The following is a 72,089-nucleotide window of genomic DNA, read 5'->3' as shown; positions in this document are numbered from 1 at the left end:
TTAAAGCCAGTTTAATAACATGCATTTAATTTATTCAAATGTAAACATGTTTAATATATAGTTTAATATGTAATTTTCCAAAGGGTGTCTGGGTGGCTCAGTCAGTTAAGCATCTAGCTCTTGGTTTTGGCTCAAGTCATGATCTCATGGGTTGTGATATCAAGCCCCACATTGGGCTCTGAGCTAAGTGGGGTGTCTGCTTGAAGATTCTCTCCCTTTGCTCCCCTAGTCTCGTGTGCTCTCTCTCTCTCAAATAAATAAATAAATTTTTTAGATGTAATTTTCCAATATTAAAAACAGATTGGCTTTTGCAGTTACTTGTGCTCCATTTATTTATACCATGTTGCTTTCTCATCTTTGATATCTGGGAGAAAACCCATGTTTATATTGATGTTTATAATATTTACCTTTATATGAAGAAATAAGGGTAGAACAGAAATCTATTTTTCCTGAACTCTAAATGGAATTTATTAAATAATATCATATATTTTATAATATTTGGTATAATTGATTGACTTGTTTTAAAACAGGTGTTTTTAAAAAGTGAAATAGAATTTTAATATTTTCTCATCTTGGAAGCATGGCTAAATCTAAAATTTAAGTATAAATATGATGACTGCCATAATATAGACACCCTCTAATTATTGTCACCATGTATTCTTCGAAATTATTTTCTGAATGTGAGTCTCTATAAATAAAATTACAATTGCACAAAGCCTGCTGCTCTACCTATGTTCTAACTTTCCATTAATGCATAAATTAAGGTCAATCTTTTACCTATAGTTTTAGTACTATTTTAATTTTATCATGCAATTATGATATACCTAAATTTGTTTGATATTATGCTAGGTCCTGAAGATATAATGAAGGCAAATATAGCTTCATCCCTCAAGGATATATAGTCTAGTGGGAATTATTTTATTTTCTGAATTCCTATATAAGCCATGTATTTGACATCTCTTACCTATTTATTTTGTTGCTCTTGTCGTCAATCTACCAATAGTTTATATGCATTCTCAGCAGAGTAATAATGTGTATGGCCTTTATTTTGTTGAGGTGCATTTCATCTATACACACTTTGTTGAGAGTTTTTATTGTAAGTAGATACTGAGTTTCTCAAATGCTTTTTCTCCATCAGTTAAGACAATCGATTGGTTTTTATCCTTCATTTCGCTAATATGATATATCTCACTGATTGATTTGCAGATATTGAACTATCCTTTCATCCTTGGAATAAATCCCACTTGATCATGGTGAGTGATCCTTTTTGTAGAATTCGGTTTGCTAATATTTTGTTGAGGATTTTTGTATCTATGTTTGTCAGGGATATTAGCCTGTAATTTTCTTTCTTGGTGGTATCTTAATCTGGTTTTGGTATCAGGGTAATTCTGGTCCCATAAAATGGATTTGGAAGCATTCCAAACTCTTTTTCAATTTTTTTGGAAGAATTTGAGGAGGATAAGTATTAAATCTTTGAATGTTGGGTAGAATTCACCTGTGAAGGTGTCTGGTCCTGGATTTTTGTTAATTGGGGATTTTTGATTACTAATTTAATCTCCTTACTAGAAATCTGTCTATTCAATAGATTTTTTTATTTCTTCATGATTCAGTCTTGGAAGATTGTGTATTTCCAGGAATTTATCCATTTCTTCTAATAGGTTGTTCAATTTGTTGGCTTATACCTGATCGTAGTAGTCTTTTATGATCCTTTGTGTTTCTTTGATGTCAGCTATAACTACTCCTCTTTCATTTCTGATTTTATTTATTTAAGCCTTTTCTTTATATTTTTTCTTAGTCTAACTAAGGGTTTGTCAATTCTGTTTACCCTTTCAAAGAATCAGTTCTAAGTTTCTTTGATCTTTTCTGTTGTCATTTTAGTTTCTGTTTTATTTATTTTTGCTCTGATCTTTATTATTTCCTTCCTTTTACTGACTTTGGGCTTCATTTGTTCCTCTTTGTCTTGTTACTGTAAGTGTAAAGTTAGATTGTTTATTTGAGATATTTCTTGTTTCTTGAGGTAGGCTTGCATTGCTATAAATGTCCCTCTTAGAATTGCTTTTGTTGCATACCCTTGATTTGGGTCTGTTGTATTTTTACTTTCATTTGTTTCAAGGTATATTTTGATTTCTCCTTTGATTCCTTCCTTGACCCATTGTTTGTTCAGTAGCATGTTGTTTCCAGTTTTCTTCTTGTAATTGATTTCTAGTCTCATACTATTTGGTCATAAAAGATCTTTAAAATTTTTTCAATCTTTTAAAATTTATTGAGATTTGTTTTGTGACCTAACATACACACTATCCTAGAGAATGCTCTGTGTGTACTTGAGAAGAATGCATACTCTGCTGCTTTTGGATAGAATGTTTTGTATATATCTACTAAGTCCATCTAGCCTAACATGCCATTTATGACCAATGTTTCCTTATTGATTTTCAATCTGAATGATTTAGCCCTTCAAGTAAGTGCGGTTTTCCTTACTGTTATTGTATTGCTATCAATTTTTTCCTTTATGTCTGTTAATATTTGCTTTATATAGTTTAGTGCTCCTATGTTGGGTACATAAATATTATCAATGTTTTATCTTCTTATTGAATTGGCCCCATTATCATTATGTAATACTCATCTTTGTCTTTCATGATAGTCTTTGTTTTAAAGTCTATTTTGTCTGATATAATTTTAGCTACTCCAGCTCTCTTTTGGTCTTCATTTGCATAAAACATCTTTTTCTATCTCTTTATTCCAGTCTTTATGTGTTCTTAGATCTGAAGTGGGTCTCTTATAGGCAGCCAATAGATAGGTTATTATTATTTTTATATTCATTCACTTATTCTATATTTTTTGATTGGATAATTTAGTACATTTATATATAAAGCAATTATTGATACATATGTACTTATTGCCATCTGGTTGCTTTGAAATTTCACTCATTTATGGAACATAAGGAATAGGAAGATTGGTAGAGAAGGAAGGGAAGAATGAAGGGGGGGTAAACAAAAGGGGGAATGAACCATGAAAGACTGTGGACTCTGGGAAACAAACTGAGGGCTTCAGAGGAGAGGAGGGTGGGGGACTGGGATAGGCCGGTGATGGGTATTAAGGAGGACACGTATTGCATGGTGCACTGGGTGTTATATGCAAATAATGAATCATGGAACATTGCATCAAAAACTGGGGATGCACTGTATGGTGACTAATATAACAAAATAAAAATTATTAAATAAATAAATAAATAAATAAATAAATAAATAATCTCACTGTTAATGTGGAAAAAAGAAAGAAAGAAATTTCCCCATGTTCCTTTTACCTCTCTCTGGCTTTTTTCTCTTGTGATTTGATGATTTTCTATAGTGTTACATTTAGATTTCTTTCTATCTTTAGTGTTTCTACTGTAGTTTTTGGTTTGTTTCGTTGTTTTTTTGTTTTTGTTTTTTGCTTTGTGATTACTATGAGACTCATAATGCCCTGTATGTAGAGTAGTCCATTTTAATTGATAGCAAATTAAGTTAAAGTATTCTAAATCTCTAGATTTTACTCTCCTAGTCAATGTTTTATGTTTTTGATGTCACTTTTACATCTTTTTATGTATCTTGCCTCTCAGTCAAAGCTCCAGGACAAGTAAATGTTTTTCCATAGGAGGACTGGTGTTGTGTTTTGGTTTGCTCTCTGTGTAGTGCCCTGGAGGTGATAGCTTGTTGAAAACTGTATCTCTGATTGTTTTAGACCATTGGGGTGCAGAAATACAATACCTCTTGGACACCAAAGTGTGATGCTCAATGGTTGTCCCTTAGGCCGGGTATGTGTACAGCTTTGGCAGGGCATAAAGAATGGCTTGGGGATGGGGTGCATCTCCCTTCCCCATCTCTAGCAGTTTAGAAGGAGAATGCAAAAATGGTGGTGGTCACTAGCACTGGTGCTAGCATGGTAGAGGGAGAATCCAAAAATGGTGACAATGCCTCAGCTCCTGAAGAAAGTTCATATGGGCTCCTGCCCCTCCAGCAGGTAATTTATGATTAGCAAATTAATCTCTTTTTCACATGATTTAGGCACCTTTCAAATTGTTGCTTTTGCTGTGGGTCCCAAGGTGAGCGTATCTGCACATGAGCCCTTTAAAAGTGAAATTTCTGTTCCCTATGGCCCCATGGTTATCCTTGACATAGCCCTATTGGTTAGAAAGCCAGATATTTGGGGAGCTTGTCTCTCTGATGCAGGGTCCAAAATTTGGTGTAACTGATGTGGGGCATGAACCCTTCATTCCTCATAGTAAAACTGTATTTCTGAGATCTCTCCAGATGTGGGTCACTGTATCCAGTGTTGGGGTTTTGGTGAGACTGTGTCTCTGGCTCCCCTAACTGTCTCAATGCAGCTCTTTCATCCTTCATTGTGAAAAAGGTATTCAGCTAGTTTTCAGGTTTTATTCATAGAGAATTGTTGTATGTGTAACTGTAGTTTTGTTTTGTTCATGGGTGCAGCTAAGTTCAGGATCTCCCTATGTTGCCATCTTGAAGCACCTGCAATAATTATTTTTCCTTTAAGAATGTTGTTGAATTTTAGTAAAGCTACACCAGCTTTTCCAGGTTCTATGATTGCAGTGCAATACATATAGAATTTAATATCAACGATAAAAATAGTAAATTTGTCAACTCTAAGAACAAAGTAAAAATATTTACCTAACATGCTTTGGGAAAAAAGTGGAAACTAAGGCCAAATTTGCAGAATGGTATATGAATAATTATACTATAATCCAGGTATTTATGTCTATAAAATATATAAATTAAAACTATTGTTATGTACATATGATAGTCTTAAAACAATGATCCTTAGTCCTAAACAAAAAGCAAAATAAACTATTGGAAAACTAGAAGGTCAGTCAACATCAATGTAAAATTAATAAAATATCAATAAGATATCCCAAAAAATTAAGCATGTAAATCTAATCAGTAAAATGATTGTAAATCAACATTTAAAACTTAAAAATAGAGATACAAAGGATATTAAAAGAATATTGAATGTATATGTAAAGCTCTATGTAAATTACTTGATTATACATTCCCAGGGTAGAACACATTTCTTTATTAGTATATTTTTTATGCTGTAAAAAAAAATACAAATCATGTGTTTTGTGGTTCATTACACTATATTCAGAAAATATAGTGGGGATTATTGGTACTTGTTTTAAGGGGTTTAAGGGTTTAGAACAGTTAATAATTAATTTTCAATATATGAGCACTTAAAAAGATACGTTCTCTTTTAATCATGGAATAATTTAAAATGTATGTTTTTGCTTAGCGACATTACATATATTATCCAGTTCTTTTTTTCTCCTTCCACTATTTTATTTTAGTGTTCTAGTATAGATCACTTACTGAGTCTTATATGTATTATGCCCTTTTCCTTTTATTTGAACATTTAAATTTTTTGTATGTATTTTGCTCTTATTAAAATTGTTTAGTATACAAATGTCATGTCAGTTATATCCACAGAGAATCAATTATATAACATTTGACAATTTGAATGTTTTATATTAAAATGTTTTCTCCTTAAAGCAACATAATATGAAATTAATAATCGCCATTCTCATACTTGAGTTTTCCTGGTTTACTTTTACTCATCCCATTACTTTCTTCTACATGTAGTTATGGAGTATCTAAATACCAAATTGCCTTTTCATTCTACTAAATGGATGTATCGCACTAAAAATTATTTAAGATGTATATTTAATAATATTGCTATTGTGTTATTCTTTTTTTCTTGGATTATTACTTTGGATATATCCTTTATATTCTATCTTTGGTAGAATATTTTGTATTCTCTCTTCAAGCATGCTGTTCTTCCTGTCTTTCTTATCTCACATTCCACTCATTATGGTTCACTGTGTCTCTTCCCACCAGTCCCTCATTTTTCAGGGAGTTACTGGTGTCTGTTTTTCTACTTTTCTGTGTTCTGATGGCTTTGGAAAGTAGGCTTAGCTGGGCTGATGGTAGTATAAATTGTTGGATTTGCTCTCTACATTTTTTCAGTTATTGAATTGAAAGTACTGTGCAAGGATTTATTCTATTCGATAAAAGAGTGTTGGATAATCCCTCAATTCAGGATGGACTCCTGAGCCTTTGCCAATGCTAGAGGCAATTTGATATTTATATCCTCCGGTTGCCAACATGTAACCAGAAACTGCTCTTCTCTTCTCACTCACTAAAGCAGACACAGATAGGGGGAAAAATACTATTTTTGGTTTCAGTGACAATGGAAGACAATTATCTGGATCTTTTGGGGGCAATTTTGTTTTAATGCTATATTCTCATTAGGATTGATTGCTATTTTTGTTTAGGATTGTTTTATTTTTTGTGTTTTCAATACATCTGTATAATTTTATTAGAGAAGATAGAACAGGCAATATTATAACAGACATGCTTCCAAACATCAGTGGATTAGCACAGCAAAGTATTATTTCCTATTCCTATTAAAGTCTGATGCAGGCCAGCCCTTTCATCTTTGGTGACTTGGGAACCAGGACATTCCATTCTGTAGCTGTAGATCTGGAACACCCAGACTCCAAGGTCCCTGATGAAGGGCAAAAAGAGACAGGGAAATATTGTGCAATGGGCCAATACTTATGGGCCAAACCTGGAAGTGTTTTATTTCACATATGTCTACATTCTACTAGTCAGAATTCAATCAGATGGTCTTCAATCTAACTGCAAGAAAGATTTGGAAGGTCAGATTTCTTTGTGCCCAAAAAGAGAGTGGTCTGAATACATCTTATCTTTGACAGAACATTTGGGTTACCAAAGCATTTTATTCTACTTTTGCACATAGAACATTCTCACCCCTCCCTGGGAGAGACCATATAAAGTCCCATCTGGTCACTGATTATTGTTTAGAGTGTATGTCTCTAGGTGCAATCAGATCCAGATGTGACTCCTTTTAGTCTATAGACCTACAAATTTAAAAGGCAAATTATCTTACCCCCTCCAGCACTAACACCCAATATGCAGTGATGGAACAAGGCAGAATACACACACAGTAATTGCTCCCATCTGGTGGAAAGGCAAAGAATAGGAAACATACAATATCAACTGGAAAACAACAATTTAAATCTCACTGGGAAGAGATTTTAATAAAGTTTCCTGTTGTACACACTGGGGGTGAAGGAATCACCTTGATAAAACTCTGATTCTGCTCACTGGAAGGAACGAAACTCTTGTCCACTCTTTTTTTTTTTTTTTTTTTTGTGAACTCTGTCTCTGACCTCTGAGAACTTCTTGTTCATTACTCTCCTTGGTCATATCTGATCTGGGGAATGGAGACCCAGGTACTCCTTGAGGGGTATGGAATGAGTCTTTCCTCACCTAAAAGAAAGTTGGGACCCAATGCTTTAAAAAGTCTTGAAGATCTAGAGTATTGGATGAACTAGTGGTTGTTTGTTTGTTTGTTTGTTTTGTTTTGTTTTTGGTAAGCCTGCAAAACCTTAATAAACTTCTGATCTTTTCTTGTCATCTAAAATTCCTTCCTGGGTGCAGACATCAAGTATATTTACTTTCCTGTTTTCTGGCCCCTTGACCCTTTCATTCTCTTGCTAGCTTCTGGAAAAACCCTAGCAGCTATTTGGGGGGAAAAATAAGGGGAGGGGCATCTTTAATTTGATTTTTTTTTCTGGGCCACATTTCTAAATCAAAATTATGCTACTGGCTTCTTTCCATAAAACTTTTATAAAATTCTATTTCAGAAATCTTCTCCCCCCACTCTTGGAAAGCCTTGAATTTCTAGAGTATCTCTTCTCAGATCTTTAAAAAATTTGCCAATGGCTACAAGCACATCTATCTTCATTAATCCTCTAAGTCTTGTATGCATAAAGTCTGCCTCCAAATTTATAGCGCGTGGCTTTTAGATTTTCAGTCTCTTACATGTGTTATATTATAGTTGTTACCTTGCTACCTGATCATGAGAAATAATGCTTTGAGATGTATTTTAAGTTTTTTTTTAATAGTACAGCACCCTACCTATATGTAAATTTATATATATCAAAATTTTTACTGATTAGAATAGACTAGACTTTCCTATGGTCATAAACTGCCAAGACTCAGGGTCTTAATTCATTAAAGTTTTATTTATTGACAACCTCATTTTTTCCACAGCTTCTCTCTCTTAAATGATTATTTTGTGACTTCTCCCTTCTTGTAGCTGTGCCACCTAACCCAGTGCTTCAAGGAGCCATGGAAGGGGAAAAGGGAGCAGAAGTAGCACACACAATGTTTTTTAAAGGCCCACTGGGAAGTGGCTGTTTTCATACTTTTTATATTCCATTTCCCAAAACTTAGTTCCATGACCTCCAAACTGACTTCAAAAGAGGCTTGGGAATGTGATTTTTCTGTGTTCCTAAGAGAATGCTATGATGAATTCTCTGACGTACCTACGTATTGTTATAGTCAATTATCATTGGATGATCATAACAATTTTTGTGACCTTTTTTTGCTTTAACCTAAGTCAATGAAAACAAAATCCTGCACATTTTTAAAAATAAGACTCTATGGAGGTCACTATTCATCCATATATGAGAAGATACATTTCCTGTTATTGAAGCAAATTCCTATATTCCTGGATCGATTACCCATATGTCTTAACTCCATATTGTCTTAAAAATGCGTTTTTATAATTTCCTTCCTTCCTCTCTTTCCTTTGGTTATTTGTTCACATCCCTGTTTTGTTGTTGTTGTTGTATACCTCACATTGCCTTTGGAAGAATAGGCAGAAGCAGTACATAGATTTCATATTAGGGAGGATGCATAAGTCTATAACTTTGCAAATCCTAAATAATCATTGACCTGTGTTAGAGAATATATATGAAATATACAGTAAAACAAAACATTAAAACAAGAATCATATCACTTATGTCTCTAATCAAATCTCATCCATTTTTTTTTTCTCCTTGTGACAATTTTCAAGTATAACTGGATTATTCTGCTATTCATCCCTGAAAAAAAACCCACAGGGTTTATTCAATTTTACTTTTATCAGTTACTTTCTTTAACTATCCTCAAAAACATTGTTATGGGTGATAGGGACCAAATTCAATTATATTCTTTCTTTAAAATTTGACCCAACTGGTTTTAAACTATGCTTTCCCTAACTAATTAAGCCTGGCCAGTTCAGAAGTGTGGTCACTTAATTGGGTATCTGAGATAATGACCTCTTCTTATTGTTCGTTGTGAGATATTCCGCTGCTTGCCTGACTTGCTAGCTAATTTTAAAAACTTTCTATATCTGCAAGAATTGTCACTTTTCTTCTTGTCTTTGAGATTCTGAAGGTATTCATACAATAAAGGACAGTAAGTAAGATTCTTTGAAGGTCAATGCATATTTTCCCTAAATCTTTATTCTACCAAAAACCAAACAAACCAAACAAACAAACAAAAAACAATCTTATCATTTCTCCAACAATCTTATCACATAAGGTAACAAACACATTAAACTTTAAAACGAGATCGGTTATTGTCATATACTTAATGACAATATGTTTAGGTAAACTTTTACTATCTGTTGGGAATTAAGGTAAGAAAAAGATCACCTTTCTTTTTGAATCTAGAATATAAGTCTCTTACTTAGATAACTATATGTATTTTCAGTCAGAACATGAGAAAATTGCTTATCTTTTGGATAAAATGTAAAAGCAATAGCAAGATACCCTGGCAATGAAGCCTTAGTATACAAACAATACTCTGTATTTGTCTCTCTAATAAAGAAGATAAGAGCCACAGCTATTAATTTGATTTGAGGATCATAACAGATGTTAAATACAGGTTGCTTATTCATCTTATTTCTAATTGTTGACATATATGGAAGATTTATCTGAATAGTCAAATAATCCAGATTCAACTTGTAACTTACAAATATTCTCCCAATGCAAGTGACACATTGGAATCTCATTTGGGGAGGGGATTAATAAAATATAATTTAATTGGGCATTTTTTTTGCCATTTTCAGGCATGGAAAAATTTAAAAGTAATATGTTTGTGTTTTCTAGGTAACCCTAGGGAGGGTCTATGCTTAGCTATTTTATAATTTCATAATAAAATACTGCTTTTTAGTTTGCTGAAACTGACTTCTCTCAATTAGAAGTATATGATTTTGAATCTGTACAATTTCTTTCAAGTTTTAAAATGTGACTACATGGCAATTCAGGCCCAATATTGTAATTTGTAAGGCCCTCTGTAAAATAAAAATTTGAAGCTCCTTCAAAAAGTAGGAAAACACCAAGAAAAAAATGTCATTAAAGGTACAAAAATATATTTATTTCTTGCATTGTCTCAGCTTGTAATGGTGACTTTTACTTGCCAGTTAATGTTGTAAGTAAAGAAAAAATTGTTTAAATTCTAGCAAGAATTTTGCCATTCATCTTTTATAGTACAATATCATTTTTAAATAGAATGAGTGAACTCCATGATCAGTAGAAACACTGCACATAACTATCTCAGCTCTTTTTAAAATTTTACTTCCTGGGAGATGAACATTCTACTAGAACTTTCTCTGTTTGAGTTACTGATGAGTTAGGAAAGAATGAAGGGAAGAGGAACCAAGCACAGAACCACTTCTATCCTGCTGCACAGTTTGCATGTCTCTGAATGGAGAAATTAAAACATCAATTGTGACAAATTATTTACATGGTATTACGAACAAATTTGCCCTTTTATTTCTAATACAAAGACTTTCATAAGTGAGTAAGTGGTGATAGTAATAGTAGTGAGAGTAGCACTGAATTCCTCTAAGAGTTTAGAAAACAAAAGGAGGGAAGGAAAAGGTTCATAAAGATTTCCTAAGGCAAATTTTGTCAAACACTTCGTGTCTGAAGAATATTTCTAAAGCAGGAAGTTGACTCTTAAATCTAATGGTTTTATGAATATGTGCCTTTTACTTTGGTAATTTTTAACTAATAGTGTAGGGGGCATGAATCTCATCCACTATATTTGGTCTGTAAAAATGGATTGTGTATGTGAACTTAAATTCAATTTCAAAGACCATTTTCCACATTCTGAGCCATTTAATATTAATTAATTTAGTGTCTCATAATCTTCTTTGGTTTTCTGTAGGAGTTCTGGAGAACAAATGGTTCACAGATAGAGGAACAATCTAATCTGTCTCAGACATCCTTCTTCTGGACTCATGGTTATTCACTTGTCCGTGCCCGGCACTGCTGATTTTCTGTCTTCTCTCTTTAGGCCTGTGGTCTCTCTGCCCTGTCTTTGCCACCTCTAATTGCATTGAAAGTATCCTTAGGTGTCTTTCTCTTTGGGGCTACTGGAAAATGTGTGATCATATCTCAGGCATCCCTGGACAGACAAACCATGTAAACATTCGTTCTGTCATGGGGCCACAAGGAACTAGTATATTCCCCAGATTTACTCTGGGGTTCAGGGAACACACACTCTGCACTTCAGATGTCTACTTACCTAGTTCTGTCACAGGATACTCTCCACACATCCACCAATACTGTAGATTCTTGCCTCTTCCCTGTATAGTTTTCTAGTTGTATCTAAACTTGGGCAGAAAATAACTTACATAATCATGCCTTTTCTATATCTTTTACCTTAAGTGAAAATTTAGGATTATGAAAGTCAGAAGCCCCAAACTAACTATTTCTATGGACTTTCTTGTGTTGACACTCATTACCTCCTTTCCTAGATCTATGGATGTGACATACAGAGAGAAAAATGCATAGCCTACAAAGTAGTGTATACAAAGAAAGAAAACCATTGCTATCTAGAAATATTTATATACAAATAATTGGTTTTGGGCATAGCTCTCAGAAATCAATGGAATGGAAAAAAAATCCTCTGTTTTCTTTCATTTTTGTAAAGCAATCAGATAGAAGTGAGAGAAATTCAGCCAAAAAAAGTCACCAGATCATTTTCTTTGTGTGAAGAAAAATAATGTATGAAAGGTCTTCAAAGATAATACCATTTCCCTAAATTCAAAAAGTAAACATGGTATAGTTCATTATGTGAAATCTAACTTGCAGAAAGTAATGTGCACAATAAAGGCATAATTCTAAAGACACAGATTTTTGTCACCTAACTTTAGTTTTATTTTTCAATTTTTTTATATCTATTACAGAATTATTCAAAAACAATGCAACAATTCTAGCATAAAATTACCTATAATAACCTTGCTGTTAATACACATTAACGCATACACCTTGAAATAGTGATAAAAGTCCACAGTGCCTTAACCTCCAGGTGGGTGCCTGAAATGCATCTTTGGCCCCCTCTAAGTATGAATGATCTCTGTCTCTCTCTCCCCAGTGGCTTCTCTCTCTCTCACTGGGAATTAGATCAAGGAAGAGTCTCCAGCAGAGATTCAGCCATCAGCTCTTCAGAGAGTACAAAGACATCAGGCATCTCAGCAACATAGCAGTGTGCCTTGCGGTTATTTTAATGGTTTCTTCCCTACACCTTCTTCTTCCAACATATAGAACAAATCTTTTAAGTCCAATGTATCCTTCGTGTCCCTAAAAGTGTTTGGATGGGCCCTTATTTTCATGTTTTTGAACTACAGGCATCAAATTTAACCGATTTCTTTGTTGCTATTCTTTTCTCTCTTCAATCTGATTTTAGTATAGTGAGTAGGCTATCTTCCAAGAACTCTTCATTCCTCAAGATAACAGCCTACTCACAAAAATACTGGTGACTCCTTGTTGCTTATTGAATAGACTACATAAAACAGAGACCTCATGAAACAGAATTACTCTGGGAAAATTGATCCTAGGTGTACAAAAATGTTGGAGTTTATTAATTGATTCATCATGGGTCTCCACAAAGAGGAATACATGAAAAATGGAATAAGCTACAGATGTGGTGGGCTTAGGCTTTGGTGTGGAATGTTCACTGTGATATTTATTTCCTGTCCCATTGGTCCTGGGAAATGGGGATCCAATCTATGAATCCACATGGTTGTAAACAGCATCCAGGGTGAGAGATTCCAAAGGTAAAATTGTTGGATTGCTCCATGGTTGGTTTTGTGCAGGTTCACATATTAAAATACTAAGGAGAGTTATAGGGAAATGTGGAAAGTTATTTCAAGGAAAGACTTGAAGCCATAGTTACACTATCTAAATTGGAAACAGAAATTTACATGGAAGTGACAAGCAACACATAGTTGAAGGAATTATGTCCACATTACAACATGATTGGAAACATGACTTTTCTCCAACAAAAACTGCAAATCTCTATCCCTATCTGCTGGCATGAATTTTTTCTATGGATGCAAACCAAACAAAAAACAAACAGAAACATTGGCTTATATAAGAAATATAGTTCTTCTTTTGGAGGAATAAAAAATAATTGGTTTATGATCTATAGGAGATTTTATATAAATTCTACCATCACATAACAACTCTGAATTTTATGCAATTATAAATACAATCCAAGTATTATTTTCACCTAATTTATTTAACTTATTTTCACCTTATTTCTCAGGTCCTAACTCAATCCTAGAACTTTTCTGAGGGTGCAATTTTCTTGCAGAGTACCTCCCTGTAAATGACACAGTCCACCATATGTCATGCTCAAGATGTCCATTGAACAGCTGTGACTGTTTATCACTCCTGTTTTCAGAATGTTACTAATTTAGCCCTCTCTTTGTTTGCTTTGATTTGTTTTTCCTCCTTTTGTGCATAAAGCCTTTTTTTTTTTTTTAATTCTTGGCCCTGGTTAAAACATTATTTTGATATCCTTGTTGCTTCATACAAACTCTCCTTTTTTTTTTCCCACTCCAAATATTTCAATAATCCTTAGAGGTTTCAGTATCAGCTGAAGACATTTCCAAAATTAGGTGGATTAATTTAGATTATTTTTCACTTGAACGATTTCATCTCTACTCCCTTTTTAGTTACTTTTATAATAGTCCCCAAAAGGATCTTCTAAGCACCCAAAGCTCTTCTACCTCAAAAATGTTCATTGTAAACACTCCACTCTCTCAGCCCAGACACTGTGCTTCATGGTGTCTCACATTCTCAATAACAATATAGCTTGCCTAATTATCTTCTGAAGTTTTAGTTATTTATGAACTTTGGGATGTCAAACCTGGGCGTGCTGTTTCTCAATCTGTATTTTCCACCAATTGGAAAAGTAGATCTTTATCAATCATCATGAAAGTCTGTAATTATTAATTTAACTTCAAGGATATTTTCATACAGTGACATAAGGAGCAATGCAATATTCTAGGTAGTTATTTTGAACTAATTTGATAAGGTTTCAAGAGGACTAGTTTCATTCCACTACAAAATAAAACTACTATACCTTTCTCTCTGTAATCTTGCTAAATAGGTAACTTTCAGCCAAACACTTACCAACCTCCCATGAGAGAAACTTTCCATTTTTGTAAGGCTTCTGAAGAAACAAACTAAGGTTTATGAGTACAGATTCATTTCAAATATATTCTTGGTATTCTGATTCAGTAGCTTCCATTCTAATTGGATCAGATCCTACAAACTCAACTCTACTTAAGATAATGGGGTTGATAATTATTGTATTTTTTAAAGTTTTACTGTTTCCCAAGCCAACTAAACATGAACATATTTAGAATTATCAAAAAATAAATACATAATGACTAATCACAGTCACAATTGTGAACTATTTCTTATAGACCCTTCCAATATGAGCATTGGAAATTCTTTCATTTTAGGTGTAGCTTACCCACATTAGGTCATGAAGAAACCTGTGGTTTCTGAGTCCAGGGTCATGGCATCATATTAAGGCACATTATATGGGGCCATTGTTTCATTAATGGTATTGTGAATATTGATCTGGCAGGTGGATGGGTGAGTTTTCAGGAGGATTATTTGGTGATCCCAGTTGTAGAAAACCTGGGAAAACAGAATCAGAGATAATAATGCTGGATTCTAGTGTGAGAATTCAGGATATCCGCAGTAGCCTTTGGTATTAGGTGCAGGCATATATATAGTGTATGTGAGTGTTTCTGCTTTATTCTGCATCTCAGTCTCACATACAAGGAAGAAGCAGTAAAGTTAATGTATGAATGAACTGAATGAAACATAATAGAGAACTATATGGCCTGTAGCGAATCAGAGAACTGATGCTTTTTTAATGACATTCATATTTATTGTTTCTATCAAAGCTGTGTAGATTGGATTCAGTCCACAGTGTGTCAGGTTGCAAACTCTGTTACAGTGCTATAATGAGAAATGAAAAAAATGTCTAATTCTGTCACAAATATATAATGCATTAAGTAAACAGTGCCTTCTCGTATATCCCCACAAGTAATTGTAGTGAGCAACTGTATTTCTATGGCCTGATTTTGTCCCTAGTCAGTGCAAAGAGTTATTGTTTTTAAATTAATATATTCACTTGTCTTAATTTTGAATTTCGGTCATCTGTTATCTATCAAAAAATAACTGTGATAAGATAGACGACCAAAGGAAGTTTAATAATTTCTTTTGTAATTGTGCATCAACTCTTTCTTTCCTTCGTCCTCCCTTTTCTCCTTCCCTGAAGACCTCCTCCCATTTCTTTCAGTCCAGCCATTAATCTGGAGGCAAGGATGGGTTTGCTCTTGATCCTTTGGCCACTTTTTAAAAAATTACATTTTGTACTGTGGTTCTTCTAACCCTTCTCTGACCTCTGTGTTTTGTCTCTTGAAATGTTGAGGGTACCAGAAACCTGGTGCTATTCTGTGTCTCATTTTGGAGGATGAAAGGGGGGCTAGCTGCAGGTGAAGAACTAAGTTGTTAGTTTAGAAATCGAGCAACAGTGTACATTCCTTACAGAGGTCATAATTGATCTTTTGATGCCGTTCCTGTTAAATTTCACAATTAATCTTGGTTCTGAAAGTGCAAATGAATATATTAACAACCACCACCACAACAAAAACAAATTAAAAAAAAAAACACATGAGCTGCATCAATTTCAAATAAGCAATACAGTATTATTAGCCATAGGCACAAGTTGTACAGCAGATCTCTAGAACTTATTCATCATGTGTAACAAAAAACGTTATACTCATCAAATAGTAACTCCTTATTTCCCCTACCCTAGCCCCTGGCAACACCATTCTATTCTCTGGTTCTGTGAGTTTGACTATTTTAAATACCTCATGGAGGGGAATCATGCATTACTTGTCCCTCTGTGACCAGTGCATTTCACTTAGCATAATGTCACCAGGTTAATTTATGTTGCTGCATATGGCAGAATTTCCTTATTTTTATGGCAATAAAATTAATAATGAAAATATAATAAAATTCCATTATATGCATATACCAAATGTTCTTTATCCATCCATGAAATTTAGGTTGTTTCCATACCTTTGTTATTGTGAATAAAGCTTCAATGAGCACAGGATATAAATATTCCTTAGAGCTTCTGATTTCAAATTTTGGATATATTCCTAGAAGTGGAATTATTAGATTATATAATCATTCTATTTGTAATTTTTGAGGCTTCTCCACACTGCTTTCCATAATGACTGCGCCAATTGACAATTGACGATTCCTAACAACAGTATACAAGGTTTTCCTTCCTTCACATTTTTGTCAACTCTTGTTACCTTATGTTTCCTTGGTAATGGCCATGCTGACAGGTGTGAGGTGATACCTCTTTGTGATTTGGTTTATATTTCCCTGATGATGAGTGATATGGAACATCTTATATCTATTGGCCATTTGTGTGTCTTCTTTGGATAAATGTCTTTTCAAGTCCTTTACACATTTTTAAATAAATTTATTTGTATTTTTGCTATTGAGTTGTAGGAGTTCCTTATATAATATGGGCTTTAAACTCTTTAACCAGGTACACGGTTTGCAAATACTTTCTCTTATTTTTTAGTTTGCCTTTTAACTCCGCTTTGCTGTGGAGAAGTACTTTTAGTTTCTTATAGCCCACTTTTTTTCTGATGTAGTTTTTTTTGTTTTTTTAAAATGTAGTTCCACTTTCTTTTTTCCTTTTGTTTTCTGTGATTTTGATGTCCTATATGAGAAATTATTGCCCAGATCAATATCAGAAGTTTTTCCCCCTGTTTCTTATATGAGTTTCAGGGTTTCTGTCTTACATTCATAAATATTTAATTCATTTTAAGTTGATTTTTTTTAAAGAAAAGAAATGCCTTTATTTTCTTCACCTGTGAAATGAAAATACCATCCTAGAGAAAAGAACCATCTACATATGGCTTATCAACCTCATGGATTCACCACAGAATAATTGTATCAAATAAATGATCTCTTAGTGCTTCCCCCAGTTTATAGCCTCAATAAAACATTATGAACCGTATCATACACTATGTGCCTTTGGGTTTTCCCATTCTTTAGGATAACGCATCCTATACTATGTGACTTTGGGATTTTCCACTTTCTTTTTTTTTTAATGTTTTTTTTATTATATTATGTTAGTCACCATACAGTACATCCCTGGTTTTTGCTGTAAAATTCAATGATTCATTAGTTGCATATAACACCCAGTGCACCATGCAATACGTGCCCTCCTTACTACCCATCACCAGCCTATCCCATTCCCCCACTCCTCTCCCCTCTGAAGTCCTCAGTTTGTTTCTCAGAGTCCATAGTCTCTCATGCTTCATTTTAAGTTGATTTTTATGTATGGTGTGAGATAAGGGTCCACTCTTATTCTTCAGCATGTGGATATGTAGTTTCCCCAATACCATTTGTTGAAGAGACTATAATTTCCCCCATGTGTATTATTGATACCCTTGTTGAAGATATATATATATATATATATATACACAATGGTTATTTCTGGGCTCACTGTTCTGTTCCATTGGTCTGTATGTCTGTTTTAATGCCAATATTGTTGGTTTGATTACAGTGGCTTTGTAATATGTTTTGAAATGAAGAAGCATGAATGCTTCCAACTTTTATTCTTTCTCAAGTTTGTCTTACCTATTTTAGGTGTTTTCTAGTTCTATATGAATTTTAGAATTAAAAAAATTTTTTAAAACTCTGGGTAAAGGACTTGAAGTGATTTTTCTCCATAGAAGACATACAAAAGTCCAACACATACATGAAAATATGCTCTGAAACTTTATTTATTAGGGACATGCAGATCTAAACTGCAATGAGACATCACCTCACACCTGTGAGGATGGCTATTGTAAAAAAGAAGTATTGGAGAGGATTAGAAGTTAGAAGTGTTGGAGAAATTAAACCCTTGGTGACTATTGCTGAGAATTGAAAATGGTGCAGCAGCTATGGAAAATATCATCGTGATTACTCAAAAAAAAAAAAATAAGAATGGAACTACGACATGATCCAGCAGTCCCACTTCTGGATATATATCCAAAAGAATTGAAATCCAGATCTTGAAGAGTGATCAGCACTCCCATGTGCATTGCAGCATTCTTCATAATAGGCTGGATATGGAAACAACCCAAGACGTGTGGATAAAGATGTGGTAGATAAATGCAATGGACTATTATTCAACCTTGGAAATAATAATAAATAATATTATTTAAACTTGGAAATAAAGGAAATTCTGCCGTTTGCAACAACATAGGTTAAGGTGGAGGACATATCCTAAGCTGGTCACAGAACACACGCCGCATGATTCTAGTTATATGTGGCATCTAAAATAATCAAATTCACAGAATCAAGAGAATGCAGTTATATTTGCCAGGACTGAAGGGTGGAGGAAATGCGGATTTTTTTCAATATAGTTTCTGTTACGCTAGAGGAGTAATTTCTAGATAGCTACTGTACAACATAGTGTTTAGGATTAAAATATAGTATTCACTTCTGAATTCATTAAGGGGGTAAATTCCATTTATGTATTCTTACCACAAAAACAAAACAAAGTAAAATCAGAGATTCAAGGGAACTTTGGGGCTGTTGAATATGTCTATTACCTTGATGCTGGTGATGATACCATGGGTGTTTGCATATATCCAAACTCATCAAACTGTACATATTAAATATGTGCAGTTCTTTGTTTGTTAATTATACCTAGTAAAGCTCTTAAAAATAATTATCTAGGAAGGTTTATTTATCATATTTTAATAACATATATGTAAACAAAAGAGCCTGATATAATCCAGGATATAGAAACATTTTAATGTACTAAATACAGTTTTACTTTTCTTCTTTATACATATTGCTTTTGAGAAAATGGAAATTTGAATTATAATCAGCAGCCTCCAATTATATTTGACTTCCACCTTCTAAAAGCAACTAAACTTTGTTTTAGGACAAATATATCTCTGTTTCTCAGAAGTATGTGGTAATCTTATTTTTAGCTCTAATAAAGTGCTTTGTTTAATTGCCTTGAGTCTTATAAATTTCAAGAAAAATATTGTCATTCATGCTGTGCTCTTTCTCTTAAAATAATTCAAAACTGACTATTTTGGCAATCTATTCATTATATTGGACAATAAAGCACATGGGTTAACATTTTCAAATGTCAAACACTTTTGCTTAATTGAACTGGTTTCTTCCAAGATGTTAGTATGCAATATTAATAAATGAGAAATACAATTTTGACCTTCCAAATGGTCAAATTAACATTTAAAATAAATCTATACATATTGAGACACAACGTACTTTTTTGGAAACATTACATTACTTATCAACTCATGGAAGATTAAAAAATCATATTGAGAGGACAAAATAAAAATAAAACAGATCACTCATTTTGTACTTCAACATTGAAGTACCAATCTTTAAATTACTTTTCAACATATAATCATATTCCTTAGCTGCCATAAAAGAATGTTTAATCGATATGTCATTTAAAAATAGTCCCTGATTTGTTAATAATAAAGTCATATAGCATTCATTATTGTCAGTCACTGTTCTAAGTACTTCAGTAATACTAATTCATTCTTTCATCTTACTACAACTCTTTGAGGGAGTTACTCCTTATGATTGTCACATTTTAGATGTGTAACCTGATCACACAGAGTTTAATATCTTATCTAACATACACAGGTAGAAAACGACAGAACTGAGTTACACACACACAGCATGTGTAGAATCATAGATATGTGTACACACATATATGAATCAATTAATTATTTGTGTATTTCTTGCTTTTACTACTACACAACAAATAGACTTTAATTTTATAATTGTTCACCATGTTGTCTCTCTGGCATCTCTTCTCAATTTCCAAAATATCTCAGGTGTAGAGGTGAGAAATAAATAAAAATGAGGTTGTGGTCATTCTACTTCAGCCAATAGCTTGTTTAATTCCAAACCCACTTCTGGATTTTCAAACCAGATAAAGATACAAATTCTTTTTTATATTTTAACACAATTATAATTGGATATTCTGTTATTTATAGCAAATATTTGCTTGCAGATACATTGTCCTTCTTCATTAATGTGAGGTGTCCATTACAGTGCAAACTGTATTGTAAGAATATTCTTATCATCCTTGCCTATAACAATTCATGACCAATTGCAGTGCTTATGCATATTTAGTTAAATAGATACAATTTATCAATAGAAGTATGAAAATCTTATTTTATAAAATACCTTTTGATAACCCACAGTAATTAGTAATCTAAAAAGAGTGAAAACTTAATCCCAAAACTTCTAAAATCTCATGCTTTGTTAATTCACGCCAATAAGTTTGAGCTGAATACAAATAAGGTGTTTGTTTTTCCTCTTTTTTTTAAAAATTTCAAAAGTGAATTATAGTTAAAAGTTAAAATTCTTTGAAATACAATTTACTTTCTGTCTCTAAGGATTTGCATGTAGCTTTTGTGGTGGGAAGAGTATGGAAGAACACTGGAATGTCTAATGTCTGAGTCAGAGAGAAAATGAATACTCCTCACCCTCCAAATGTTCTGTTATCTCTTGGATAGAATTTCCTTTCTCTTTCCACTTGAGATGCTGTTTTTTTCTGTTGAAAGAGTGTTATTGCCCTGTCACTTTTTAATACCACATATATCTCAAGCAAATATGCACATATTAGATCCAAACATAAAAGCGTTTCAGCTATAAATACCTGAGAGCCTCTCTCTGTTCAGCAATATAAACAGCAGATAATCACGGCCTTTAGTCATACAGACGAATTGTAATTTAGACAAAGAAATGCAGAAAGTACTTGTACAGTATTAATCATATAATAAAATTAGTCATTAATAGAATATTTTCACTAAGAAACAAAAAATTCAAGGAAATAGTCTCACTAAATATAATTTGTTTGATTTTAATGAGAAATGTGCATTTACTTATATGTTAGTTCCCAATTAAATTTGTCATGGAGTGGGGATAATTTAGACTTATGTAGAAACTGAAGACAATCTCAAAAATTATATATTTTACTGATTTGGGTTCATGGCATTTTCTTAAATTATTAATATGTATTCTTTCACTATATAGTAATCAAATGCCCTTTAAATGCTCCTCAATTAATACATTACATGTATAACTAAATTTTAGTTTTTACAAAGACATAATTGAATAAATATTAAAAAACAACCAGATTCTCAGTAAGGACACATTTGAATATAACTTCTAAAATTTGTAGACCTATTTTCTTAGAAACAGTTCATATTTTCAAGTGAAATGGGCATATTAAATTATATGACTCTAGTCATTATTTAGTTTTTGCATACCTGAGGTTTGATTCCAAAAATTAACAGAGGTACCGATTTCTTGGATCTCTTGTTTGGATATTTAATTCCTGTGGACTATATTGTACAAGAACTAGTTAACTAAAAGTATCTGTGTATCACAAAGTATGCTATCTATTCTGAGCTCTAAACAATGACACAAATACTGAGAATGGTGCTAGAAAGTCTGCTACTGAAGAAATTACAAGCAAGAATCTGAGAAGTAGTTTCTTATCTTCCATAGAGTGATATAACATTTAAGTAGATTTGTGTGAGTCATGATGATGAGATTCCAGAGAGAATAAATGTCATTTCGAGTGTTGAAAAAATGTAATAGATTATAATTTATAGTATTTGAAGTACGATATTCTATATGGCATATTTTATAAGCAAAATATTTATGTCTTGGTAAATTTTTATATAATTTGACTTTATTGTCTTTAATTCTGCTGGGAAAAGAAAAGTGTTTGACAAAGCACAGGACTCATCCTTAAGAGGAAAATTTCCCCTGCTTATCTTCCATTCTGTGTGTTTTCCAGACAGATAAGAAAAAGCAATAACTTACCTGGATTGGATGAGTTAGCAAATGTTAATTACTTTATAAATATGTTCAGAGAACTATTTTAGAATGTCAAAATTGTGTATTTTATAATCTCGGAATTTTAGTTGAAAGTGAGGACAATAAGAGAAGATTATACCCAGTTTCTAATGACTAAATAGTACTTTTTTTATAGATGGCAAATCTCTCCAGTATTCTTAACCCTTTAATATGTCTACATAACATAAAAAAAGAAATTTCAAAGATATATTTATTAAAGAAGGAATGTGTAGCAGTAACATGTACCTTCCAAAATGGATAATTCTCCTTTCCATTAAACTAAATGAGGTGGGGAAGAGAATTACTAACAGAAATTGGGGTGGTTTTCTTTTTTTGCTCATGAGCTGCCTTGACTGCCATATTGGACGATACAGAAAAACAACAACAACGTTTGTTTGGAATGGCTCTAATGTGTTAACCATAAAAGGCATCCTTGTAAGGAAGTCTTTTAAGACTAAGAACAAAGCCATTTGACTTCTTTGAATTAGACTACTAAATAAGTATGTCTTTTGAGGTTCCATCTTAAATCTGGTTAGGATGGGAAATTTTGAGATTTTAATATTTGATGGACTCTTCCTTGCTACACTAATTAAGGATAGCCTAAGATCAATACTCTTTCTAAGATAAATTAGTCTTGTTACACATGCTGTGAATGGAATGCAGGACTGTATTATCCTATGGAGATTAATTATTCAATTTTTGTATTGACTAATACAAGTTATTGAAAGTAATTTGAAATTGATTATATGCAGTTGTATTAGTCAATAGAAGGTATAAAAGCAGAAGGAACCCTCAAGTTGCTGGCTTCCCAGAGCTGAGGTGATCCACCTTTGACCATACACATAGCATGGAGGCTCATGTCTCCCACCAGGTTACCATTATACATACATCATCCCTATTTCTGTACTTTTTAGCTAAACAAACTTGTTGCTCAGTAAATCCTATTTTGTCTCATGAGTTTGATCACGAATTGATGTCCAAAAACACTGCTGAGTTGGTAAAACTTCTACTCATACCTCTAGTTCTACCTTGACAGCTTTCTTGGTCTTCCCAATACAACACTTCAACTGATCCTTTTAAAACATATTGCCATGCCACTCCTTAGCTCCAAATTCTCTAATTATTTCCTATTCCACAAAAATCAAAAAGTAACACTTTCATACTGGCCAGAAAGGCATTTAAACCATCTGACCTCCTTTCACTCACCTCTTTCCAACTGCTCTCTGTTTCACCCCTTGTGAGTCGCATGGGCCTCAGCCCTGATCATAAAGCACGCTCACTCATTCCTACCCCAGGGCCTTTGTTCTTGCTTATTCTTTTGCTTGGAATATCCTTGATCCAGAGAACCATAGTTTTCTTCTTCATATCTTTCAAATGTCTGCATGAAAATCACCTTTTAGCAAAGACATTCTTATCCTTCCCATTAAAAATTGAATCACCTCCACCAGAATTTACTTGTCTTTTATTTTATTCTCCATAACGCTTTCCACCTTACCATATGTGTTATTATTTTATTAACTGCCTTCATCACTTGCTAATGGGTAACCTCCTTGTGGGCTGGTATTGTGGAAATACACACTGTTACTAAAGAAAAAAAAGGCGGGCAGCAGATATTAATAAATATTATATCAGAATTTCTTTTTATATGTAAAATATTTAAGCTACATTATTTTTTTTTAAAGTATCAATTTTTTAGAGAGAAAGAGTGTAAGCAGGGGGAGGGGCAGAGGGAGAGGGAGAGAGAATCTTCAGCAGACTCCCTGCTGAGCACAGAACCCCATGTGGGGCTCAATCTCAGTGAGAAACTAAGATCATGCCCTGAGCCAGAATCACGAGTCAGATGCTTAACTGACTGAGTCACCAAGTTACCCCATTTCAGCTACATTATTGAGTAGTTTGGCCAGATTTATGTTTGGTTCTCTTCCCAATATATCACCTTATTACATATGCAAAAATGGCTCATTATAGGAAATTTCTGTAAACTTTCTTTTCTTAAAATATCGGTGGAAAAAATATAGTTTACTTGAATGGATGTTGCTTATACCAATGATTGGTTAAAAACTGAAATTATAATCATAATTCTATTAAGATAGTATTATATTCAATTGAGGACAATGAAACAGGAGGTAAAAACTCTGAGTTGAGAAAAATGACCAGAGAAAGAATGTGAAAATATCAATAAATTGGAAAAAAAATCTTAAAATTTTAAATGTATGCTTGGAGATAATTTCACACAAGGATTGATCTGGTCAAACTGGGTTTTGCTGATGACATTCATACCAAGCAGTAGAATCCAAAGTGTTCAGTGATGTAGAAAAATCTTATAAAGACACACATTTCATCTTTCTTACATTTGTATCTGAGAATGATTATTGATTTTTTCTTTTATTTTTCATCTTTATCAAATAGTAAGAGTGAAGTTGACAGGGACAGAGACAAAGAATTATGTAAATGCTAACAGAAAGACAGCAAGAACTCAGCACACAAACCTTTTATTGCAATACTGGTTAGTTGTTCAAAAAAACAACTAAACAGAGCACTTGATGATTCTATTCCAGACTTTGCTATGAGTTAGAAGCATAAGTCTTCCAAGTAAGATTATACACACACACACACACACACACACACACACACACACACACACATATTATATATATTTCATATGGATAAATATGTATGAAATTACATGGTAGTAGTGAAAGAATACGGAAAAATGGCATCCATATGGAAATACCTGAATCAATAGATAACATAACCTCAATCTGTTCCAAAGGAAATAAGTAAAACAAAGCACCTAGGAACCAGATCATAGTATCATCTTAAATCGTTAACCAGTTTAGCACCAAACAGCAACATCGTGACCCAGGATTACTATGTAGTTACATAAGTCTGTCCCCAGATGCCTTCTTAGGGAGATAAAAGAGAAGATTTTGCCTCAACAGACAATTTGAACTCTGATTAACTAAATATTCACCACCCTCCCAACACAAACACAAATGGAGGTCATTTTAGACCAGAACAATTATTATTCTATACATATGCTTTAGGTTTCTCCTGCCTTCAGAGGAGTGGGGTCTATGAACAAGAGGAAATCAGTTACAGACAAGTAAAAATGTTGTTTTGGCTTCTGATTGTCTACATTTCAACAATTTAATGATTATTTTTTCCTATTACATATAGTCTATTTACCCTTACAGAAATTTATTTTTATTAGATAATCACTTTTTTTGGTACCCCATACCTGTTTTCATTCGGACTTGCTCCCAAGCCCTAAATCGCGCACTGCATGGCGCACCGCATTAGCACCCATTGCCTAAAATGTCTTCCCTTTTATTCCTTTTATGTTTTTTGCTTCTTCCTCTTTGTTTGGTTTGGTTTTGCTCTTTGCCTATGCCCTGCCATGCTTTGATCCTTCTGAATCTAACAATATTAAAGGTTCTAAGGAAGAATCGTCTTTTTCCAGATAATTTCTGGTTTTAAATTGGCCCCAAAACCTTGCCTTTCAGTAATATCACTCTTTATCCTGAAACCATCTCCTCCAATATTTTGTGTTAAGTACAAGTCTGTGCACAACCTAATTATATGCCGCTCTAGTGAGAGTTAAGTTACATAGAGGCTCCAGTCTAGATCACTTGCTCACACTCATAACAGTAGGTAGCAAAGCAAAAAATGCCATCTGGCTTATGCCTGAAAACCAGTCCAGTGACTTTTCCATTAGGCAACCTCGAATTTTTTTTTTTTACAAGAACATTATGCATAACACATATGCATTTTAATTTATTACTTTCTTAAATAATTTTCTAACTTGAAGGAGATGAGAGCTCCTAGTATATTCCACAATTTTTAATTTTGTATTTTAATATACACAGATGAAAACATAATTTTTATGTATTGATACTGGTAATTATTTTGTTGTCATCAATATCTCAAGTTCCTTTTTATTTTTAGATAAAGACATAATTTGATGTTAGATGTCCAATATATCTAAGAATGTGATATGCGTCTAAGTGTCTTTCTGTAACATTATAGTAAGTGGTGCATGAAATAGCACTTTGTTTCTCAAATAAAATGTTTTCTGAAATTAATTTATTGTTGTAGTCGGATTTCTCTCCATAACAAACTGTTTGATTTACTTATTCTTTTTTTTTGATACTGGATGGCAGTATTTCTCAAAATGTACTCAGTGAACATTTATGACATTGTTGGGCTCTAAGCAGAGATTCTGGTTACATAGGTTTTAGATGACGCCAGAGAATTGCATTTCAAACAAATTGTCTGGTACAAGGTATACTACTAATTCAGGGTCTGTTAACTAAAACAGGCTCTATTAACTGTAAGGGTAGCCATAAATCACATGATTACTCCTCTAAATAAAAAACTAATAGTGGAGATTTCCTTTGTTGAATTGTCTAAAGAATAATTTCTATAGTGATTCATGTGTTTGTAGGGAAATACTAATTTGACTTGCCCATATTTTATTATCAAATCAATATTTCTGTAGATGAACCTATCACAAAAAGTATATAGATATGGAAGTATAATTTTTATGTGTACATAGGTACACACAATGTCAGATACAAAAAAAACCCGTACATGTGTCTCAGTGTGCATACATCATTTTAAAATGTATTATAGACTCTTTCAAGGAATATTTTCCAATGCAATGATATAACCTAAGGCAAAGCATATGAATTAAAGGAAAATACATAGATATTACACAAAGAATTAGCTTGATTGTGAGCTCCTTGATATCAGGAGCTCTGTCACTACTTTTGTCTAGAATATATTTCAAGGGTATAATTCTGCTATTTTTACTGGAAAAAGTTCTAATGCTCCTATGGTACCAGCATCTTCTATTTTTCTTTGGAATCATATTGTCCCTCATTATATACTAACATATTGGAAAAATTAATTACATTTCTCTACTCCCCAGATCAGGTGGAAGAGAAAAGAACTTTTATTTTTTAATTTTATAAGTTGACTTTATTTTTTTAGGACAGGTTTGTGTTCACAGAAAAAATGAGGGGATGGTACAGAGATTTCCTGTCTACGCCTTCTTCCCACACATTCTCTCCATTATCCATCTCCCCTACCAGTGATACATGTGTTACATATGATGAACCTATATTGACACACCATAATCACCCCAAATCCAGGTTTACATTACAGTTCACTCTTGGTGTTGTACATGCTATGAGTTTGAACAAAGGTATAATATGTATCTATAATTATGGTATCATACAGAGTATTTCTACTGCCTTAAAAATCGCCTTTTTTTAGAAGATTTTATTTATTTATTTGACAGAGAGAGAGGCAGTGAGAGAGGGAACACAAACAAGGGAAGTGAGAGAGGGAGAAGCAGGCTTCCGGCTGAGGGGCTCGATTCCAGGACCCTGGGATCATGACCTGAGCCGAAGGCAGACATTTAACGACTGAGCCACCCATGCACCCCTAAAAATTGCCTATTTTCTGCCTATTTATCCTTTACACCACTGAGCCCCTGGCAACCACTGATCTTTTTACTGTCTCCATAGTTTAGCCTTTTCCGCAATGTCATATAGTTGGAATTATACAGTTGTAGCCTTTTAGAACTGGTTTCTTTACTTAATAATATTGAGTTTCCTTTATGTCTTTTCATAGCCTGATAGTTCATTTCTTAGTGCTGAATAATATTTTGTTGCCTGAATGTACCACAGTTTATTAATCCATTCATCTACTAAAGCATATCTTGGTTGTGCCAAGTCTGGGCAATTATAAATAAAGCTGCTTTAAACATCCATTTGTAGGTTTTTGTATAGACATCAGCTTCCACCTGTGTTGGGTCAATACCTAGGAAAGTGATTGCTGGGTTATATGCTAAGAATATGTTTTGTTTTGTGAGAAACCTGCCAAATGTCTTCCAGAATATACCATTTTGCATTCCATCAGCAATGAGTGTGTATTGTTCAACGACCTTGCCAGCATTTGTTGTTGTCAGTATTCCAGATTTTGGCTGTTTTGATAGGTGTGTAGTGGTAAAGATATATTTTTATTTATTTATTTTTATTGTGGTAGAATGTACACAATATTAAATTTATTATGTTAACCATTTTAAGTGTACAGTGCATTCACACTCTTGTATAATCATCACCACTATCCATTTCCAGAAATTTCCATTATCCCAAACTAAAACTATGTACTCATCAAACAATAATTATCTAATCCTCTCTTTCCCAATCCCTGGCAGCCATTACTCCACTTTCTTTCTCTATAAATTTAACATTTTCAGGTATCTCATACAAATGGAATCATTCAGTATTTGTCCTTTTACATCCGTTATTTCACTTAGCATAATATCTTCAAGACTCACCCACATTGCATCACGTGTCAGAATTTTGCAATATTCCATTGTGTATGTGTATGTATATATATATATATATATATATATATATATATACACACACACTGCTGGATATTTGGGCTCTTTCCACATTTTGGCTATTGTAAATAATGCCATTACAAACGTTACTGAGCAAATATCTGTTTGAGTTCCTGCTTTCAGTTATTTTTGGTGTATACCTAGAAGTGGGATTTATTTTGTAAATATTCTTTTTTTTTTTAAAGATGTATTTATTTATGTTAGAGAGAGAGGGAGAGCAGGGAGAGGGCAAAGGGAAAGGGAGAGAGAGAATCCAAGCAGACTCCCTGCTGACCATGGAGCCAACCCCTAATGCAGGCTCCATCCCAGGACCCTGAGATCATGACCTGAGCAAAAATCAAGAGTCAGATGCTTAATCGATTGAGCCACTCAGGTGCACCTATCTTGTAAATTTTCTAATTCTCATATGTTCACTTCAAGCCACAAAACTCATGAAGTAAATAATCAGAACAAATTGATCTTGAGTTATCTTTTCATTTTTCTGTTTAGTTTATTTAGAAATATCAAATAAATAATATTTCTGAAGCTTATTTTGCTACTACGTTCAGAGAACTTCCAAAGAAGAGGTAGAATTCCATTATATTTTATTTTCCCCCCTCAAACTGATTAAGACTGAATAAGACATTTAGTTAAGCTGATTTAAGTATTGAAGTTCTTTTTTAAAGACTTTGGTGTTAACATATTTTCTTTATAAAAAGTCATGACATTTAATGCATGTTAATGGACTATATTTGTCCACATAAAATAATGATAATGTCAAAAGATTCTAAAACACTGGCTACATATGATATTTTAACTTGCCTTTTTTCATGCAATTTATCTATTGCACATTAAACACTATATTGGCTATTGTTCAGGAAATAAAATGGTTCAATTATAGCTAAACTTTTGAGAAATTGTAAGAAAAGCAGACTCTCAATAAAAGTTTCCTCTTCAAGTTACTTTTATCAAACTTCTTTTATGTTCTTTGCCCTATTATTGCAATGAGTCAAATGGCAGATTTTTTTTTCATCCATAAAGAATAGGTAAGATTTCTACATCTGGTAATGATGGATGAGGTCATTGAGACCATTTTTTCTTAATAAAAGCAATTAAGAAAACTGGACGATATAGATATTTAAAAAATCTGCTTGTGGGCATTAGAGAGCTAACAAAATTGCCAAGAATTTCTGGGCTAACTTCCCAGGGAAGAAGACAAAACATATTCTGAGGTCTGAGTCTAGCATTTGGAAGTATTTTTTCCCCCTAGTGCACATTTGCCTTTTATGAAAGAGGCAGCAGACAACTTGAGGTGATGTGCTTTTGAGAGGTTCATATGGATATGAAAAGAGAATTTGGAGACTAAACTTGCACATGCAGGGGAGTTCTGCTTACCAGAATCTTTTTTTGTGTGATCTTTAAAGAGCCAGTCACACATTTTCTGGCACTTAACCAAAAGCTAACTTTGAATCATGTTAACCCTTGAAATTAAAATATCAACGTGGGTATACTAATGGTCTGAGATGTCTGGGCAAAAAACACATTAAGTCAGGGAATAAATCCTCTTATTCATAGTCAATATTTGGAAACATTTTTTTTAAAGATTTTATTTATTTGACAGAGAGAGAAGGAGTGAGAGAGGGAACACAAGCAGAGGGAGTGGGAGAGGAAGAAGCAGGTTCCCACTGAGCAGGAAGCCCTATGCGGGCTCCATCCCAAAACACTGGGATCATGACCTGAGCTGAAGGCAGACACTTACTTAATGACTGAGCCACCCAGGCTCCCCTGGAAACATGTTTTAAATGTAGTTTCCACACTTGATCAAGGTCGACCAGGACTGTAAGGAGAAAAGACAATATAAATAACAACCACTAAATCAATAGACACTAGAAATAGACCTAAAGGAGTTTCAGATGCTGGAGTTATTAAGGAGATAAAATATGAGATAAAGATTTCATAGATGACTGAAATGTACAAGAGTGTATGAATATCTTAAAAGAAGCATTCTTTTAATAATAAAATAAAAATTCTTATGTTGAAATAATGATGTTATAGAAACAAAAACTGAGTGAAAAGTTGAGGGTACACCAGTTCCAGTAGGAATACTAAAGGTGGAGGAATAGGAGGAAAGAGAGAAGGTCATTGAGACAGTGTAAGGGAAAAAAAGCAAAAAACAAAAAACACAGAATCAAATTAATAACAATGGAAATGGTAACTATGTCAGTAAACTTAAGTTAATTATGACTGCACAATATCCTGTGGAAATTAAATAAAATATTTAGTATTGAAATACAGAATGACAGTACCATATAATTTAATAGAGTGGGCTAGACATACAATTTTTATGGTCCTTGCATTGTCCGGCAAAAAAGTGAATGCACCAGCAAGCATTGGGTTTGACAAATTCTTATTACAATTAAATAAGAAAAAAATAACTCTCAAAAAATATGTAAGTTACAAGCCATTAAGAGGACATGATATAACAGGAAATACTAATAACTTATAGTCGGTGTAAACTATAGAAACAAGAGACATATTTGCTCTATTGACTTATACATATTCTTATTCATTACAAAATTAAAAAGATTAAAAATTATAGTTATATAATATCTAATATGTATATATATTTCCATACAATAAGGTATATTTAATATCATATACATATTTTCTATAATCAATATCAATTATATATATAAAATATCTATATTAATATTCTCTCTTGAGAAAAGCTGGCTTGCCAAAATAACTGCAGGACACACAGAAATCAAGTCAAATTTCTGTTTCTGTTAATTTTGCTGGACACCGGAATAAAAAATATCCAGGAATCAATATGCTGTTTGATATAATAAAAATCAAAACTGCTTTCTGTATTTGTACAACATAAAGGTTGACACACTGATTAATATCAGAGCCTTCATCAATTGTTATGAAGAGGAGCTGAACCTGAATCACTTGAGTGATAGAGCAATTGCTAAAAATCATTTCAGGGCATACTGGAGACTAGGACACCTTTTCCTAAGCTGGAGTTAGTGCCATTTTCTCTTGCATTTGAGGCCAACATTTTTTTAAATCTTTGCTCTATGTAATTGGTTGCATATTATTTAATTTCCATGCCAAAAGTCCATACTCCATACATTCGAATATCATATGTATCAAGAAGTTGAGAAAAACAACAGGATTTTTTCATCATGTTTCACTGTAAGCCTAGTGCCTCCACTTCCTTGCCTCCACTTCCTTGACTAGATATTCTAATCTTTAAAGGGGTAATTTAACAAAGCATCCTATGTATGAGTTTATCTGCCAGTATAAAATCTTCCAATCTTGGACAATCACAGTGTAGACTCTACCTCTATTTCTTTGTGGATATTGCTCTGGTCAAGGTCAACAGTGTCTTCTATGCTTTTAAATCAATAATACTTTTGAGTTCTCATATTGCTTGAGTTTTCAGCACCAATCAGCAATTCTGACAACTTCTACCTCAAAACATTCTCTTTCCCGTGTCTCTGACAATCTAAATATCATTTTTTTTCTCTTTAGATGACAAAAACATTTCTCTCTGGATCAATACTTTCTCTAATTCCAATGCTTAGGACAGTGTCCAGACACACAATGTTCTAAATACATACATACATACATATAGTAGTTTCTGAATGAATGAACGAATGAATGAATGAATGAATGAATGAAAGTAACTCTTTGACATCTACTTTTGGATAAATGGCAGATATCTTCAATACAAAGTCCAAAAATATATAGTAATCATACTTTGTAAGCCATGACTTGCCTTTTCTAGGCAATACAAATGCCACAATACATTCAAATTCTTAATTAAAAAAATGAGTCATATCTATTCCTTTTTGTCTATCATGCCTCCACATTTACCCTCACATGAAATATTACATATTCAACTTAATGTACATTATTTTTCAATGTTTATTTTAGTAAATTTACTAAATATTTTCTTTTTTTATAATCATATTTTTTTTGTATTATGTTTGTCACCATACAGTACACCCCTAGTTTTTTATGTAAAGTTCCATGATTCATTACTTGCATATAACACCCAGCATGCCATGCAATATGTGCCCTCCTTAATACCCATCACCAGCCTATCCCATTCCCCCACGCCCCTCCCCTCTGAATGGAACATAAGAAGTAGGAAGATCAGTACTAAATATTTTTCTATTACAGTAAGAACATTTAACATGAGATCTACCCTTTTAACAAAGTTTTGATTGTACAAAATGGTATTATGAAATATAGCCCTAATGTCGTATAGCAGATCTCTAGGATATATTCATCTTGTACAACTGAGACTTTATATTGGTTGGATAGCAACTCATTTCCTTCTCCTCTCAAGCCTTGGCAGCCACCATTCCACTCTCTGCAACTATAAGTTTGACTATTTTAAACATCTCCTCTAAGTGTAATCATATTGTATCTGTCCTTGTGTGACTGGCTTATTTCACTTAGCATAATGCCCTCAAGGTTTATTCATGTTAATAAAGCTCCAGGTTTATCCATATTTCATTTTTGATGGCTCAATAATATTTTAATGTATGTATTTACTACATTTCCTTTATCCATCCGTCAGTGGACACTTGAGTTTTTCCATATCTTGACTACTGTGAATAATCCTGCAGTAAACATAGGAGTGCAGATAGCTCAACATTCTGGTTTCAGTTATTTTGGATACTTGAAAGTGGGATTGCTAGATCATACTGTGGTTCTATTTTTATTTTTTTGAGAAAACTCCATACTGTTCTCTATAGTGGCTGTACTGTTTTACGTTCCTTTCAACAATGCACAAGGATTCTAATGGCCATCCTAACAGGTGTGATGTGGTATCTCACTTTGGTTTCAGTCTGCATCCACTGATGATTAGTAATTCTGAGCATTTATTAATCTGTTGGCAATTTAGATGTTTTCTCAGAAAAACATCTAGTCCATTGCTCATTTTTAAATCAGGTTATTTTATATAAATACATAAATATACAAATACATGCATATGTTTATGCATGCTATTGAGTTGTAGGAGTTCCTTTTGTATTTTGAGTATTAGCCCATTACCAAATATGTACTGTGCAAATATATTCTCCTGTTTTGTAGGTTGTTTTTTGACTGTTTATTTTCTCTTTGTTGTGCAGAAGCTTTTTAGTTTGATGTAATACTCCTTGTTTATTTTTTCTTTGCTTGCCTGCCATTACTTAACATGTTTTTAACATGTATATGTTTTGTTTCACCTGCGTACTGTATTGCAAGATCTATGTTCTTTAGAGTAAAATAACTTGCTTCTTTTTGATTTTACAAGGAGAATTTCAACTTAGACAATTTTACAGTTTCAAGTAAAAGCTAGAGCAAAGTAGAGATATGAACAGTAGTGCTTATAATATGATCTTTATTTTATAATTAATCATCTATATCTTACCTACTTCCAATATGTACACAGGCACATCAAGACTTTTTTTTTTCTTTTAATAGGGCATGGTAGGTTGACCTAGTAATTCATTCAGTAGTACTTTTCATGCATCAGATACTCTTGTCAAACAGTAGGGACCCACACTGAACTAGAAAAGGTGTCGTCTCTGTCATTAAAGTACTTCTTTTCTACACTCGTTGAGCAATAAGATACATGAGGAATACTGCTATCCAGTTTTCACCAAAAATTCCCATTGGATAACCTTAGCTGTCATGCTATCCTTAAAACAGACTTGAAATAATGTAGTGCAATAGTGACAACTCAGATATGGTTCCAATTCACAATTTCATTATGTGATCCAAAGCCATCGCTGCCACAGGACTTTGTATGGAACCCCAGAAGTCATTTTGTAAAGGACTCAATTATCTCTGCATGATGTGGTCCCAAATAATTAACATACCCTCTAACCAAAGAATTTTGATCCTTTTCCATGAAAAAATAAGATGCTCTTGGCAGGGTATGCTGCTTACAATGTGCTTTATATATATATATATATATTTTTTTTTTTCAGTTTATGGCTAACTTCCACATTGTCAGGCAAGACATCTAGCCAATATTTTCAAGTTAAAAATTCCCTAATCAGCTTCATACAATGAAGCCAACATTTTCACAACTTTTCTGGAATAACAATGTGTTGCTCCACAAAAACAACCCCTTTTAGGAAAACTCTGACTATTGGTGATATGTGAATATCTTAAATATATCAGACAGTTTTTCTCTTGATCATAGACCTGAACATCCAGTTTGAGACCGAGTGTTTATCTCTATTATCTTCACTTAGTCATGGAAGTTAATAATTTTGAGAAATGGATTAAATGATTGTTGAAGCATTATTTTCAGTGTATTAGCACCAATATAAAATTTTGTAATTTTTTTGAAATTTTGATAAAAGCTAACAATGTCACAAATCATAAGAAAATATGTTGTCCCTTTAACATCTCTAGAGGTTGGTTACATTGTTGTTTTGACTACTCAACAATGACATGGCACAATCACATCTATGTCATTCTTGTGAATGTTCTTCAAAGAAAAACTGGTTTTTCTTCACTTTAGTGTATATAATTGTAAGAAAAGGCAGAGTATAAAGTTGACCACCTTAAGACTTTGCCTTGGGAAATATTTTTTCAACAGATAATAAAGATTCTACAGCTGATTTTTCCTCATGACTAGCACTAAATTATAAGTATGCTTTATACTAAGCACTATAAAAGTGGAGTGAGATTATTACTATTTTCAACTAATCACGATTCATCACTTGGGACCCTGGCAGGTCATTATCTTCTTTGAGATCTAGATATTTCGTGTATTTTTTTAATAAAATGGAATACTACTGCCTGGTAAAAACTAAAGGGAGGGCAAAATGAGGATAATAGATATTGAACAGTATTTTCCACAAGCATAAAATATAGGACTGGCTAAAGCTTTGGCATTTCTCCTCCAAGTTAAAGAAAAATGAAAGCGATTATAACCTCCAGGACTATTTAGGATGTGATATAATTAAGAGCATAACTTTTTTTTTCTGTAAAGATAGTTGTGGCAATTTGTAATTTTTTTTTTAAGATTTTATTCATTTATTTGACACACAGAGAGAGAGAGCACAAGCAGGGGGAGTGGTAGGCAGAGGCAGAAGCAGGCTCCACGAGGATCAGGGAGCCTAGTGCAGGCTCCATCCCAGGACCATGGGATCATGACCTGAACCGAAGGCAGACGCTTAACTGACTGAGCTACCCAGGCACCCCTGGAAATTTATAATTCTTAAGATTAGTGAATAATATTCCCCAGTTTGGCAAATGTTTGTTTATAGATTTTATATATATATATATATATATATTTTTTTTTTTTTTAAGATTTTATTTATTTGACAGAGAGAGAGACAGCCAGCGAGAGAGGGAACACAAGCAGGGGGAGTGGGAGAGGAAGAAGCAGGCTCATAGCGGAGGAGCCTGATGTGGGGCTCGATCCCATAATGCCGGGATCACGCCCTGAGCCGAAGGCAAACGCTTAACCACTGTGCCACCCAGGCGCCCCTATAGATTATATATTTTTGAAGTATTAAACAGTAGGCTTCTACTTTAAGCCTCAGCACAGCTATAAAAATGAGGTATTGTCTTTACAGAACAGTGTTGTATGTTTATTTGGATCTACTTATGATTTTTGAATTTTACTTGCTCTACTGGCCCAAGAGTAGACAGTGTAATGTTTGTAACTATAGTTATTCGCTATTCATTAAATTTTTATACTTTTTTCTTTATGCAAGTTAAAATTTCCCATAAACTAGAAAAGAGTGTACAAAATGTAAGAATGCTTACCATTTCCATTGATGAGTCTGATAAATGCCATTTTTTCTAGTAGTAATAAAAGTGATGAATCACTTTTGAAGAAATACTAAATAAGAACGGTTATTTTATGAAATCTTAACACAATTGCTTGTTTTAAAATAACTATGCATTTTCATTGAATATGCATCATTGTTTTATGATAGTCTCTTCCATCTCATATTTTAATGCACAAAAGTAATTGGGATGGTTTTTAGAAATGTGAAATCTGGGCCACCGCTAGCAGAGTTTATGATTCAGTAGATCTAGGATGGTAATATGGAATTTGACCTTTTTAATTAGTCTTTCTATGAAAAACCATTTCAGTCAACCCGTTATTTTATATTCTTGGTCAACTGCTGCATCAAAGCTATGTAAGATTTCCTGAAGCCTTTCAAGGATATATCCTGTTATTCCTACTTCTTGTGTATCATTGAAATACAACACTAATTACCCCCCATCCCACATATCCACCTCTCATCAACAGAACCCACGTAAGAAGGAAAGATTTTTGTTTTTTATATTAGAGGGTATGTGTTTGCTGGTATGTTTTAAGACACCAGATAATCAAAGCAGCGCATGCTATTTCATAGGGAACAAGGTAGGTTACAAGAATGAGTCTAGAATCTCATTTTTAAAAATGAGGAAAATTCCAATGGGATTCGGAAACAAATTTCTTCAATTTTTTAAGGAGAACAATAGGAAGTAATAGCTGGACCATATCACCTTCAGCCCTGGGTAAGCAGTACGCACTAATTGAGGGCAGAGGCTTTGAGATCACAGGGGGTGGGGGTAGAGCTAGAAATCAGATCTAAGCAAAACTGATCACCACCATAGCTGCAGTTTTTCAATTGCATAAGCTAATAAATTCTCTTACTGTTTGTCATTTTGAATTGTACTTTATATTATATGTGGTTAAAACTGATTGACTATCTAGAGGATTCTATGCCCTGTATTCTGTGATAGTTCTCACAAGTCCAGTCTTATATATTTAGCTTGTTGTATAATATATAGATGCTGAATGGCTCATAGGTGCCTCAAAAACATGTCCAAAGCCATTCTTAATTCCCAGTCTGCTCTTCCTTTTATAGCCCATGATAGCACATGCCATGTGAATCCCTTAGGAATTAAAGCCAGAAATCTGCAAGTCATTTTCAACGCATTTAGATTTTATTCTCTATACCCTGTGGCATTCTAGTAAATGTTTAACAACTAGTTCTACAGATAAAGGAAAGTTTTGATTTGAATCTTTTTCAAATTTGTAGGATGTAAATACTCCCACAGCGGCTGATTTCAATCTACCAACATTGTCAATTTTCTCTTTTGCCAACTGTAACCAAAACATTTGAAGATAGCGTAGCGATTCTCAGAGGTGGTCCCTGGATCAACAATATCAGAATCTTCTGTGAACTCATTATAAATGCAAATTTTTCAGCCCTGACCCGACTCACTGAAGAAAAAACAAAAACAAAAAACCTCTCTGGTATCTCGTAACCTGCGCTTTAAAAAGTTCATCTGATGATTCTTCTTTGTGATCCCATCACCCACTGAAAGATTTGTTACAGTAGTAGATCAGCAAGAGTTCTCCAGAGAAACAGAACCAGTAAGGGGTGTGTGTGTGTGTGTGTGTGTGTGTGTGTGTGTGTGAGAGAGAGAGAGAGAGAGAGAGAGAGATTTTTTTTTTTAAGATTTCATTTTTTTATTTGGCGAGGGAGGGGCAGAGGGGAAGGGAGAAGGAGAGGGATCTCAGGCAGACTCTGTGCTAAGCATGGAGCCTGATGGGGGCGGCTCGATCTCATGACCCTGAGATCATGACCTCAGCCTAAATCAGTCAGATGCTTAACCGACTGAGCCACCCAGGTGCCCCAAAAGAGATTTATTTTAATGAATTGGCTCATATGATTGTGGGAGTTGGCAAGTCCTAAACATGAAGGACAGGCCAGTAGGCTGGACTCTCAGGAAAGATTGTGATGCAGTCTTGAAGCTGAATTTCTTCCTTTCTGGGAAAATTCAGCGGTTGCTTATGAGATTTCAACCAATTGGATGAAGCCCACTAACATACGAAGAGTAATCTCTTCTACTTAAAGTCAATTGACTAGAGATGTTGACCATATCTACAAAGTACCTTCTTGTCAACATGTAGATCTGTTTTTGATTAAATAACTGCGTCCTATAGCCTAGCCAAGTTGGCACCTAAGATTAACCATCACAACCAGCTAGCGTTAAGTAATAGAATCATTTTACTCTTGTGCTCCTCATGAGATATATATGTATGTATTTTGGTTCTTAGAATGTGTTAAGCTTTTTTGTGTGTTAAGATGTTATATATGGTTCACTTGTAATAGTTTCCTTCTTAATTCTTTACCTAATTCCCATTCAACTCCTATTTCTTCTTAAGTGTTATTTGCTCAGAGCAGTTTTCCTAACTCTCCATTTAATTAGACACTTCATTTTATTTTTATAAGAATACTTTAATTATGTAGTTATATATATGTTTATGCATTAAATGTTTAATTTTACAACTACTCTGGAGGCTGAATGAGAGCAGGAAACACATCTCTTTATATGACTTACATTATTATCACCTTTAATTGTTGTACTTAATGGGCAGATATCATCCTTTTATTTTCTGAGTGAGGGGACTAGCTCTTCTGGGGTTACATAGCACAATTAGCTGAGGTGTTTGCTCTGGGAATTGGGAATACACAATGGGTAGTGGATGAAATGCCAGCTATAACCACATGACCAGTTACAGAAATGAAGACTGCAATTGTCATGAGTATTTCTTATTTATTTTATTATGAATACATTTGTGTGCATATATTAAGCAAATACCTTTGTTTTCTTCCCTCTCTTTTTCTGTCATCATGTAACATATGATGTACTGACTTTATATGATCATATTTAGGTATGTTGGTATGGTTTTGGCTGTGTACAGGATAGTTGTAGCATGTTAGATGAAATATGATAAGGTATAACCTTATTGTCTTTATCTGGAGTTTAAATATGTTTGAAGAAAATGCATATGGATAATAACTGGACAAAGGATGGGCTTAATGGTGGTTAATTTTATTTGACAACTTTGCTGGGCCCAGATAATTGGTCAGTCATCATACTGTTGTTGTTGTTGTTGTTGTTGTTGTTGTTGTTGTTTTTAAAGATTTATTTAAGAGAGAGAAAGAGAACACACAAGCACAGGGAGGGACAAAGGAGAGGGAGAGAATCTCAAGCACAGTTCCAACTCCTGCTGAGCACAGAGCCTGATGTTGGCTAGATCTCACCACCCTGAGATCATGACCTGAGCCAAAATCAAGAGTTGGCCACTTAACTGACTGAGCCACACAGGTACCCTAATTCTGGATGCTTCTTGAAACTGTTTTTGGATGTGATTAGCATTTAAATTAGTGAGCTCAAGTAAAGTAGATTGTCCTCCATGATATGGGGGCCTCATCCAATCAGTCGAATGCCTGAATATAACAAAAATACCTCCACCAGGCAGGAAGGAATTCTGCACCAGGTGGCCTTCAGATAAGAACTGCAACATCAGCTCTCCCAGATCTCTGGCCTGCTGGCCATCTTGATAATTTTGAACTCCCCAAGTACCAAAATCATATGCTCAAACCCTTAGAATAGATCTCGTGATATTTTCTATTTCTCTGGAGACCCTAATAGAAATTTTGTAATGCAGAGTTTTGCAAAACACCTGAAATTACATATATGAGCAGATGTGTAAATAACTAGGAAGATGGCAATAGTTTCTTTAGTTACTCAACGTGGTTTGTGATCTAATGAAGTTTAAGAACCTCAGCTAGGATTCCTCTCTATTTAGCAACCTATTATGTCAGTAAACCTCGAAGGCAAGTTGCTATGGGCTGAACTGATCCAAAATGTACAGTCTCCAGTGTATGATTTATTTAATTGAAACAATGGCTATAACTGGGTAGTAATTTTTTAAGACCAATATAGCCTTTCTTCATTGTGATTTTAAAAGGACGTGGGGCCTGCACATCCTTCAGTCACAGAACACTTTTGACCTCAGTATCCTGAGTGGAAACACTTGGGAAAGAATTGATTCACCTACTCACATAGATCCATTGACTTTTCAAGTATGAAAAATAATTTTTATGTATGGGACATGTGAAAGCCATAATTAGGGGAAAAAACCTCTAAATCTGTAAAATGAGTGTGTAGGTGTATAGAACACACCTTAAGGTAAAATTATAATATTTATCTATGAAAGATAAGCATGCTGGTGAATCTCCAATATTATTTTTTATGGTTCCAAATATTCAAAACACAAACTTTGTAGGCATCCATTAAGGACAAGATGAAAGGAAGAAATGAAAGAAGAGAAACAGGTAAATTTGTATATATCTAGTACAACTATTTTACATATCTAGTACCTAAAATAACTATGAAAAGTAACACAGCATCCAAAAAAGGCTCAGATCTCTATCATTCTGATAGCTAGAATATGGTTCTCCTATCAAGTCCACAGAGTTCTTTCAGAATATTTCCCAAGGCAATACCTCAAGGGTACTGTGGACTAAGCCCTGTGCATTAGGTTCTTTCAGTCCAACTTCATCATACCTCCTCTTGTATGAACCACTTCACTCCCATCACATGCTAAAAATAAATTGTCATCTGTGATCTAGTAGAAACAAGTATGTGTGGTTTGACTCTCCCATGGAGACAATTTAGAGTCGACAGACAGAAATGTGATGATGAGTTTTGTATAAAATTTGCTCTCAAATTTTATTTTTTGAAGAACTTCTGAAGTGTATGTTGTCTTTTCGTGTTGGAAATAGCGCATCTATGTGGAGAATAACATCTCTTTCTTGCCTATTCAAACCACAAGTTAAAGAAATTGTCCCATATTTTGTTCTATGTGTTATAAATAAACCATTTATAAGAAATTCATTTTTCCTTTTTTATAGAAATAAATCAAATGAAAACACAACTTTACAAGTATCTTCATTTCCCTTGTTCATTTTGACAGGCTATTATTCACCAGCACTTGTGTTTTCTTTTCCTTTATTTGTCACAGGAATCCAAAGGGGGGGGCTTTAATATGATATTGTTTAGTATTTCTTTGAATATAGTCTTTCATAATCAGTCAAAGGTTCATATTCCTTCCAGAGTCAAAAGTCAAAATTTGTATTAAGTTGAAAGAATAGAAGAAAAGAAGTCAACTACGGGATTACAAAAGTGAATCTGATAATTTATTGAAATGTTTAAAACTTTTGCACCCATGCATAGGCTTTCTGCTTGTTCAGTATAAACACGACTTCAGTCAGAAATTATTCTTTGAATACATTTATTAGTCTTGGGCCAATTAAAAACATTCATAAGAAAAATGATGTTATGGTTGAAAATGTGTCTTTCTCTTATTCACCTTATTCTTATTTATAAACATTTCCCAGAGATTCTAAATAAAGATCACATCTTTCAGAATAAACCTGAAAATTTTTGAGACAATTTTTATGTATCTCTAATTTATTTGGATAACAACATGACTGTGATATAAATGTTGATTCTAGGAAACATTTCGAAGGGAGGGTTTTTTCATGACTTACTTCAAATTTCTGAAATGTAACTGTAACGAAAATAAATTTGCAGTGGAAATTATCAGATCACAAATAAACACAAAAAACCAACTTGAACTAGTAGATGTAGTATGTAAAATCTAATTAAAGGAAATAACTGTGAATTATCAGCTTTCAATCAAAGTGAGTGAATACCGGACAATATAGAAAAGAGCTTAATGATTTTCTGGTTCAATGGTCAGAATTTCCTTAAAGTGATGATAATAATTTTGATATGGTTTATTATAAACTATACTTATATTTCTATTTTACTCTCAATTTTTCCTTCTCTCAAATTTAAATCTAACTATATCATAATCAAGACTTCAATACGATACTTAAATACCCACTTTTAGAATATACCTGTTATAAACATTGTCCCATCACATTTGAATGTTATATATACTGGCCTACAAAAATTTTTAAAGACTTTCATCTTCCTTTCTTACTCACTTTATCTTTTATTTGGGGGAAATATTACATTGGATAAATGGTCTGTTGTCTTGTGTGGAGTGGTTTTCTTGAGCCTATATTTATTTAGTGTTTTACGTGTAGCATTTATTTACTTCTTTGTTGTTCTTCATGTTGAGTGAAACATTTTTGAGTTTGATGATGTATTATAATTCTACATACCTAGGAAATCACTGTGTTTCTCAGGATACATCCATTTCCCTAAGAAAAGGTTCTTTTATATTCCTTTTTAGTTAAACTTCCCTAGAAATTTGTCATCAGAGATTCGTTTTCTTTTGAAGTTGACATAAATTATATCATGCTATATGTGTCTCATTTTTGTTACTCAAAAGTTTTAGTAATACTGAAAAAGAGTTTTCCAAAATATTTGTAGACATTTTTACTCTCACCAGGAATGTATAAGACAAGTTGGCCTACATCTTTCATAGTAGTATTTTCAGCCTTTTTAATTTCAGACAATTTGATGTGGGGGGAGGGTACAGTAGAATTATATTGTGTTTGTAGTTTTGTTATCCTTGATGGATAATGATGTCAAATATATTCCACTGATTTGGCATCTAAATATTTTGGGGGTTTTTTGGTTTATTTTTACTAATGCTTCTTAAATTATTTATTAGGTTGATTATATTTTTTTATTGGTTTGCATGAATGGCTTACCTATCAGGGGTGCAATATTTCAGATATAAGTATTGGAAAATTTTCCACCAATCTGTGGCTTGTCTTACACACTCACCACTTTAATTCTGTTTTTTGGGAAGTAGGAATTCTTAAATTTAGTGTAGTTTAATTTTTTTTTATTTAGAGACTTTTTAACAGCTCTTTTTAGGTCTAATTTAGACAAAATAAATTAATCCATTTAAAATTTATAGCTTGCTGGTCTTTTTTTAAGTTTTTATTTAAATCCAATTAGTTAACATACAGAGTAATATTTATAGCTCGTTGAATCTTAGCCAGTTAGCCATATAACCCAAATCACTAAGATCTATCATATTTTTGTCACTCACAGTGTTCCCTCATACTCCAGGGCAGTCAATTCATTACAAACACTTACAGTCTAGGCAAAGACTAATCTGTTTTCTATAAATGTAGTTGTATTTTGTTTAGAAAGCAAACAAAATTTTGCTTGGGGTAATTACAAATAATGCTATCAGAATACATTCATCAAAAGTCTTTTGTGATGTATAATTTCATTTATTCTAGAAGGATGTAAAAAGTTGCAAGGATTTTCTAATCATATTATAATGAATGCTTAGCTTTATAAAGAACTTCCAAACTCATTTCAGAGTAGTTGCACCATTTTGCATTCTCAGCAAAAATGCACAGAATTTCCACATCCTTGCCATTAATATTGTCAGTCGTTTTAATTTTAACCATTATTCTGAAATGCAGTGGTATCGCAATGAAATTTTAATTTCTGTTTCCCTGAATACTAATGATATTGAATATCTTTCCACGTGCTTTTTCTCTATTAGCATAGTTTCTTTGTGAAGACTTATTAAAGCATTTGCCATTCTTTTAATTGGGCTTTTATCTTCTTTTATCAAGATAAAAATATTGTTTTATTACTTTTTATTTTTGTACTTTCTTGACTGGTTATTTAAAAATTTTAACCAACATTGTTATGATTTTTTTTACTTCAACATTATATATATTATAAAAAACTATATTTATATTATATATATATATAAAATTTTAACCAACTTTGTTATCTTTTTTTTACTCAACATTGCATATATATATATATGTGTGATATGTGTGTACACACACACATTTATTTATTTATTTATTTAGGGGCAGAACAAGATTATGATGAGAGGAAATACTTGGCATCGACTTTTTTTTTCAGTAAAAGTATTGATTTTGAATTAAAAAAAGTAAAAAGGAATGGACAATTATTTTAATTTTCTGAATTGTTCAAAAAACCATATTTGACTGTAAGTTGTGTACTAGAAAGCTTTTATCTAAGATAACACGTTTCTAAGATAACATTCTATTTGTCATGATGTATAATTATTTTTACAACTGCTAGGTATGATGTGCTCAGATAACGGTAAGGACTTCTGTAGCTATGTTTATAAGTGGTCTTGCACAGTAGTTTCCTTTTCCTGTAATATATCTCCTGGGTTTTGATTGTAATGTAACATCTACTATATAAAATAAAGTGAGTGACTCTCAGAGGGGAGGGGTGGTGGGGGACTGGGATAGGCCAGCGTTGGGTATTAAGGAGGGCACATATTGCATGGTGCACTAGGTGTTATATGCAAATAATGACTCATGGAACATTGCATCAAAAACTGGGATGTACTGTATGGTGACTAATATAACAAAATAAAAATTTAAAAGAATAAAATAGAGTGAGTGAATGCTTCCACTTTCTCTGTTCTCTGATAGTTTATGTAAATTTAGTATTATTTATTCTTTATAGTTTGATAGAATTCATCTGTGAAAACCTGGAAGGCCTAGAGATTTTATCTTGAGAAGGAATATAATTATTTACTTATTTAATTGATTTAGGGCAATTCAAGTTTTCTATTTCTTCTTGAGTCCATTTTAGCACATTGTCACTTTCATTGCCTTTTGTGACTTTATAGAGGATTGCACCCCATAGAGCAGTTTGCTTCACCCAGAACATGAGAGGATGGGGTGGGGTGCGGTGGGGAGAGGGATGGGAAATGTAATTAATCTAGTGAGAAGTTGATCTGGGTTTTGATTTTGTTATTGCTATCATTGAATTCAATACAACACAACCCTCAAATTACTCTAGCATTACTTTGTGCCTGTAGTAGGGACTAGTTTAGTTTAGTTTTGTTTTGTTTTATTTTTCATATTGAGGGTGTTTTCTCAATTTTCTTCATCCATCCTTAGCATTAGGCCTTCTATGCATTCCCGTATCTTGGGGACTCTCTCAGTGTTCTTGCCTTTGCCCAGGTGCAGACTGTGCTGGCTTGTTCCTTAGTGGTTACTAGCCTGGTGATGGTGGGCAGTATGCTTGGTCTCTTCTCTACTGGTGCAGCCTGTCTTAAGTAGACTGTGTCTCTGTGTCTCAAGAGGGGAAATTTTCCCATCCTCAAGTGACAGGAAATCTCTAAGCGATCTAAGCTCAATGATTTTTCTTTCTTCTTCCAAGACATACAAAAGGTTTTGTTTTTGTTTTCTTTCCTTACTTATACCTGTAGTAAATCTTCAATGCTGCTCTGGGATCTGCAGTGTTCACTGTTCTTTTTTACTTTAGATTTTAAATATCATGTTTTTTGGGCTTCTTTGTGCTCATTTTTTTTTTTTCATATACCCTGCCACAGACAGTGATTTATGTGCCTGTGTGTCTTAGAAGTATTTGTATATCCTTGGATTTTAGGACTGTTGGGTGCCCTTCAAACTCAACCCTAATATTTTCAAGGAAAGACATTATATTGTGAATCTCACCCCAAATTTTCTTGCTGACAGAATAAGTGTGATGCTTTTCCCAGCTTTCTACTTCCAAGGGGAAGGAGGAGTCTTTATATTTTAAATGTATTTCCTCATAAAGTATATCAATGAGTCTTGATTTTGTTATTTGTTTTATAGCTGTCTTACCTCATATTTTAATTCTGTTACTTCTCCTTTTCTGCCTTATTTTTATTATATAAATATCTTACTATATCATTTTAACTCCATTGACTTTTATCCATTTTTTTGCATTAATTTTGTTGTTGATCTAGGGACTGCAACATGCATCTTTATATTATTATAATTCAACTGATTTTAATATAGAACTACTTTTGGTAAGATATAAGATCTTTGCAGTAACATATTTCAATTAACACCCTCTTTTTATGCTATTTATGGTGCATATATATTTCATTTCTGTATGATACAAACATATGGTGTTATAATTTTTGCTTTACATTATGTCCTTTATAATATTTAACAGGATTATATATTTGTAATAAATAGATTTTTATGTAATATTTAACTCAAAATTATATAATTATTTGTGTGTATATGTAATCTACCATATATTTATCATATTTACTGTTATTCATACATTCCTGTATATCAAATTTACTATCTGGTGTAATTTCCCTTTGGCCTCAAAAATTTTACCTCTTTTTAAAGTATAGCTTGGTAACAATAAATTATGAAAATGTCATTATTTCAATTTCTCTTTTGAAGAATAAGTTTACTGAATATAGAAATCTTTGTTGGAAGTAATTCTTGTTTCAGCATTTTAAGTACAATTTTTTTTGGCTTCCTTCATTTCTGAAGAGAAGTAAACTTTTATCTGTCCCTTGTTTCCTTGTGTACATGTGTCATTTTCGATCAGTGAGAGTCCTCTTTACTTGCTAACTTCTCTGTGGCTCTGAACTCCATCATTTGCCGCATCAAGTTGATAACATTGCTTTTGTTTGCCATCTGAGCTGTAGATTAATAGATGAACACAGCAGAGGGAGGTTAAATGAACTATCAACTTTCAAATCTAACCTAGATGTAGTAGCACTCTTTTCAGAATAAAATTTTCTCGCTTCTGTCTTACATTGGCCCTTTTAATGTGTTTTTCAGATATTTTTAATATTTTTGTCCAGTATTTAATGTATGTTTTCTGAGAGAGAAATTGCACAATATGTCATACCACTATTAGTGGAATGCCCCAAACTTGATTGTATTTTAATTTGGTTCTTTTTTTTTTTTTTGGTCTCGTCCAGCATTAGATAATGATGGTAAACAAAAACAGAAAAGAAAGTTCCCTCAAAAAATATAGGTTTCTATGAATTATAGTTATATCAAAATTTCTGATAAATTATACTGGAGTAATGCATTTTCATTTATCAGGATCCTCCAGAGAAACAGAACCAACCAATTAGCAAAATAAATGTATATGATGTATATTGGCTTATATGATTATAACGATAGGCGAGTCCAAATCTGCACAGTGGGCAAGCAAGCTCAAGACCCAGAGAGTCAATGGTGCAGATGAAGACTGAAGGCAATCTGTTGGAATTCTCTCTCACTCAGGGAGAGGAGTCTTTTTGTTTTATTCAGGCCTTCAACTAATTGGATAAGGCCCACTGACATTATCAAGGGCAATCTGCTTACTCAGTTTGCCAGTTTAAATGTGGATTTCATCAAAAAACGCCCTCCAAGTTAACACATAAAATTAACCATCATGGCATCCTGGTATATTTCATCTAAGATTTGTTATTATAATTGAGAGAAACATGAAGGTTAAAAGCAAGGGAATGGCCAGTTCTGTTGCAAGAAGATTTTACTCTTCCATTCTACTTTGATAAAAATGATCTCCACTCTGTTCACAGATAGTCCGCGATCTTTAGCTTACAATTCTGTAAACTTTTGTTACTTCTGGTGAAAGTACTATTTTAGAATTTTCAAAGGGCTCATAAAATGTCATGAGTCATATGAGTAACATTTAGCAACTCACCCTTTCAGTGGAATGAATGACTTGGGTAACATAAAGTTTTTATTTTTTATTTGTACTAGGTGCCATTATTTAATTAACTTTTTATAAGATATTGATAAATTACAGTAAAGATTTGACAAATAAAATATTCAGTTAATGTTAATTCATTTTTGTTGAAGTCAAGAATCTCAAACTCAAAAATTTCTTCTAAATTTGTTTATATACTTTTAGACTATTAAAATCATTTCTGGTCAGTAATTTTTAGCCATAAGTGATTTCTAATCTGTCAGAGAATAAGTCCAATAATTGAACTAGGAATAGCTTAGAATGAATATAATAATAAATTTTCAGTTATAATGCTACGGAAAATATATATTGAATTTACATAAATTGAAAACATGTTTTATATTAGATACAGTGCTAGGAAGAATAGTGAATTGCATGTTTAAGAATTAGCTAAGTGAATACACACACACACACACACACACACACACAATCTAGACATATACCATTCTGAGATCATTAGAAATGCCCTCCTTTTTGATCTAACCTATGTAAGCATATTGTTTTATTTTGAGCAATGGGATTCGAACATTTGAAACAAAATAAATACATTTTTTTCTCTCAATCTGAAAATTTGCACACAACATTAAATGCGTATTCCTATAAATTAGTTTTTCTGCTGCTGAAGTTTGTTGCTCCAAGTGTCCATGGAAGTTATACCACTTCATTTTAAATGATTCTTCCATGCACTTGCTCAGTTTTCCTGGCCTAGATACCCTCAAGGGAAACAATTTTGTATCTCATCCTTTATGTCTTTATTGGAAATAGAGAATACTGACAGTAATTTTATGGTTATGATTTCAACATCTTTGAATGTTAATTGAATGAAATCAATAAGAGATGGTTGATTAGCCAGAACTAGCAGTGGGGAATGATAAAAAACCCTTATCATATCATTTCCAAGGAGGCAAAGGAGGAGAGCTGTTAATGGAACCTAAAGAGAAAGGTAGCATTCTGGGAAATGGCACCCCGAAAGGAGCTGGGGAAATTCTGCTAGTACCTACCTTTATAGGGAGAAAGAAAGAAGAACATGGATCTAAAATGTCTCTCCTACCAAGCCTACTGAAGAAGGAAGGCAAGGGCATTTAGATGATGCAGTTCGTTGAGGTCAGCGTCTTGGACTGATTGCAGGGACAGGGTAAGAAATGCAGTGATATATACACTAGACAGTCATTAAAATATTTAAGGTTTTATAAAACATTATATAATACCATTTTACTATCTTGTTGGAAATGTGTAACTTACCTCTTCCAAAAAGACCAGCAGAACTTTATAGCATCAAGCTAGCAAATTGTTACATTTTATTACACATATTTTTTCAGATGAAAAGGAAAATTATTAATAAGGTCAATATCTAAAATCTTCTTGACCTGCAAGTAGTTATGAAAGTGATTTTAGAAGAAAACTCATAATAATTCCAGAGGCATCCTGACTTTCTGGAAATCTAAAGTCATATCATTACATTATTTCTAATATTTTCTGACAATGTCCATGTTAAATTTGGAGGCTATATAAGATACAACATATATACATATACACACTCTCCAGCAATTATAAGGTATTTTTTTCTTTTGAGGAATTCATAGCAAAACAGTACAATATAATCATAAGCCAAAATACAGTGTCAAAGTCTGCAACTTTCCCTTTGAAACCCAAGGTATGATATTATTAAGACACAATTATAAAGAATGAGAACATTTGAAGGTAAGCCCAAGCGATATAGCAAAGAAAGGTCTCATTTGCATAAACAGAGTTGTATTGGGGAATGGATCTAACAGAATGAGTTGCAATAAACAGGATTCAGAAGTACTGTGATAAAATGATGGATCAGACGAGTTTACTAAAATGAAGTAATAAAAGTGATTGCATAGGGTCTAGTGACAGAAAAAAATAGATATGCCACTTATGGCTGTCATTTTTTTGTTCATACTTTATTCATTCTTTTCCAACTTCCAGAAATCTCTTTCTGCCTTTCTTTCCACTTTCTCTTTCTCTCATTGTATGTATGTATGTGCACACATGCACACGTGCATGCGTGTGTGCGTGTGTGTTATGGGGTGAATGTTGTATTCCCCTAAATTTATATGCTGAACCATTACCCCCTGTGATGTTATTAGGAGGTGGGCCTATGAGATGTGACTAGAATTAGATGAGGTCGGGAGGCTCTGCCCTCACCAATGGGATTAATGTCCTGATAAAAGTCACTACAGAGCTTCCTGCTCTCTGCTCTCCACCACATGAGGATAAAACCGGTAGTCAGTAGTCTGCAACTTGGAAGAGGGCCGTCCACAGAATCCAACAATGCTGGCCCCCTGATTTTGGACTTCTGGCTTTCAGCACTGTGAGAATTAAGTTCCTGTGGTTTATAAGACACTCAGTCTATGCTATTTTGTTACAGCCGCCCAAACAGACTAAGACAAAATGTACAATGCATTTACAACTTAAACAATATATAGAAGGGTAGAAAATTTACCAGTATCTAATTATTTTTATAGGTCTCTATTTCTTAATCATCTATTTCCAGACTCCTTTTGTCTACCTAGAATGGACCGAGTAATTAAAAACAAGTTTTAATTAGCAAAAGTGACAGCAACATTGGACATCTTGCCGCAGAAATTAATTTAAACCAACCACAGAAAGATACTGTTTTATCCTCACCGATTTTGAGAAGAAATTGTATATATTAAAAAACACATCTGTGACCAAAAACAATAAAGTGATCAGCTCTTCTATAAGACTTTGAAAACTTGGGAAAAAATAGACACTAAGAAATAAAACCAAGCAAGCATGTCATAAAGCAAGGATAGTAAAGATGGGACCAAACTCCCGTTCAGAACACTGAGTGTGGAAAGAGTGTTTTCACATTGTGAAATCAGTGAATTTTAAGTAGACCTCTACATCTGACCAAACCATAAATATGAAGGTGGAATAAAGACAAAATACTATTTTAAGATACGCAAACATTAGAAAATATATCTCTAATACCTTGTTTGTGGCAGGTTAATTGAGATGGGGTCTTAGTCTGAGCAGCTATAAAAAATTACCATAAACTGGGTGTCTTATGAATAACGAGCATTTGTTTCTCACAGTACTGGAGCTTGGGAAGTCTGAGATCAAGGCACTGGCAAATCTGGTGTTTGATGAGAACGAAGTTTTTTATGGACAGTCACCTTCTCACTATAACTTTACATGGTGTGCAGGATCAAGACTATGTCTGGGGTCTGTTTTATAAGGACACTATCCTATTTGTGAGGGCCCCACCCTTATAACCTAATCACCCACAGAGGCCCCACGTCTTATTAAAATCACTATGAGGGTTGGATTTCAGCATGTAAATGTGGGGGACGTGTAAATTTGGGGTGGCATGTAGATCTTGGGTGGGGGCAAGAAGCAAAAAGCAGGGACATATGAGGCCCAGGAAAAAAACATTCAAATGACCTGAGAATTTTATATCCATGTGGAGAGAAGTTCCTGAGTGGCCTGGAAAGCTGGGTGAGAAAGCTAGCATTTCCTACCTAGAATAGAGAGAAATTCAGAAAGAATACATTAAAAACAAGGAATTACAGAGGTCATGATCTGGTTGCCACCACAAATTACCTGAGCAAAATTTTAAAGATATATTTACCTTTGACTGTGACAGACAGAAGGACTGGACCATAAACAGCCAGAACACCCCTCAGGGGGTACAGAGAGGGTTAAAGCAGGTGTAGGCAGCAGACCATGTGAACATACTCAGGGAAAGCAGAAGAGTTCAAATGCCGGGAGATGTTTTCAAATGTGCACAGAATGTAGTCTGGGTCTAAGGGGTGATGTTTACATACTAATATGTGAAAATTAGTACTGAGGAGTTAAATTGCCTTCACTGATTAAGAGAGGGAATTTATTTTCTGAACAAGGCACTATTTCAACACCCTGAAGAAACTCATAATAAAAGAGATAAATACTATTTAGAAATTCTATTCCAGTGTAGACTGTGTGAAAAATATATAGGCAATTTTATAGTTCATTGCAATGTGTTATCTTGGTATTTTTCTTGAAGAATTATTTGAGAGAGAGAGTGTGAGTGAGCATGCCCACAAGTAGGGGAGAGGCAGAGGGAGAGAGAGAATCTCAAGCAGACTCCCCACTGAGCGCAGAGCCTGGCCTGGGGTTCGATCCCACAACCGATGAGATCATGACCTGAGCTGAAATCATGAGTTGGGCCCTTAACAGACTGAGACAACCAGGTGACCCTCTGGGGTTTTTTGTTTGTTTTTTTTTTCTTTTTATAGCAATTATAGGTACAGTAGCTAAATTTACTTCTACATTTAAAACTGTTACTAGACAGGAACAGATGCAGCTTCAGTCTTGCTTCATACTCTTTGGGATGGTCCTTCAGGTATGTGATATCACTCTATACCACCTCCTCCAGAAAGTTCAATCATCACAGCGTATTTCTCTTTCTTTCTCTGTACGGGTCGCCTGATTTTTGTCATCTTGACACAGACTGATTTTTTTGATGTTAAAACTTCCATCATTCCTCCTGACGTTTTCCTGTCTTCTAATACCAGAACTGCCAAATATGATTAGCAATGTTCATGAAAATATGATTTGTTCGAGTTTTCTAACCCCAGCTGGACCTTCACTGCTGCTCAACAGCACTAATTAATCCCTATCATATATCCTGGAGCAGTTTTACTCTCTACTTAAATCAAGTAGCTTCCCCTTATTCCGTTATGATTCAGGATGACTAACAGGATGTTCCTTTATCTTAACCTTTCCACTGTCTCTTTCCCACTCCAGAGAAAGAGAGAAAATCTTCTTTTCCAGTTTTAAATCCGTATAATCTGAGCCAATCCAAAACTATCTGCTCTGATAGCTTAGTCTATCAATTATTTTCTTCTTCTTATAAAGCCTCTCATTATTTTTGCAACAAGGGTCACAGGTGTACTCAATTGCTATTAAATAAAAAAAAAATAGAGACTATAATATTTCTCCATTGTAACTTCTGTTTTTCCTTCCAGTTTTTTTTAATTTTTTTTATTATAATATGTTAGTCACCATACAGTACCTGGTTTCCGATGTAAAGTTCGATGATTCATTAGTTGCGTATAACACCCAGTGCACCATGCAATACGTGCCCTCCTTACTACCCATCACCAGTCTATCCCATTCCCCCACCCCCTCCCCTCTGAAGCCCTCAGTTTGTTTCTCAGAGTCCATAGTCTCTCATGCTTCATTCCCCCTTTTGATTTTTTTTTTCGAAGTTCAATTTCTTTTATAATTCAGTATTTTCAAGGCTTCCAAATACATTTTTTAAAAGTAGTTATGGGGATGCGATTCTATATTTTCCATCAATTTTTTTTCATTTTTTTTATTATATTATGTTAGCCACCATACAGTACATCCCTGGTTTCTGATGTAAAGTTCGATGATTCGTTAGTTGCATATAACACCCAGTGCACCATGCAATACGTGCCCTCCTTACTACCCATCACCAGTCTATCCCATTCCCCCACCCCCCTCCCCTCTGAAGCCCTCAGTTTGTTTCTCAGAGTCCATAGTCTCTCATGCTTCATTCCCCCTTCTGATTTTTTTTTCGAAGTTCAGTTTCTTTCTTTTTTTTTTTTTTAAGATTTTATTTATTTATTTGACAGAGATAGAGACAGCCAGCGAGAGAGGGAACACAAGCAGGGGGAGTGGGAGAGGAAGAAGCAGGCTCATAGCGGAGGAACCTGATGTGGGGCTCGATCCCATAACGCTGGGATCACGCTCTGAGCCGAAGGCAGACGCTTAACCGCTGTGCCACCCAGGCGCCCCTCGAAGTTCAATTTCTTTTATAATTCAGTATTTTCAAGGCTTCCAAATACATTTTTTGAAAGTAGTTATGGGGATGCAATTCTATATTTTCCATCAATTTTTTTCATGTTTTTTTATTATATTAGTCACCATACAGTACATCCCTGGTTTCTGATGTAAAGTTCGATGATTCGTTAGTTGCGTATAACACCCAGTGCACCATGCAATACGTGCCCTCCTTACTACCCATCACCAGTCTATCCTATTCCCTCACCCGCCTCCCCTCTGAAGCCCTCAGTTTGTTTCTCAGAGTCCATTGTCTCTTATGCTTCAATCCCCCTTCTGGTTACCCCCCCTTTCTTTATCCCTTTCTTCCCCTACCGATCTTCCTAGTTCTTATGTTCCATAGATGAGAGAAATCATATGATAATTGTCTTTCTCTGCTTGACTTATTTCAGTTAATAAATAGCTAATGGGCTAATTTGCCTAAAATACCTAACGTTCTTTAATCCAGTCCCATCTAAACTTTTCCTGGACCTTAGGTTAGTTTCTTGACACTCCTTCACCAAGACACTGATTCTTCTCTACCTATAATTACTTATGACTATCATTTTCTTTTTTCAAATTCAAGGGCCTATTTTGTCACTTTTCATTCTTCTCAAACTCTTCCAAATATTTAATTTCAAGTATCTCCTTCTTGAAATATCTTTTCAAAATATCACTATTTGTTTATTCTTCACTGTCTTTCTAAACTCAGATTTTAAAAAAGATATCTGCTACACTTCTGCTTTTATCTGTATTAATCATCTTTCATAATTTAGGTTTAATATGGTTAACTATTTACTGGACTCCTACTTTTATTCATTAACGTATTTATTGGGCACATACTGTGCTTTACACATTGACCTATGCAAAATAATTAAAGAAATAAACAAAACAAAAACAATCCTTGCCATAGCAGTTTACATTTTTGTTCTGCACTGTCCAAGATAATAGACACTGGCCATATGCCATACATGGCTATTTAAATTGCAATTTAAAGTAAGCAAGTTAAATAAAATTAAAGCCTATTTTCTCAGTCACTCTATCTATATTTCATGTTATCAAAATCCATACACGGTAGCAGCTGTCAGATTGGAAAGGCTGGATATAGAGTGTTTCTACAGGCAGAAAGTTCCATTGGATAGTACTGCTCTAGCCAGAGGGGACGGATAAGTAAATAAAGTAGTAAAAAATAAACTGTACGTTGCATGGTATACTACCATGGGGAGAAATAATCATTCCAAATTTATAGAAAGTGTGGAAGTGAGGCATAATGTTTTTTATAACAGTGTCCAGGGAGGATTTTGTTAAAAATATATCTGTGCAGAGACTTAAAGAAGAGAAAGCAAGCTTTGTGGATATGATGGGTAAGGGTATTCCAAGAGGAGAGAGAAGCAAATGTAAAGGTTCTAAGTATGAGCATGCTTAGTTTATACCAAAAAAACACATGGTAGACTGCATGTCTGAAGAAGAGCAATAATAGGAGAAATAAGGAAAAGGTTTTGTAGCAGGAGCAACAAAGAGAAATGGTCAGATGATGAAATGGATGTTAGGTGCAACTCACAACTTCAAGATCATGGCCTGAAGAACAAGAAGGGGGGAGGTTCTCATGAGTTTAAGACTGAAAGACTGCAAGATTAGCAGGTTCTTACTGGGAGACTCCATGTAGGAGCTGGAGTCATGTTAATTTTGAGAAATCTATTTGATTTTCAATCAAAGAAGTCAAATGGTTTTAAACACATATTTTTGTTAGAGTTCAGGATTGAGATACTAATGTAGGACTTGCTAGCCTACAGGTATTGCATCAAGCTATTTAATAGAAAATAGCACCCAGGAATTGAGTAAAATGGAGAAATTCAAGAACTGAGCCCTGGATTTCTGCAAAATTTTGCCAAGAAATTAGAAAAGGTCTAGCATCCCTTTGGACAAATTCAGGAGAGTGTTTCCTAAAGCCAGATGGAGTAAGGATTTTAAGAACTGAAAACTCATTCTGCAAAATTTTGCCAAGAAATTAGAAAAGGTCTAGCATCCCTTTGGACAAATTCAGGAGAGTGTTTCCTAAAGCCAGATGGAGTAAGGATTTTAAGAACTGAAAACTCATACTAAATGCTGCTAACAGTTCCAAGCAAAGTGAAGTTAGAAAACTGGTCATTGGACTTAGCAATGTGGAAGTCATTGGTGAACTTTATAAGAACAAATTTGCTGAAGTGAAGGTGATGATAAAATTCTAATTGCAGTTACTCAACATATCTGTGAGGTAATACCCATCATCCCTATGAATCATTTCATCATCTACTCTCGGACACCAAGGATTGTATTCTTGACATTTCCCTTTAATTGCCACAAGTCTCTCCAATTTCTGGGTAAAAACATCTACCAGTGGCAATCGATGCTATCTTTTCATCAGTTCTCTTATTTTTCTATTGTCTCTTTGCCATCAATACACATCAACTCTGAAAGTCCACAGGTGCACACGAGTGCATCAGCCCTTTTTTCTTTTGCCTCTTTCAAGAGGGGCTTAGCTTCAGGTCATCATTTTACTTTGGGTATATTAATTTTCAAAGGAGACTTTGTCATTTTTGTTAGGAAGAATTAATGGTTTATACCATGCCCCAAATGGAATGATCCTATTTCGCTTCAACTCCATTTTCCCATTGCATATACTCAATAGTCCAATTTTTAAAAATCCTCCGATTTAATTATATGTTTCTCCAGTTATGGACTTGTCACCCCCTACGTAGACCAATCCTTGAATTAGGTACCTATAAACACTGGCTCCATTTCTTTGTCTGCCTCTTTCTCCTTAACCTACAAAAATCTCTCTTCTATACTGTAATATCCCTGAAGTGGCATTTCTAACATCTTCATTGATTTCTCAACCTGGAAAGCTAGTGGTCAATATTCTTTTACTTGCTGTCTCAGCATTTACTGCTCTTGTTGTGTCTTGAAACAGTACTGTGACATCACACTCTTGGCTTTCTCTTATCACTCATTTATCCTTTTCCGATCTCCTTTCAGCTTTTTCCCATTCTACTTGGTCAGCATTTTGGGGTACATTTTTACATTTTGATTTCTCCCTAGCAGTGTTCATTTACTTCTTCAACACCAATAATTACCTGGGTAAAGATCATGCACTGACTTCTATATCCAATCTAGACTCACTCTTTGAAATTGCAAATCTTCATCTTTGCTTAGGTGCCTATTTCAAAGGAACTTCATAGCTACTTGAAATTGAGTTTATGGACTTCCTCCTTTAAAGGATTTTATTTTTCAGTTTCATCAGGATTCTCTATCACAATGAATATAACCATCATTCAACCAAAAATATTACAATCCAGTGCAAAGAATAACTTTAGATAACCATGTTTCTCTAATTTCTAATTTTCCACATACTTTCCATTTTCAATCTAAATGTTTCTTAAATAGTATACATGTATCTATCTCCAAACCACTTATATGGTGCAATCATTATGTCTCAAGTGGTCACTGTGATGACATTTTCATTTCCCTTCCTCCAAACCCCTTGTCTCTTCCAACTCTTCTTCACTCAATAGTGAGTGTTATGTTTTTAAAATGAAGTTTTGATAATACAAATCTTCCTCTTATTATTCATTTAAATAATTCCTTATTACTTTTAGAATAAAGAACAAATATCTGGGAATAGCTTATCTTTCCCACCTCCCATATAACAGGACAACACTTACCTATCCGTGATCCAGCTGCACTTGTGTTTTATTGTACACATATATCCTCACATGCATGTAATACTCTATTGTCCTCCTCCTACCTCTGTCCTTCTGAACTCAAATCTTTTTCTTTGGGTAATTCTTCTTTGGTCCATCTGAAGAGGTCAGATACACCATATATCCTCAAATACTGGGCACCTCTCTGCCATAGCATTCTGGGAATCACATAATTGTAGTTTCGGTATATTCTTGTAATTATGACATCTGTTTCTGTTTTCCTCCAAGACAGCATATTCCTGAGGCCTGGTGTTTTTTGTAATGTGAAGTATGTGTTCCTAATGTGATACGGTCTCTGAAATTGCAGTCCAAAATAAATTATTTATTTAGTTAATCAATAAGTTTCTGGTGATTAAATTAGTCTACAACATGATTCTATTTTTCCATTTTATACACTATTATTCCTGTACATGGGTTCACTCTAGAATACTACTTTCTGACTTGCTCTGTCTGGGCATGTTTCTTACTTTTGCCATTTCCCCCTAACTTGCCTGCTGTTTCTCTGACTGCAGTGCCCTTTGACCCACTCTTCATTTCTGTCTTTTGATTCTACAGGAATTTGAAAGTCAACCTTGAACGCTAGCTCATCACTATTAAATTTACTTCCTTTTTAGTTTTCTAATTTTAAACAATCTCTTCAAAGGCCTTTACAGCCTATGTTGTATTATGATAACTTCCATAGTTTCTTACTTTCATCTATACCCCAAAGGAGTTGTAAGCTCCTTAAGTGCAAGGACAGTGTTTCCTTTGGCCTTCTATCCCTGCAACATCTGACACAATGCTTTGATGGTTAAAACTGATTTTTTTAATTAAGTTGAAATGCTCAAAGTCACAAAGGAAAGACAAGTATCAGAATCCGTGTCACCTCACATCAGTATATGAAGCAGTTAAATCTTGCATGAAAATTTGTTGGTGATATAAGGAACAGACGCTATTATTTAAAACCAAACTTCAAGCAATATGCAGTATTGCATGGAGCACTGGGTATTACATGCAAATAATGAATCATGGAACACTACATCAAAAACTAAGGATGTACTGTATGGTGATTAACGTAACATAATAAAAAATTATAAAAAAAAAACAAAAAACCAAAAAGCAAACTTTGAGTGGATATGAAAATAAAAGGGGCATTATGATTATAATTTGTTGATTATTAAAATTTATTTTTCAGTTAAATGAATAAAAGCCTAAATACAGTATCATCTATTAGGCTTTGATTTGGCCAGTTACCTAACGCTTCTCCATATCATTGTGATCTTGGGACATTTCATAACACATACTTCAGTTCGCTAAATAATTTTAAGTAATGCTACTCTTTAGAACTGAAGTCTTAAAATACATTCTTAAAATGTCAAAGCAGTTCACAAAATGGTAATATTAATGCTTCTCACAGTTTGCTTATAGTTTTTAGCCACAAGTAATAATGCATTTATTGATTTAAATCTTCTATGAATATCAAGATTAATTATTTCTCATGTTGCCTGGATAAAGATATACACTGTGGTCAATAAACTTCCATGTTCATTTTAGAAAGTCAATATCTACTTATAAATTATGTAATTTTCATGATATTTTTAACTGAAAAAGCAATTTCTTCTTTCAACTGAACATACACTTTAAAAAAATCCTGTCTTTGAATAAGATAGCTTGGAAAATATACATGTAATTTGCTGAAATAAATATAAACTGGTTATTATTATTTTTTTTACTTTAAAACTCTTTTTTGAGTCATTAAATTTTTATTGTTAAAGAAACATCTTGGAGTGGGTAAAGTTGATTCAAACAGAAAAAAATAAAAATCAAATGTATAGTAGCTCACACATACATAAGGCAAATATCATTAGCAGATTGAAAGGTTAGGGAGGAAGCTACAAGATGAGAACATATAATTTTGGAAGATGGGTTCCTGTGACACTCAGCTCCCCAGTAGATAGGGAGACACCCCATTTATACATACAGATATATTTCCCAGAAAGTAAGAAAAGATTCTCTGAGGCTAAAGTAAAATCAAAAGAATATGAAATGTGAACATGATAGGAACACCATGACTATGTACTGAATTATGTGCTCCTCAATTTCATATGCTAAAGCCATTTAATCCCAGATGGGATGATAATTAGAAGTATGACCTTTGAGAGATAATTGGGTTTAGATGAGGTCATGGAGGTGAGACCTTCATGATGGGATCAGAGCCCTAATAAGAAGAGATACCAGAAAACTTGATCCCTCACTTTCTCCCCACCATAGGAAGACACAGCAAGAAGGCTGCTATCTGCAAGCCAGGAACAGAGGTCTAACCAGAAACTGACCATGCTGGCAACTTGATCTTGGACTTCTGGACTCCAGAACTGTGAGAAAATACATTTCTGTCCTTTAAGCCACCTAGTCTATATTATTTTGTTATGGCAGCCTGAAATGACTAATATTAACTACCAAAGGCCATATACATAAATCAGACATTTTTATGTCACCAAGGCAGGTTTAGAACCTGGGTACTGCTGTAATTTGTCATTATGGGATGCTTACCCAGGGATAAATAATTTAAATTGTATAAATTATGTAATTATAAATTATATAAATTATAACCAATGATCTCTGAGAAAGGACTTTTAAATTCAAATCAAAGCCAATTTTCTGTAGCCTCAGTAATTGGATATTCTCAGGCCATTATTTGGTTGTGAGTTTCTCTTAAAGGTGTGTTCCAAAAGTGAAATTTATGTGATGTTATTTTACTTACGGCAATATTGATATTTCTTTGGATCGGTGAGATTCATCCTTATGCCCTACTCCACTGGTAGAATTTTTCAGAGTAAAAATGACCAACGAGGCAGTGAAAATACATTGGGAATATTTCAAAATGTTAACTACTTAGATCGAAGCACATATATTTATATAGCTGGAAGAGATTACTTCATGGTCTTCCTTTATATATTACAGATGAGAAAGCAGTGGTTCAAAATCATTTATAAATTAATTTGTAGGTCCAGGAGAGGTAACTCTGTGTCCTAACATCCCACGAAATGTCTTTGTACTATTTGTTCTATGTATATATTATTTTATATATTTTTTAAATTTCTAAGTCATTGGCAATTTAAAATCAGATGTGTATATGAAAATCTATGTAGTCTTTTCAAATGAAAACAAAAATTAAGACTGTTCATTTGAACATTAAAGTGTGGACTTTTTTTTTGCAAACAAACTAAAGTAAAGTATTAATCTAATTTTATCAGTATTCTATAATTTGAACTAGGTACTCTGCTGATTGTCTAACAAATGCCAGCATATTTTAAACTATTATAATAATTTGCAAATTCAGTTGACACTGTGTAAACATTATCCACACAATTAACTACCTAGTGATTTGAATTATATATAATATACAACCTGGCATTTAATAAGACAATCAACACTGATGAAAAGCATTGCTCATAAAATTTAGGTGCCTGAAACATAGAAGACATTACATATATCTTGAATAAGTAAGTAAAGCAATAAATAAAACATATTCTACTTTCTAAAAATTATTTTGTGTTTAAGAACAAAAATATGAGTTAATAAAACATATTTTATCTACATATTTTAGTAAATACACAAATGTAAGCATACATTATTCATTTTAATTTGTTTTATTATGAATGTAAATGTTCACTGAAATATTATGTATTTTCAGAAATTTGAGATCATTATTTAATAACTGGAGTCTACTCTTCCATTCAAAATACATAACGAGTGTGGCTATTTTTCTTTTAAAGATTTTATTTATTTATTAAAGAGAGACAGAAAGAGCATAAGCTGGGGGAGAGGCAGAGGGAGAGGGAGAAGCAGACTCCCTTCTGAGTTGGAAGCCCGATATGGGGCTTGATCCCAGGACCTGGAGATCATGACCTAAGCTGAAGGCAGATGCCTAAGCATCTGAGGCACCCAGGCATCCCTAAAAGTAAATTCTTAAGAATTTACTTAGGAACTCATGGCATAATCATGACAGAGAAAAATGTCAGGTAATATAAGGTAATATAAGTTTATATTTGAATTTATAAAAACTTGTATCAATAATTATTTCTTATTCAGATATCTTTTTCAAATAGTCCATTCCTTGATATTTTTATTCAAAAAAATTCTTATTTTTGTATATATCATCCCTGACATAAAACAAAAACAAAATATGTTCCTGAATTTAATTTTAATATTCTGTAGTCATGATATGCATAGGAGAGTTGGCAAGCAGTTCTAGCAAATAAATAAAACTCCCTGAATATTTCAACATATATAGTCATAAAAATGTTGTGTTAAAAAAATGACAGATATTTCATTACTACTGATAAGTACAGAGTTTTAAAGAGTCAATATGGCATGGTGAATAAAATAATGGATTCTGGAAATAGATTTCCTGGATTTAAATTCTAACTCTAGTCCATAGTCTCTCATGTTTCATTCCCCCTTCTGATTACCCCCCCTTTCTTTATCCCTTTCTTCCCCTACTGATCATTCTAGTTCTTATGTTCCATAGATGAGATGGACTATGAGAAACAAACTGAGGGCTACAGAGGGGAGCGGGGTGGGGGAATGGGATAGACTGGTGATGGGTAGTAAGGAGGGCACATATTGCATGGTGCACTGGGTGTTATACACAACTAATGAATCATCGAGCCTTGCATCAAAAACCGGGGATGCACTGTATGGTGACTAACATAATATAATAAAAAATCATTATTAAAATAAAAAAAATAAAAAAATAAAAAAATAAATAAATTCTAACTCTACCACTCGTTAGCTTTTTAATATTAAAAAAAATTTACAAATTACTTCCATTTCTTTTACTTATTTAAAAACTAGAGATCATCATAATTCCTTCTGTATCAGCAAATGTTAGCTAATAGAAATGGAACTGTGATGCATTGTGCAAGAAGTGATTTATTATAGGAATTAAATCTTGTGCAATTGTGAAAAAAGACAGGAAAATGAATTTCAGAACACAGGTGAGAGGGACTCAGCTGAGTCACGTGTTATCTGTCTGAGAAGCACATATTCAGCTACAGAAAGGGAAGGACAAAGAGGGAGCTATGAGAAGAATGATGGGAACCCATGGCCTCTGGGAGTCTATATCCAAAGCCTAGTGGTGGACCAGGATTTATTGTTAGACAGCAGAACCGGCACTCAAAAAGAGCTGGACAATGAGTTGAGTCAGTGGGACACTCTGAAAGCTCTTGGTGCCTCACATCTGTCCTCAGATCTAACCACAGCTACATTCAGGGAGGGATAGCTGATTCCAAGCTTCTTCATCACATACCTTGTGAAAGTTCCTGAGTTGGTTAGGAATAGACAGGAAATTGGATTTTGGAAAACGTTGTTCCCAGTTTAATCAAGTTGACAATAGAATAATTTTATACAATTTACTTCTTGGACCTGTGAGGATTACGTAAATTAATACATGTAAAGGCGTTGTACAAACTCCCCCTTCTGTCTATGGAAAATTAACTACTACAGTAATTACATCCCCTTCCACCATCACCACATATACCAGAAAATCCAAATACCGATATGAGATGTTATCAGACATGGGGAAACAACAGCACAGGATTGTGATACCTGAGGCAAGTAAATCCAGAAGAAACCTATGATTTTCCTTGCTTACTCTGCGGATAAACTTTTCAGGACTCAAGAGAGGGAGAGGCATTCAAAGAAAGCCTGGAATTCTTGCTGAGTTGAAGAGACAAAGATCAGATTTTGAAAATGTTGAGTTAGTTAGAATTGGCAGCGCATAACATCAGATAAAAACGGAGTTACATAGAGAAACCTTTGGAGATCTTCAAAAGAGTCTCCTCAAATCTTTGGAAGAATGCTGATCTGTGCATTCATAGAAAGAAATTCTAAGAGGCAGTGGAAAGCAGCTAAGAAGTTTCTGGTTCTCACATAGAAATGAAAATAGCATAAGTTTTCATCAGCCAGACTTGGGGGGAGGGGAAACAACTAGTAATACATGTGCCCTGAGAGAATTCTCAGTAGGGTATCACCTTATTAAATTAGCCTTTGGTAAGGGTTGCTCTGGACTCATTATAACAAGGGTTAAAAGTAAATCTCAAAAGGACCAAACTGATTCTAAGTAAATTAAATACATGGCCCCCTCAAAAGTATTTGTAATTCTATTTTTTGTTTGTATTCCTCATGCTCTGCTTTTTATTCCCATGTTTTACTCATGCCATAACTGGAAGCCTGTATCTCCTTCAGTTCACTCATTTTACCCAATCCCCACACCTCTACCATCTGGCAACCATCAGTTTGTTCTTAGTATTTATAGTTCTGATTATGCTTTTTGTTTACCTTTTTTTTTCTTTTCTTAGATTCCACTAATGAGTGGAATCATATGATATATGTTTTTCTCAGTCTGAGTTATCTCACCTAGCGTTATACCCTGAAGGTCCATTAATGTCTCAAATGCCATGATCTCATGATTTTTATGGTTGCGCAATATTCCATTATATATATAAAAATCTTCCTTATCCGTTCATCTATTGATGAACACTTAAGTGGCTTCCACGTCTTGGCTATTGTAAGAATAAAAATATTTTAAGTGTTCACAGAGTAAGAATATCATTAGCTATTGACAAAAATATTTGTTAAAAAATCACAATAGTTTTGTTAATAGAAGATGGATTAATAAAGTTATGGAAAAACCACAACTGTCTTTGTGGGGAACAAAATAATTCCTCTACCATGAGATTCACAAGTAATACCAAGTTCAAGTCCAAAATTTAAATAATTAATTGTGTTGTTGATTTTAGCCGTTCTGGAAGGTGTGAGGTGATATCTCATTGTTTTGATTTGTATTTCATTGCTGAACATCTTTTCATGTGTATGTTGACCATGTCTTCTTTGGAAAAATGTCTATTCATGTCATCTGCCCATTTTTAGATTGGATTTTTTTGTTTTTTGGGTGTTGAGTTTTATAAGTTCTTCATATATTTTGGATAGTAACCCTTTATCAGAGAGATCATTTACAAATATCTTCTCCTATTCCATAAATTGCCTTTTAGTTTTATTGTTTCCTTCACTGTGCAGAATTTTCTTATCTTGATGAGGTCCGAATAGTTTATTTTTGCTTTTGTTTTCTTGCCTCAGGAGATATATCTAGAAAGAAATTGCTATGCCAGTGTGAAAGAGGTTACTGCCTATGTTGTCCTCTAGGATTTTTATGGTTTCAGGTCTCACATTAAGGTCTTTAATCCATTCTGAATTTATTTTTGTATTTGGTGTAAGAAAGTGGTCCAGTTTCTTTCTTTTGCATGATACTGTCCAGTTTTCCCAACACCATGTGTTGAAGAGACTGTTTTTTTCCCATTGGATATTCTTTCCTGCTTTGTCAAAGACTAATTGACCAAATAGTTCTGGGTTCATTTCTGGGTTTTCTATTCTGTTCTATTGATGTAGGTGTCTATTTTATACAGGTATCACACTATTTTGATCACTACTGCTTTAATAATATTACTTGAAGTCTGGAATTGTGATGCCTCCAGCTTTGCTTTTTTTTTTTTTTTAATTTTGCTTTTGCTTTTTAGGGTCTTTTGTGATTCTATACATATTTTAGACTTGTTTGTTCTAGGTCTGTGAAAAATGCTGTTGATATTTTGACAGGGATTACACTAAATGTGTAGATTGCTTCGGGTAGTATAGATATTTTAACAATATTTGTTCTTCCAGTCCATGAGCATGGAATGTCTTTACATTTCTTTGTGTTATCTTCAATTTCTTTCATCAGTATTTTATAGTTTTCAGAGTATAGGTCTTTCACCTCTTTGGAAACAACAGGTGTTGGTGAGGATGCACAAAAAGGGGACCACGCTTGCACTCTTGGTGGGAATGCAAATGGTGCAGCCACTCTGAAAAACAGTATAGCGTTCCCTCAAAAAGTTAAAAGTAGAATACCCTACAATTCAGCAATTGAACTACTAGGTATCTCAAAGAATAAACAAATACTAATTCAAAAGGATACATACAACTCAATGTTTATAGTAGCATTATCTACATTATCTAGAAAGCTAAATTATGGAAACAGCCCAAGTGACCATTAACTGATGAATGTATAAAGAAGGTGTAGTATATATAATGGAATATTACTCAGCCACAAAAAAGAATGAAATCTTTCCATTTGCAATGACATGGATGGAACTAGAAAGTATAGTACTGAGTGAAATAAGCCAGACAGAGAAAGACAAATATGATATGATTCTGCTCATATGTGGAATTTAAGAAACAAAATGAGAAAAAGGGGGGAATAAAAGAGAGAGAGAGAGAGAGAGAGGCAAACCAAGACTCAAGTATAGAGAACAAACTGGCAGTTACCAGGGAGAAGGTGCATGGGGGAATGGGTTAAATAGGTGATAGGGTTAAGGAGTGCAGTTATCATCATGAGCACCAGGTGTTGTGTGAAAGTGTTGAATCACTATATTATAAAACCCAAAACTACTAATATTACACTACAGGTTAACTACCTGGACTTTAAATAAAAGCTTGAAAAAAAAAAGAACAAAAAAAGAATATAAAATTATATAATATTTAATTATTGGTCCCTAAAACTACATAATCAGTGAAAATTAGAGCAGTCCTTATGAAAGAATATATATACACATCTAAGGGCATTAAGAATATTTTTAACACACTGAATTGTGTGTGCTTCAACTGTGTGTGCAGCTATGTGTCTTGCACATGCACTAAAATTTATGTCTAACATTATGGCAAATTATTAATGCACAGACTGTAAAATTGATTAATTGCAAACAATGATATAAAATTATTTTAATTACTATTATTTAATTATTTTAAGACATCTTCTAAGATAGCTTTGAGATGTTAACTGAGTTCTGTACCTACAAAGAAATATTAGATACACCATGGTGACTTGAATTGTATTTTCCTAAAAAGATAAATTCAAGTCTATTTCTAGGGACCTATGAATATGATTTTATTTGGAAATAGGATATTTGAAGATGTAATCACATAAAAAATGATGTCATCCTGGATTAATGTGGATCGTATCCAATGACTAAAGTCTTTAAGAATACAGAGAGAGAGGCACATAAGCAGAACATAGTGATGATGGGATAGAGATTGGAGTAAGCTACAAGCCATGGGATGCCAATGACTATCTGCAAACACTAGGAGAGACACATGGAACAGATTCTCCTTTAGAGTCTCCTGAAGGAAACAATCCTACTGATACCTCTATTTCATACTCTAGTTTCTTGAACTGTGACAGAATAAATTTAAGTTATTTTAAGTCATTATGTTTGTGGCTATTTTTTTATGGAAGCTCTAGGAAACTATTACATGCACTTATTATAACACTGTTATTATTGTCCAAAAATAATTTTGAGATCTCCCATAAAAATTGCCTCAGGCAGCATTTTATTCTCAGTAATGTTCTCTATGCTAGGAAAGCCTTTGTGTTTTCAGGATGGAATTGATGAACTAAATAATCAAAACTGAGTATAGTAACCTACACTGCTTAAGATTCTTTAAGAAAGTTCTGAAAATATTTTTAAAAGATAATAAAGAATGCTCATGCTTATGTGAGTTTGCAATGCATTGTGCATTCTGAATTGCTTTATGTTCAATATCTCAGTTAATAACAACTCTGTGCTTTATACACTTTATTATTGCTACTTTACAAAAGATTTACAAGAAATTGAGAAGTTAGATAATGTGGTCAAATGTAAATGGACCTGCTAATTTCATTAAAACAGTGTTTGTTAAGACCTGTTCTATGCCAGGTAATCTTTAAGAAACAAAACAGTAAATAACAGTAACAAAAATGAGATATGAAAACAAATATGGTATGTATATTATTCTCTAAATTATGAGAAATGACTTAAAGTACACTGTGACTCACATAAATATTTTATTACGAAGACAAAAGTACTGTGAAAAATCCTTAGCTGGAAGTTCAGATAAAACTATTTTCCTTGGAAATAAAATAACTATCTTTTATTTAGATGTGAACTTTTTAAGTGAAGCAAAACCTTTTTCATGTAGATAACCCGAAAAATCAGAGACAAAAGACTCTAAGATTTACTTAAATCCCCTGGGGTCTTATCAAGACTGATATTTAATACTAACTCTCTAGGCTCTGACACAAACAATGTGGTATGATCACAAGGGAAATTGAGCAGGAATTTTGCTGAGTATCAATATTGAAATAAAATCCTTGTTGTCATTCTAAGTCTACTTGAAAGTAATCTCAAATGATTTTTGAAAAATGTGATTTTTAAAAATTATTTCTGAAAGAACAAGACATGTATTAGAGAACAGACAATGGTTGGATAAAGAATGCAATATTTTAAGATTACATTTTATCATATCTTAATCAGTTTCTATACACATTTTCAGAAGACTTAAGACTAAGAATAAAAACAATTACAAGTTGCATTTTAGAGAAAAAATAATTTATGTGGTAAGTAGTTATAAAAATGAAGATGTTTACTTATGTAGGAGAATATAAGTATGGGACAATGATTTAAGAAGAATTGCTCCTTATTGCGATAGGTATATTATATAATTCAATGTCATGGTCTAACTATACCACTCTATTAAGGCGTAAGTTAATAAGATAAGGCTCGATCAAATCTTGGAAGGCTCTGTCAAATGCCAGACATTCAATTACTATTGAAGGATTTTAAGTGGGTTATTCTCATGAAGATATTTAAAGGTAAATAGATTTATCTTTGTAAAAGTCATGTCTGCTAGCCTTGTATAGGATAGTTGGGAAGGAAGATAGATGAAAGCCACATGGAGCAGTTAGCATGGAGATGAAATTATGGAGATGTGAGGTGACAAAGGAAGAAAGAAAGGTAAAAGGAGAAATGAATAACTGAGCTATATCAGAGGTACAATTGAATGTTATTTTTTAAAATCATACTAGTCAAAGAAAAAATAAATAGTACATAGAATTTCTATTAAGATAATAAAAAAAGTGATCCAGAATAAAAAAAAAAAAAGCATAAAAAACTAAAACCAAAAAGCGTTAGTTTTGAGTCTCAGATTCACCCCTTACTAACCTTTTCACCTTCATGAGCGTTAGTCTGAGAATAATGAAAAGACAAATGTCATGAGGTTCTTATGAGAAATAAGAGATCAGATATATGAAAACACATTTTTAAACATTGAAATGCTCTAACTATATTAAAGTTGAATTATATAATGTAAAAAAAAAAACAGATAATCAATCATAAGGCAGACCACGGAAGTCTTGGAGACAAAACATTGGGTAGGTAAAACAGAAAAAAGAGGAAACATCAATTCTAGAAATTGACTTACAGATTTTGATGAAAAGGAGTATATGAAAGATAGAGCGTAGTGTCCTTTGAAGACCAAATTGGAAACATGAAGTAAGAATTTATGGCCAAAATGAGAATGGAGATTTCTTTTGTGGGAAAATATTTCTTAACATGGGATTTTGCCCCACAAACATTAATGTATTGTCATGATATAAGAGATATTTCAAGGAAATACCATCAAGATGAACTTTCAGTTTTCAATAGTCTTCTGTGTTTTCATCTTTCTCAACTCTTAGTATTTCTGTAGATTGACATAAATGCATAAATATTAGAGAAGTATGTTCTAGGCTACTTAATAAAGTAGATATAAAATATATGCATATTGATATATGTACGTATATAATGATGGAGGTTTCCAGAATATATAAACAGCATCCATAAAGCAACAAAATGTAAGGTACTCTAAAACAATTAGCAAAAGATTCAAATGATCTCTTCATAAAAGATAATATTCAAATGGACATAAAACATAATGAAAAAGTACTTTATTTCATTAGTCATAAGGTAATGAATGAAAATTAAAACAGTTATGTGATCTTACTAGAAGGGTAAGTGAAAATAATAGAAAATGCCATGTATTAGAAGGACAGGGAGCAATTGGAGTTTTCACATACTGTTGTTAGATATATAAATTGATAAAACTTTACAAAGGTGATTGGTAGTATTTATTATAGCTAACCTGCTCATTATTTTGACCATTTAGCTTCACTTCTGTGTGTATCCCCACCATATATGTCCAGCCAAGCACACTAACAAGTCCATTCATAGTACATAATATTTGTAACAATTAACATTTGGAAAGTAGCCAAAGGTCCATCTGCAGTAGAAATGATTAATGAATTGTGATACATACATGCAAGGGAATCCTATTCAGTAATGAGAATGAACAAACTATAATCAAATGTAGTAGTATAGGTGAATATCATATGCAAAATATTAAGAAAAATAAACTAGAAAGAAATAGTACATATTGGATGATTCCTTTGATTTTAAGTGCAAAACTAGGCAAAACCATTACATTATTTTAGATGCTGGGATTGTTATTCATTTTGGGGGAGGGGTAGTTGTAGTCACTAAAAAAGATATGAAGAAAGCTATGAGGTATCTGATAATATCCTGTTTCTTCCTGTGGATGTTGGTCACATAGGTGTGTTTACTTCATATAAATTCATCACCACTGCAATTATGATTGTGAACTGCTCTGGATTTAAGTTATAAATTTAATAAAAACTTTATTATAAAAAGGTTACCTGATAAATACACTGAGGAACTGTAAAGCATATAGTGGTAAGTCTAGAACTGCTAAGCAGGGATTGAAAATATGCATGTTTCATTAAAATTCATGAATAACTTGCTATTACCTCTGTGTAAGTAAGAAATAAAAATGTAATTATTAGTTCTCCTTGAAAGAACACTTACAAATTACTATTATTTAAAATAAGTCTGTAGGTGAAAAGATTGTCATTTTCATTATTACAGGTAGCATGACTACCCTGGGTTTCTTTGCAAAACTATTATAAATATTCAAAGTCTGCTTATCATCTATTTAGTCAAGCATTTTGCCTCTGCAAAGTCAAAAAGGACGCTCTCTTCTTTAGTGCCCTAGTACTCTCTCTTCCTTAAAACCTGTTATTTCTGTTATTCAGTTTCAACGCAAAGTTTAATGATCCACGTGCTGTAACCATCTAATTTAATTTTAAACAATTTTTGTAGGATTTAAAAGAAATGTGGCTAAACTCTTATAAAGACTTGGAATAACACCATTTTGTCATAGGACAAATATCAATATACCAACACATTGCCTCTGACCCCATGCAATGTCTTAGATTAACTGGAAATTTCTGGGGAAAAAATATGTGAAGTCACAAAAGTGTCTCTCTGTGAATGGGAGATGAAAGTAGAGGTAGAAAAATGAAGACTCTAGATGGATCCGTTTGTATATCTGTGTACTTGTGTGTACATACCTATAAGGAAAGCTTTACTGACAATGAACAATTCAGAGTCTGTTCTTTTTCTCTATATTGTAGCTCTTTGGAAGTGAAATAATTATAACCTGACTGACTTAATCAAGAATGGTCACATACTAAACAAAATGGACTTCTAATTTGTCAGTGGACTTCTGATTTTTTTAGCATGAAACTGAGTCAAATATCCATATTTTTATATGACTATGAGAAATAGAATAAGAAGAAAAATGTGGCTACATTGCCCATTAGTAAGGGTGCAAACCAAGCAAATTTTGTATTTAACACCTTACATCTTTCTAAAATTATGTTTTAAAATCAAAGAGTAAAATTTCTTTCCTTTTTTTTTTTTTTGCATAAAACAGAAAAAGCGGGGGGGAGGAACCCTTTATGTTAAAAATGAGAACAAGTCTTATCATCAAGACCACAGGGATAGCTGGTGAAAAAAATTCCAATGGATGACATACCTTTCTGAGAAAAGATGATACACGTAAAGGGCATATTTTCATCTAAGATATAACAATGGAAAACAGACTTAGCTACTATAAAATTAATTTGGATGAAAACAACTTAAATTTTAATGAATTATTAAATGCCAAAATGGCTAGCATGATAATTTAGAATCTCTGAAAACCCCAGACATAAGAGGAGATTTCCATCCATTTGTCAACCCTTTTCACAACTCAAGTACTCATAGAGGAAATGAGAAAGTGAGGGTAGAAATATGAGCTGCACAGGATGCATGGCCTGACAATGATTGATGGTGAAGGAGAACTTAAAGCAACCTGCCTATTTGCCAAGTTCTGCAGGACTGTAAGGTAATAGTTGTTTGCCCTGAGCAGTGTTCAGGAAAACCACACACACACACACACACACACACACACACACACACACACACACGCTGGGCCCTGACCCTTGGGAGTAGAAAGACTGAATTGCCCCAAGGAAAAATCTCTGTGCTGCTGCAGGAAGTACAGAAAATTTACGTACCACAGACTCTTTAATTCTATGGCATTAAGCTGTCTGCCCCTCAGGCTGAGCAGGATACATAATAATCTCTGACTATGCATTGGTATGAGGCAAAGGCTTGCTACAACTGAGAGAGTGCCAGGGGGAAAAACAAAAAACAAAAAAACCCGAAGCTCTTTGGGTTCAGGACCTTGCACTGAATAGGAAGAAGTGACTGCCATGGAGGGGTAGGAATGCTGAGGAAGCCTTGGACTCAAGGCTCAAGGAAACAAGACCCTCTTCAGGCTGAATTAGAAGCAGGGAAACTGAAAACTTGTTCTCCCACTGTAACTTTTACATTGGGTGGTAAGTGTGACCTTCTTCTGAGAGATGTATAAAAGCACAGGGAAAAAC

Source organism: Ursus arctos, unplaced genomic scaffold (assembly GCF_023065955.2).
Source record: "Ursus arctos isolate Adak ecotype North America unplaced genomic scaffold, UrsArc2.0 scaffold_15, whole genome shotgun sequence".
NCBI classification, from domain to species: Eukaryota; Metazoa; Chordata; class Mammalia; order Carnivora; family Ursidae; genus Ursus; species Ursus arctos.
Note: the sequence above shows the minus strand (reverse complement) of the source record.